The sequence below is a fragment of the Argentina silus genome, assembly GCF_951799395.1.
Source record: "Argentina silus genome assembly, chromosome: 3".
Lineage (NCBI taxonomy): Eukaryota > Metazoa > Chordata > Actinopteri > Argentiniformes > Argentinidae > Argentina > Argentina silus.
In genome coordinates, this window is record NC_139657.1 from 23602202 (window position 1) to 23673793 (window position 71592).

The 71592-nt window shown below is 40.7% G+C and overlaps 6 protein-coding genes across 6 annotated transcripts in view; 1 reads left to right on the forward strand and 5 right to left on the reverse strand.

The window, feature by feature from the left end:
* Positions 1–137: 137 nt before the first annotated feature.
* hapln3 (hyaluronan and proteoglycan link protein 3) lies at positions 138–3179 on the reverse strand. The gene is made up of 4 exons (XM_083666179.1): positions 3030–3179; positions 2193–2570; positions 1575–1877; positions 138–1310 (listed from the first exon to the last, which is right to left on the reverse strand). The coding sequence occupies exons 1-4, from the start codon at positions 3139–3141 to the stop codon at positions 1033–1035; spliced, it is 1071 nt and encodes a 356-aa protein (XP_083522305.1). The 5' UTR covers positions 3142–3179; the 3' UTR covers positions 138–1032.
* Positions 3180–10896: 7717 nt separating this feature from the next.
* mfge8b (milk fat globule EGF and factor V/VIII domain containing b) lies at positions 10897–35322 on the reverse strand. The gene is made up of 10 exons (XM_083667031.1): positions 35184–35322; positions 27180–27302; positions 26901–27032; positions 19769–19882; positions 19037–19218; positions 18736–18891; positions 17905–18049; positions 15160–15344; positions 14197–14352; positions 10897–13780 (listed from the first exon to the last, which is right to left on the reverse strand). Exons 1-10 carry the CDS (start codon positions 35263–35265, stop codon positions 13637–13639), a joined length of 1419 nt encoding a protein of 472 aa, XP_083523157.1. The 5' UTR covers positions 35266–35322; the 3' UTR covers positions 10897–13636.
* A 9797-nt stretch (positions 35323–45119) lies between these two features.
* On the forward strand, positions 45120–54614 carry abhd2b (abhydrolase domain containing 2, acylglycerol lipase b). The gene is made up of 10 exons (XM_083666216.1): positions 45120–45151; positions 45955–46180; positions 47849–48024; positions 48717–48884; positions 49347–49530; positions 50800–50892; positions 51125–51226; positions 51373–51442; positions 51541–51625; positions 54193–54614. The coding sequence occupies exons 2-10, from the start codon at positions 45969–45971 to the stop codon at positions 54399–54401; spliced, it is 1299 nt and encodes a 432-aa protein (XP_083522342.1). The 5' UTR covers positions 45120–45151; positions 45955–45968; the 3' UTR covers positions 54402–54614.
* A 3481-nt stretch (positions 54615–58095) lies between these two features.
* On the reverse strand, positions 58096–60550 carry rlbp1b (retinaldehyde binding protein 1b; the record flags this gene model as incomplete). Its single annotated transcript, XM_083666186.1, has 6 exons — positions 60428–60550; positions 59692–59896; positions 59251–59429; positions 58965–59123; positions 58590–58700; positions 58096–58224 (listed from the first exon to the last, which is right to left on the reverse strand). Exons 1-6 carry the CDS (start codon positions 60539–60541, stop codon positions 58096–58098), a joined length of 897 nt encoding a protein of 298 aa, XP_083522312.1. The 5' UTR covers positions 60542–60550.
* A 4073-nt stretch (positions 60551–64623) lies between these two features.
* On the reverse strand, positions 64624–68744 carry isg20 (interferon stimulated exonuclease gene). Its single transcript, XM_083666191.1, has 4 exons — positions 68693–68744; positions 67450–68205; positions 67114–67314; positions 64624–66633 (listed from the first exon to the last, which is right to left on the reverse strand). Exons 2-4 carry the CDS (start codon positions 68185–68187, stop codon positions 66433–66435), a joined length of 1140 nt encoding a protein of 379 aa, XP_083522317.1. The 5' UTR covers positions 68188–68205; positions 68693–68744; the 3' UTR covers positions 64624–66432.
* Positions 68745–70014: 1270 nt separating this feature from the next.
* Positions 70015–71592, reverse strand: part of pdia3 (protein disulfide isomerase family A, member 3) — a 6468-nt gene continuing 4890 nt past the window's right edge. The window contains exons 12-13 of the mRNA XM_083666777.1: positions 70632–70689; positions 70015–70526 (exon numbers count right to left, since the gene is read on the reverse strand). Coding sequence (XP_083522903.1) covers positions 70413–70526; positions 70632–70689 — 172 coding nt within the window. The 3' untranslated portion in view covers positions 70015–70412. The remainder of the gene's footprint in view (positions 70527–70631; positions 70690–71592) is intronic.

Genomic DNA, 71592 nt, shown 5'->3' on the forward strand with positions numbered 1-71592 from the left:
AGAACTCTTAGAATGATTACACAACAGTGAACTCAGTACCAGTTCACCTCACTGAAACCACTCTCAACCACTAACCAACCCTCTAACCACTCCACTGAACTACCCCAGGCTCATCCTATCTATCTCCCTATCTATCTATCCTCCAACTTCTCTCATCTATCTGCCTATAGTATATGCTACCCTCTGACCATCTTTTATCCATTGGTCCATCCTACTATCTGACTTTCTGTCAACTACCCAGCTAATCTATCTATCTAACCTTCTGTCATCTATCTATCTTTCCATCATCTATACATCTCTAGATCTATCCATATAACTATCTATCATCTATTAAGTAATTAATCCATCCAACCCACCAACCAAACTATCTTTAACTATATCTGCTGCCATAATAACACTATCTCACTTTCCTTCAGCTACCCAGCAAATCTATGAATCTATATTTAAACTTTCTACTACCAAAATAAGACTATACTATTATTGCAAGCCTACAAACTTTCTTCTAGAACTTCTTTTTATAGTTGATTTTCAAATGTCATGTAAATTGAGACAAAATAATTGAGAAACGGTTATCAGAACCAAACACTAGTTAATCGAAAAGGAAATGTACAATAAACTGTACGCCTATGTGATACACAACTCTTACATTAGCTATTTGAAAAAATCGAGATGGGAAAAATGTATGGGAAGTTCACAGACTACATTTTGATGAAATTACTTTGTCTCTCTATAAGCTGCAAAACAAGACTGAGGCGATGTGTGTATCAAGCTATGGCTCAGAGGTATAACTGCATATGTACAGAAATTGTGCACTTCTGTGTCGGACAGGACTGTAAGATGAGTGGACACTATAGGACCACACTGCCGTAGTGGAAATTACCCTAGTTGTGAACATAGTAATAGTAGAACTGGCTAAAGCTAATGATGCTAGGATTCTGACTGTATCAGTGCACTGTGTTTGTGGTATAGAGAAGTCGGCTAGAGGCTGTTGTACTGTAGTTGTACACTCTGTTTACAGTGAGTAAGACAGGTTTACCGATAGCAGTAGACACTGTGTTTCTGGTGCTGAGGGGGGAAGCCGAAACAACGCACCCCTGGTTCAGACGGGCCGCAGTTAGAGCGGGCCTTGGCAATGGGGTAACGGACACTCCCGTCGGCCAACCAGCCAGGGTCGCAGCGGTCCAATCCCATGAACCTCCAGGCGGCGTAGAGCTGGCCCACCGTGGCGATGTGAGCGCCATCATTGGCGCACGCCTGGACCGCCTCTGTGAAGTTGTGCTGATGTGGGTGCTGCAGGAAGTACACTGCTCCTATAAAAACAGGAGTTAGGGATATGGTGAGTACTGAATGTAGGGACTGAATTGGGACTGTATGTTCAGACTATAATCATGATAGAACATCATGGATAAGCACAATCCATAGTTTTTCAACTTGAAAGGTTGACATTTCACTGGAGTAGACCTTTAAGTTCATTAATGATCAATATATTTTCTTTGGAGACTACGATGCATAAGCAAACACAGACATAGACATAGCTTATGTGCAAACACACACACCCCCACAAACATACTGACCCTTGATGGAAGCTGAGAAGCAGAAGGCATCATAGCGATGGAATAGGCGGTGGCGTGGCCCGTAGCTACGCAGGCCGGGGGCGAGATCCACGCCCCCACAGCCGCTTCGCGGTGTCGTGATTGGATACTGTGCAGTTCCATCAGCTAACCATCCGGCGTTACACCAGTCAAGCCCTTCTTCCCAGGCAGCAAAGAGCTGCTCAAAAGTAGCCAGTGAGGCATCCTGCTCCTCACACGCATGCTGGGCCTCCAGGAAGTTGAAATGGTAGCGCCCCTTCCAGGAATGGTAGGGAAAAACCACTCCTGAGTAGGGGGAAAGGGGTCAACAGAGTGGTCCCATAAATAATAGAGTGTATAGCTGCATATGAAACAGATTGTGAGAGTTCAAAGATCCATGAAAGTTTGCCTTACAGTAACTAATGAGAGCTGAACTTGAATATTGTTGGTTTAGGCCACTATTGAGACTGACAATTGATTGAGCAACGTAAACTATGCCTGGCTATTTTGTTGGGTCAAAGTGAAGCACTGAGCACAAACACATAGCCAAATGCACCTCTAAACTCAGGCTCCTCAGAACAACATGTGCGCACACACACACACAAACACACACAAACACACCTCGTAACTCCAGCTCCATCGTGACACTCTCGTCCTCCAGCCCGTCGATGACCTCACAGCGATAGCGTCCAGTGTCGTTGATGTGCAGCTCATTGATCACCAGCGACATGTCTCCTGGCACCGCCCTACGTAGACGGACGCGCCCCTGGAAGCTGCCATAGCTACGGTGACGGTTGCCCATGGCGACCATCACGTCAGTCTCGTGGGTGATAGCAGCTCCATTGGCCGGCAGCCAGGACCATTTAACCCGGGTCTGACGGGGGCCGTTGATTTCGGGCACGTAGCGGTAGTGGCAGGGGAGGGTGACATTACTGCCCAGTGCCGCCGACACAAAAGCCTCAGGGGACTCCACATGCAGACGCACCCCGTTGAAGTAGACTACAGGACAGAGAAGTAGGATATAGGGTTACTGTATGTGGGGATAGATGAGCTAACAGTAACATAGGCCTATAACAAATCCCATAAATTACTACTCTTTTCTGGTTCTGCCAGGCTTTGTGTTGTCTGCTATACTGTAGGTGTGTTCACTTCCCAAACCAGCCTTGTTTTGACATAAACAGTGGCTGTGTCCCAATACTCTGACATGGCCTCCTTGACTTGTTTCACTTATGACCACTGATAGGTGAATAGATTGCACAGGTTTTCACCATGATTCTTTCCACCTGCCCTGTCCAGACCGTGGTCTGGAGGAACAGGAGGCAAGGACAGGTGGCCATCTTAGACTATTAGGACACAGCCCATGACCAATGTACTAACTATCTCTGATCCTAAAGGGTGACATGTATATGTATATGTATGTACAGTAGTACTCAAATGCATGCATATCACTGTACATACTCTCTCCATTGCCATTGCCGTTCATGATGTCATGGTAGAAGAAGCCGTTGGAGTATCTGGGGTAAGCATGGCTGGAGACGAGGTGTATGCACATGACCAGTAGGCTCAACATAGTCACACTGGTGGCAGCACTGTGTCCAACGTCTTCTGAGAGAGAGTGGGGAAGCAAACCTTACTGTAAAAGCACAAGCAACATAATTTAGTATACCTCATGCACATTACTAACTAATTGAGAAGGTTTAGAATTGAACTGAATGTCAGTCTAACTAATTGAAGATGCAATCCATAATTTGTTTTTCAGCCAAATGGGTTTACTAACAATGAAATTAAACTACCTTAAATTGTGGGTTGTGATAAGGAAAGACATAGCTAAGACACAGTTCTACTTTGGGTATTTATGAGTCATATTCCTCAAGAATAATTGGGTTTATCGTGAATTGAAAACACCATTAAACAGATGCACTAATCCCATATTGTGCCTTTAAATTATATGGTTTACCTCTTTCCTCTTCAATTTATACATGATTTCATCCAGATTAAGTTCCATTCCAGTTAATAAGATGTTTTTTTTGTATTTTCGTTAAACTCCAATTAATTAATTAATCTATTCAATTGACCTCTAAATTTCGGTTTCACAGGTACAAGACTTTATTGAACGCCATCCTCATAAACATCAGAGGAGGGCGCTAGGAGAACGTTTTTCCATCCGCCAGCGTCTTTTCCCCGTGGTTTCAATGGAAAGGATGTGTTTTACGCGTTCCTCAAACAAAGTGGCGCGCCTCGAGAAATCCGACTCGGTGTGAATATCTACTTGGGTAGCATCTATTTCCGGGTTTTGATATTAAGCAATAATCAGAAGTATGAGTATGTGTATTTAATGGATGTTTTCGGGTGCAATTTAACTAATATGCGTTTGTATTTATGGTTCGTAAATTAGGTGCAATTTAGCTAATATGCGTTTGTTATGCTAGCTTTAGTATCAAATAAGTACTAACTATACAAGCTCCGGTAACTTTTCAGTCTTACTGAAACGTTGCGTTTGAATAATTGTCACCAATGTACACAAGGAGGGGCGCTAACTGTGTTTAGTGCTGTTCAACGCAACAATAGACACACTGGCTGGCTGAGGGCTGACAGAGGTCTTCAAGGGGCACTGTTGTATTTTAGGAAAGACAGAATTGCAAGTTTTTTCATCATTCGGCGACAATTGAATATGATTTAAGGTTTCAGGTCAAACATGGCTGATGTTTAAATAGCAGCATTTTCATTAAGTCGGTCAGTCTGGCATGTTCCCAGTCATTTCAAATAATGTATACTGTAGCCTATAGGCTTACCCCTGGATTTTAATAAATATGACAAAACAAATAGCATATAAAGTCATTATAACTGTCTCACCTTTCCATTAACAAAACACCAATGACTTAAGATAAGATCTCGCCTATTGACTCCAAATACATTCATTTTAATGTTTTTAATAATCAAACTGAAATGTAGCTTCATATTTCTCATACTTTTTATATTTATCCATCTAAGATGGATATTTGTACACTCAATACACTTTGATACTGGTTTTTTTTTTTTCGCTCGCTTGCCTCACTTTTCTGAAAATGAAATCCGTTAAACAATGAATCAATTTGCATGGCCTTAGTTTGCTAATTAATCCGTTCTGTTATGCCCTGAACCACTCTCTTAGGGTTACTGCATAGCGTTCATGCGGAGTTGTTCGCTTTTAAAGTAGGCTATGATAATAAAGGGAAAACAATACATGACAAAATAGTGTTTACTTAACAAAGTGTATTAGTTTTTCTACTTTTTATGATTGTCAAATAACAGTCCATCATTAAAAAAAAACAGCCAATCACTCACAAAAGTGTTAACACATCGTTTTATACATTTGTAGATATGTCCAAACAAACAACTAATTTGCCTATTGCAAACCAATACAGTTACAGCACAGAAGACAGACAATCACATGTTGTGCTTTCATATTGAAGAGATTATTTGTCCTTAAGCCATTTAATTCAAACTAATTAGGTGGTATGTATTAAATGATGTATTAAAGTAGATTATTCACGTTTGTTCATAAACGTTTTTGTCGCTAAAACTATTCTGTCTTTTTAATTCGTCTAAATATTGACAAATGCATATCTATCAAAACTGTCAAAGCTATTTCGAGAAAATGTAGGCTACACTACAAGTTATGTTTTACTTTTGTTGACTATTCAAAGAAGCGACATTGCAATATCAAAATACATCAAATATAACTACTCACATATTTCAGCTGTTCTCCGCCCAGCAAACTGAGTGACGACGTCGTGTCAATTGATGTTCTCCTTGATCCTCTTTTGTGAAATCGCTTAACTAGCCCCAATCCATTGATGTTTTGAGGGAAAATAGTAGCGGCGACGTCATCGTGGGGCATCCCCTCTGAAGTGAACGACAGCTTGTTAAAGTGACCTCATCATTTACATAAAAGCATCAAAGTCAGAGTCAAAACTGTGTTTATTATTGTATTACAGATGATATCACGACAGATTGGTCATCAATTTATTGTTATGTTCTAAGACTGAAAAGTACCCCAATTTGTTTTTAACAATGCAGGTGGATTTTACCGCATTTTTCGTACAACATGCAAAAAATCATTGACTACATCAGTGAGAATAATGTGAAACATGAAACACTTCAGCTGGAACCAACTGTTTTTTATGTATTAGAAACGCCATTTTCATTGAATTCACATTGTAATGGTGTATGAATTAACTGAAAATCAAGGTAATGAATGAATACGAAATGCCCTAACCCTGAGACATATGCCATTACGACTGCCAATGGCCCCTAGTGTGAGCAATGATTACTTTGTCTTATGATGACTGTTGGATAGATGATTCATTTACTTAAACAAATGTATTTGTTGTAAGTCGCTTTGGATAAAGGCGTCTGCTAAATGCCATAAATGTAAATGTAAATGTAAACATATGAATGAGTGGGCTGTATTCACATGTTCTAGACTCTACAATGATGTTTTGGTCACTGAATGGCAAAGAACATTCTCAGGTGAAATCTGTGAGTTGAAGTTGCTTAATCCTGTATTTCTGGTATGTGAAAAGCTGATTAAGCAAAATATACTTTTACATGTTTTGCCTTGACCTCAAATAACTCAAATTTCAAACAAGAGCTGAAATAATAGTGGTGGTGGAAAACAAAGACAATTCCAGTTCTCCTCAGAGGCCTCTGAAATGTTGATTTTCCACTGTAAATAGCTGAGTGAAGTATAGTTATCACAGTGCACACACGCACACACAGATGTGGATGTGCACACAAACTCTCTCTCTCTCTCTTTGTGGCATGCCACCTCAACCACCAAAGCCAAAACCCTTACACGCTATGGCTTCCCCCCTGCTTCCTCTGTGGCAACCCATACCCTGTTGAAAAATCTAGCTTAGACCAGCTTGAATTCTATGCTGGTCAAAGCTGGTCTAAGGTGGTCAGTGCTGGTCAAGCTCGTCGACCAGCTCAATGTGGGCTGGTCGACTAGCTAAATGTTGACTGGTCAAACTGGTAATGAGATGGTCAAGCTGGGCAACCAGCTAATTGTTGGCTGGTCAAACTGGTAATGAGATGGTCAAGCTGTTCAACCAGCTACATTTTGGCTGGTCATGCTGGTAATGAGGTTAAGCTGGTTGACCTGACCTGGCTGGATTTTATTCTAAATGAATGCTAACCAGTGGAGAGGGTTGGCATAACATGATATTATTCAAAATAATTGGTTGTGCTCAAGGATTGAATGACAATCTATAAGAGAGCCAGCAATGATGATATGACAAATAAGCAAAAAAATAAGCAAAAAAAAACATGGGCAACATTTTCTACAATTGAAAATGTATTTTGCACTTTCAATATCATTAATAGTCGCATTTTGATTTAGAAGTTGGGCCTTTAATTTGCTTTGCAACCCACAGTATCACCCATTATCATAATCACTAATATGTTTGCACTAGTGACCTCATTTTTTTGGTTATAAGATATCTGGTGGCACTGTCATGACAGCACCAATGATGTAAAATATATGCATTTCCATGGACAGCACATTTGATTGATAGAAATCCCACTCTGGGCAAGTGCAGCTCGCCTCCTCTTCATCTGAGCTTGTGGGGGGAGCCCTCACAGTGCCTCACAACATCACAGGCGACTGTTAGTTAGCCAACTGTCTCAGTTGATGAGATTTGTGTCTGGCTGAAGGGGGAGCAATTCTGTCCCCCTTCCTTGATCTCTGTACTCTCATCTGAGTACAGTAGATAGACTATCATTTACCATTGAGGGTAGAAGCTAACATTTTTCCATTAATTATTTGCCTTGTAATAATTGTATACAGTATTATTAAATTCATTTGATTCATTCTATACGACCATTCTTGCACTAAATCAGCACAAACTCAAAAATTCTTTGCACATAGTGATAACTGCATTACTAGAAGTCTGATTATTAATATTAAGATATGCTTTGCTATTAACATAATATAGCCAAATTTCCTTGCCAAACCTTCACATTGAACTGCCATCCTAAATACAGGCCTACAGTTGTGGATGAACCCTGATGTGATCGTAGTTGAAATTGCTTTAGATTGATTCATGCATTTTTGTTGTATTGGTTCATGGTACTGTATTATAATCGCATAGTTTGCAAAGGAAACTCTGCACTGAATAGCATTATAAACTAGGCCTATTTTCAGGACCGATATAAACCGTGCTTTGATAGTTTAAAGTGATCACTCACCACGTATAACGAATGTAATGGCAGGAGATCAAGACGTGCATGAATTGGTTAAGTTATGTGCTTGTGTGACTGTTAAAAGCACATGGCTGAAATTGAACAAAAACGACAAGAAGCATCTTACTGCTAATTCATCTGAGAATGAAATCCTTGATTATTGGCAAACAATTGGCAATCGTAAAAGCAAGTCAGAGAAAAAGCGAATTCTACATGTCATTGGCCATCTGCTTAACAAAACAAAATTCTGCTCATGAGCGGGATGTCAACAAACATTTGCGAGAGGATCTTAAAACTATAAGCCTATTGACTACTGAAAAAGCCTCTATGGAAAATAATACATATGATGCGCTAAATGCATTACTGCTAAGCGAAAAATCCTATAAGGAGAGTATTCAGGAATTGAAACTACAACTGGATAACTTAGAGTTAGAAGTTAGAAGCTTAGTTGGTCAAAACAGAAAGAGAAAGATGCTGAAATGATTGCTACATTGAGAGGTAATGTTAAACGTTTGCTATAATACAATGAGTCGTTAGAGCGTGATGCGTCCGACACTGAAAGTGGAATCAGTCTCCCAATGCGACTCAAACTGTACTTCTGAACTGTAATTCTACTGTGCGTGTCTCTGTTTCTCGGAATACTAATGTACATGTCTCTGCAATCACAATGGCAAGAGATGGAGGCTAGAAAACCGAGTTTCCTATAGGTCGTTGTTCAAGGCAGTAGGGAGTCACTTTCTACCCAGTAGATTCAATCAAAGCCAACGATCAACATCAGAACCAGAATCAGAATCAGAATCAGAATTCTTTTATTTGTATATTTGCACATACAGGAAATTGACTTGGTGAGGTTGGTGCATGGGACATAATAAACAATATATAAGCAAAATATGAACATAAAATGTACAAAATAGCAAAATATTTGCAAATTTACAAATAATGTTAGGCATTGTAGTTACTGTAGAAGATGCTATGTTATGGGATGTTGCATGTGTGTGTGCTGGTTGAAATAATGGTTAAAACATCTTGGCAAATCACCAGGTTTTATGGGGAGATCACATAGCAATAGATACAAGCTAGTCAAACCATCAAGACCACCAGTTTAAGATGGTAACCAGCAAGACCAGCATACTTCTTGGTAGTGACCAACTTACGCTGTATTTTCAACACATTTATGATGGTATTTTATGCTGGTCTTGCTGGTGACCAGCTTACATTGTTTTCGACACATTCATGCTGGTCTTGCTGGTCACCATCCTACGTTTGGTTTTCAACACTTTTCATAAGCTGGTAACACCAGCAAGTACACCAGCTTGAGCTGGTCACCAGCAAGACCAGCATCAAAGTGTCGAAAACACAACGTAAGCTGGTAACCAGCATGACCATCTAATGCTAGTTTAAGGTGTATTTTACAGCAGTGTACAGCTGTTATTTTTGTATCAATGTTTCTTGTTATAACACACCAGCAGCACCTTCATAATAGAAACACAGCTCACAGCTACTGAGGGAAAGAGGAAAAAGCTGCTGGGAGGCCTTTGAAAAAAGCAGGATGTCAGATTACCCCTTCCTCCCCACAGCCCCCAAACACCTCCTCCCCTCGCTCCACTTAATACAAGCAGTCCTCCATCTCTGAACAGTGCTGCCTGGGACACCGATTCACCTTCCTTCCCTGTCTCCCTGACACACAGCCATTATGGATGCGTTTGAAGAGCCCCAGTCAATGCTCTTTCCCAAAGCCCAGATGAAAGCTTTGGCCTGGGGCTCCGAATACCAGGGCCCTGTGAACTGCAAGGATGACTGGATTGAGGGTATAATTTCTAGCGTCAACATTTTGGCCCAGAGTAGGGAAGCTGGTTTGTGTTGAATGAGGAGCTGGGAGGACATGAAAGGAAACTAAATAAGTGTGGTTTCATCGAGTGACACACACAAGATCTCCGTGGTCAGACAGGTTAACACCAGCAGTAGACACTGACAGACCTCAGAGTTAGTCAGAAAGGATGTGTGTGTCTGTGTGTGTATGACTTAACTAATTAGAGAGAGATTGAGAACCAATATCATTACAAAATGAAAGAGTGAAGATGATAGGAAAAGGTTAGAAGTCTCAAATTAGCAAATGGGTAGAGAACCAAAAACGTCCATAATGACAATGACACTGTAAAATTTCAGATACACCACTTGTATCATCACAGGTCCCCGATTGATATCAGTGCTTGATTCTATGAAAATGTATCCAAGTTCAAATTCAGCCTTTAGTGGATAAAATCTATTTAATCTCAGAGGCTGTGAAGATAAAGAGTAAATGAGGTCTATTTAGTGAGCAGTGATTTTGTATTCTCCAAATCTTCACCTGGGGAACATGAACAGTTTTTTTCCCTCTCAAGGATCATTCTTCAAGAGTAATGAAAATATTTGTTTTGGTGGCACATACCTGGACTGAAATAGCTGTTTTTCCAGGAGAGAATCCTTCCTGAAGGGGCCACCCGAGGTCCACCAGTCTTCCTGCCATTCTTTGGCCCTCTCTCTGCCTTCAATTTCCAGGTACAGGGGTGTATTAATAATACAATGAGTCCAGCCTGGCAACCTACTCCTATTGATGCAGGAAATTTGCTTGGTTCCAGATCTGTATGCACATGTAGCCTATGACAGGGCAACAATAAATGCTGTCATAAAAGTTGGCTTAAGCACATAAGGATCTTGAGCAAGGCTAGCAGGGAATGTTGATTAGCACAATTCCAGGCAAGCACAAAACAGCACACACAATTGGTCTTTATCTGATGGCTTAATCCATGTGATACCACTTTGTAGAGCCATAAACAGGATGAGGGGTCAAGACAAATCGGTGCCATTAGTGAAACAGGACAGGCAATCAGGTTGAAGAGGCTAGAAAGGACAGAGAGCTGTCATTAAACTAACTCACACCACAGCTGTCACTGACTCCACAAGGAAAAGAAGACTGTCTGTCTCTATCTGGGCGTTTAGGTCTTTCTATGAAGTCATTTAGCTAGTACTTACTTAAAAAGGGTATGGGGAAAATGGTAATTATCTAATAATTACAACATTTATTTGGTATTCATTAAAACAAGTGCCACAAGATACCAGGTAGTTACCAATTGTCTTTAATTCATTGAGGAAAGTACTCAGAAGTATCCATTGCAATCACAAGTAAATATAATATCAAACAGGACTGTAAAAGACAGCACTACCATTTTGACACATTGCAAAATCCAATATTGCAGGTTTTTTATTTATTTATTTATTTTTTAGTCATTCCTTTTTTTTTTATTCTTTTTTTTTTTACACACACACAAAATCTTCCTCATGAAAATAACAGTGTAAAATGTAAATTTATAGCCTTAATAGAATCAATGTGAGTCCATCCGTACAGAGGGATTGCACTGAGAATGAGATGGAGCTCTAGGAGGTAGTGTGGGTAAATGATTTAGATAGCGCCGTAGTGAGAGAGAGAGATTAGCCTCCAGGGTGTATAAATGCTAAACAGGCAAATTGACCCAGGATCTCTGCCCTTTTGATCCTCCTTTTGAAATGAAAATGCCTGCAATGAGTTCAGACTGATATTTTTAAGGCTTAAGGCAATCACTAGGCATTTATCTGGCCCAATTACAGGTGAAATTGAGGAGATACTGCTAGTAACATTTTTGAGTTACAAAGGCCAAACAAGGGAATTCGTATAAGAAACAAAACACTAGTAAAAATACTGTAAAGGTTTAAGTCTGTATAACAAGAACTGATCAGTAATATAGCATACAAAACAATGTATTTTTTTTGATTAATCATATAAAACCAGGACAATAGGGAACAGAAATATCAGGAATAACTTGTAATATGAATGATCTGAAAAATGTACAGAGAAAACTAAATCAAAACTTCTATGATGGAACAGAGAAATCATAGTAAATACAATGCATGGCAACCTCAGATTAGACTGTTTTAGATCAGCAACACCAATAAATATCTTACAGTGTTTGACACTATCCATCCATAGCCTTTTAATTTATATATCTGTCCACATGCATTAAAGAAGATATAACCCTTGGTTTTTCTATTTACGTTGGATTAATATTCATTAATTATTATCAAAACTAATATCTTATTGCACAAGCCCATAATTCATAACATACTGTATGTTCAGTGCAACTGTATAAATCCAATTGAATATTTTTTCTATTTTTTTCATCTTACCAGTGGGGCCACAGCTTTGAATTCTTCACACAATTTTTATGTCTTGTGAGAAATCGATGGCGTTGGATTTGTCTGCTGCAAATATTTACATTATGTTTAGAACTATTTATTACAAAATATATACAAAACATGATAACAAAACAAAGAGCGTGTTCTTCTATTTAGCGTGAGGTGATACAGTAGGATACTATAAAAAGCATTGCAAATCTTTGTTTTCCAATTCTCAACCTACAGTACATATGTGTACTATAGTTCTTGAATGCAAAATACTTTTTGGTTTCATAATCTTCCACATACAGTATCAACTCATTGAACAAAAGTCCAGCTTTGAATCTGAAAGTGCCATTTATAGAAAATCTATTGGTATGATCACTGAAAAAATGTAGCGAGTATTATGGAATTTGGCTGTGTATTGAAACGGTGTTAAGAGTTTCAGTAGCATATACAGAATGAATAGATCCGCCTCAACCTGAGAAAGACATCTGGCAGTATTCTTAACAAGTTTCCTCACTATTTTCGTTTATCAGTTTATAATATTAGTAATTGCATTACCTTGATTATGCACCATGAGTTGTTAGGATAATGATGACACACTCAGGATAAGACAAGACATCACAACTGGTGGACATGGAGTTATAGAACCACAACACATAGGTAGTATATAAAGTAGTTCTAATCACTATTATTATTATTAGAATATAACTAATAATCATCTAGCAATAATAATAATAATTATGATAGATCACTAATAATCATTTAGTAATCAAGCAATTAGTAACTCTCCGGCATAACATAATCCACGCAATTAGACTACGGTGTCATGGAGTTTTCACTCAAGTTCACAACAGTTTACAGAAACAGTTTTACAGTCTTACTTATTTCTGAATACATGCTCACTACCTGTTAACTAGTTAACTCCACTACTTACTGCACTGGAAAGATTGTATTTAGTAACTGAGAAAAAACATGACTTATAAATAACGATGCCTTTACGATGACTAAATCAACTAACACTATAAAAGTGACAAGTTAAATCCGTTTGGTGTCTCTTTTTTCAAAAAATAAATCTTATCAAGTCTATAATAGTCACACGATGGGACACTGCCTTTATGAGCTCAACTAACAAAATAATTCCACAAAAACCCATCTCTTTCCAGAGCACTGCAGAGTTACAGCAATGGGGAAGGTAACACTACACACATGGGTGTTTTCGATAATACTACTGCACACTTTCAGTGTCTCTGGTAAAATCCTCTGTTGGAAAAACATCTCAGCTATGTAGCTTGCTACTGTACATTACCACCAGCGAAGGACTGGTTTAGTCCATGCGGTTCTGGCTAACTGCAGTAGTCTGTGCACTCGAGGTACGAGCTGTCCTTTAACCACAGATCTAGGTCAGATTAACCGACCCCATTCCTGAACTGAATTATTAGGTGGGTGAAACAATATCTGAACCTGTATCAGTGGTTAAGGGGCAACTTCTACCTCCTCCAGTAAGGGCAGGATTGTGTGGTGATGTTGGTGTTTGCTGCCCCCCAGGAGTGTGAGCAAGGCAGTGCAGGCGTGGCTCAAGAGGTTTTTAGAGAGGAGGAGGAAGAGGAGGAGGAGGGGGAGGGGAAAGGGTAGTGGAGTGGGCAGGGCTACTCGTCACAGCCCAGCAGCTCCATTCGCAGGGTGATGCGCTCATGCCACGCCCACGGGAGCACGCGGACGAATCGGGAGTAGAAGGCCGGCTCAAACACATTCTTTTTGTGGACGTTGTTGTCACTGTTGCCCGGGAAGATCTGGAAGTTGGGAGCAAAACCCCAAATGCAAGAGACAGATAGCAGTTAGAGATTGAACATCCATTACACAATATTCAGAACAGACCTGAATCTGACATTTTGTCTTTGCTCCAACCGCTTAAATCAACGCGGTAAGTTAATTGATATCCATACATTGTTTTTGTTGTCTAAAAAAGTCTGAAGCATGTAGTGGAAATCAAACCCATCATTCCAATTAGTTGTGGATATAAGCATGGACTGAGTCCCAAAACCATCAATAACTCTCCTTTTCCTTGTACCCTTTCCTTCAAGACTACAAGGAGGTAGAATAACTGGTCATCACTGGTCATCACCATTTCCCTTACACCCATCAAGTCTATTTCATATCAATGGCCATGAGGGAAAGAAGCTACTGGTGAGACAGATTTGCCACTGACCTTGTCTGTTAAGGTGGTTTCATCCTTCACTATGCTCCAGAACTTGCCATCATCGCTATAGGCCACTTTGTAGGCAGAAACAAACTGCACGTTGCCAAAGTCCTTGGCCCCCTGGGTGATGATGCCTGTGATCCTCTTGGGGGACTCCAAGTCAATCTGGTGACAAAAGAAGGATGTGAGCAGGGTTCCAGTTAGAATGATTCTTAGCAGACACATGTATTTAAACCTACTAATGCTTATGAGCGTGCTCTTGTTTGGTAGGATAGCACGCTGCATCCATCCTATGGTGAACACTTCTAAGGTAACAGAAATATCTAAGATTAACCAAGTATCCCTTCAAAACACGTTGTTTGAGTACACCTGAGGGAGAATCTACCAGAACCTTCCACTGACACTGCGTAGAGAAGACCTAGCAGATAGACCACAATGACCTAAAAGGTTTATATAAAGCAAAAGGTGGCTACTTTGAAGAATCTAAAATATAAAACATATTCTGGTTTGTTTAACACTTTTGTTTACTACATAATTCCATATGTGTTCCTTCATAGTTTTGATGTCTTCAATATTAATCTACAATGTAGAAAATAATCAAAATAAAGAAAAACCATTGAATGAGAAGGTGTATCCAAACTTGGATTTTAAATCTTTCATGGTGAGCATTCTTCTGTCATCCACTGTAGAAGTCTGCTTTGGCTTACCAGCCCGTTTGCAATTGAGGAGGTCACCAGTGCTTTTTTTTTCTTTTTAATGATGTTCAAAACTGTTGATTTTGGCAAGCCTATGGTTTTGGTTATGTTTCTGAATGATGAAACCAATATGTACACAAATACCATCAAATAAAAGCTGAGAATCTCTACGTTAACCTCACAGTAAGTGTTCAAAATCCAAACAAAAATGCTTCACTGTCCCATTACTTATGCAGGGCACTGTATTTATTTTTTTGCATTTGCATATCGCCCCTACCTGCAGCCACTCTGAACGGTTGTTGGTGGCAGCTGTCCAGGCGTTGGTCTTGCCCTGCTTGTCCAGGCGGGCATAGTGTGGGTGCCAGGTGAAGGCATCGATGCCCCAGGTGCGGAAGGTGCTGGAAGCTGCCAGCTGGCGGTCCGAGACCAGCCGTGACTTCATGCCCAGGGGCTCGGAGCAACCTGCCGTGTTTGAATAGACTGTGAAGTAAGACGAGATGGATAGAAAGAGAAACAAAGAGAGAGAGAAGTATGATAGACAGGGGACGGACAGGGAAGCGACCCAAAGCCAGCCAGCCAGCCAGTGACACATAGCACACAGACAGCCAGAGATGGCTAGAGCATGGACTGTTGTACAGCCGTGTACAGCCGTGGCTATACAGATGAAGGTACAGAACAGTCATACAGAGTTCGGCCAACTTAGCCACCATATTAGCACCAAACGCTCCATGAGGATAATGTTCTTATTGCTTGGTTATGGAGCTTTTAAAACCAACATGACGCCTGTTGAAATTCTTATTCTCAAGCAGTTTGCCGAACTCTGTGACCCTAATAAGAACATGGAGAGAGAGCCAGGCAGACACAGCAGCCAATGTATGGAAGAGCATGCAGGTTAGTTAGGTCACGTGTCCAGCAGGGTAGGCTGGTGGAGGTAGAAATCAGAGGGCTCATTGTAATGCATGGAATGGAATTAGGAATGGTGTCAATTCCAGTCTATGCATTACAATATACCCTTTCTCCGATTTCTAACACCCCTGGTGTCTAGCCAGTTGGAGAGTTGTACTGTAAAAACATGCAAGTCTACAGTAGTGTCCACATGCGTGTAAGCTGTGAGAGCTTGTTAGCTGGACCACTTGTGTATCAGGAATGTTTTCTGAATGAGGGTTAGGGTGGACATTGTTTGAAGAGCACACATTTAGCAGCCAGTGCTTCTGCAGAATGTTATGTGTGACTTTGATGCATAAGTATGTGGTGACAGACTGACAGACAGACACAGTTCACTGTGAGGATTGGCAGGTGAGGTGCCAGAGCCTTACATATACTGAGTTTGGCAAACTGTCACTATTTTGGCACCACATATCATAACAACAAACATGCAATTGTTTTGGACCTTTTGGTGCCAACATGGCACCCACTACAATTTCAAATATCAGACTCAGTTTGCCAAAACCTTTGCATGTATGACTTTGCTTAAGGCTCCCTGTGAGGAACAAACTGCCCAGCAGAGCTTCTCAGACGGGCATACAAGAGTTCTCACACTGTTAAACACACTCCAATGTTCCATCCAGTTGATCAAAGGAAGAACTCTTTGGGTAGATAATTGTTACAGCAGAGACAACATAAAAGCACCCCAAAATATCTTAGTCTATAATTGGCACGAAAACGATACTCTGATGATGAATATGATCTGCACGGTTTCCGTTTCGGTCCAAGAAATCTGATTAATTTGTGCAATGTCACAAAACTCCATATGGTCTTTATAAATCTGTTTTTTTTTTAGCATTTTATTTTTTGGAATGACTCACAGGTTCAACTGGGAAGTATGTGTAGGAGCATCTGGGCAAATATCAGACAACCTTGTGTTCAGACAAAAACATAACCTTTGTGTAATTATTAGGGCTGTCAAATAATTAAAAAATTTTTATCGAGTTAATGGTTTAATCACTAATTAATCATAATTTCTGTTTTGTCAAATGTAGCCTACATTGGGTTGTAGATGTCATTGAACGAGAGAAAACATCATATGTTTTCATTAGCATCTTCTCAGCCAATAACAATTCAGCCAGGTGTGATAAAAGTCTCTGGCTCTATAACTGGTTAAGTAAAGTTAAATGAAATAAATAAAAAATGTTTTTCACTTGTATCTACTCCCCCATATCAATGTTATTCAACATGACAAGCTACTATATACAATGGGGATGGATGCATGAATCTTCTCAGCTGAGCTACAAAAACAACACAAATTCAAAAGGGAAATACAGCTGTGAGCAGCATTCAAGCCATAAAGCATCATCTTCAACACCAAACTCGGCACAGGTCTTCAAAATGATATCCTTCATCCCCTGCCAACTTTCATGCGAATTTAACAAAGTGACCGGGATTGAGAAGTGAATATGGCTATATGAAATTTTAATTTAGGTTTTTATTATCACCGTTGTTAGAAACAAGTGGCGTTAACATAATGTAGCGAATTTCAAGTAAATTGGACTTGCAGTTCATAAGGAGAGGATTTGTAACGGTTTTTCACAAAATCTAAGATGGCGGAGAATCCATAACGGCGGAAGATATGGGTTCAAGAGGATTTGAATAATAATAATAATAATAATAATAATAATAATAATAATAAAAAAGATATGTGACCGTGTCAGTGCAGGACAGCCTTCACTTTTTAAGCGTTGGTATAAATAAACCGCTGCGCAGAATCACTGATCTACAGATCACCTGCTGCCAGAAATAAATGAAGCTTGCGTTAGTCGAACAGCGCAGCTGTCCGTCAAGTGACAGGACAGCTGGTTTCATACTTATGCAAAGACATGCATCACATGCTCAAGGGACAAGGCTTAAAAGCAGCCAAGTTGTAACACTCAAGCATAGTTAAACAGTGTGACATGATCGCACTGGCGATGAGAGTAATATTTGTTGAACCACCGATTGTTGATCAATATCAAGTCAGTGAGTTTGTGTATTTGTCAGTACAAAAGTGTGTGTGTGTGTGTGTGTGTGTGTGTGTGTGTGTGTTTACCATTTAGCTCACAGCCCACCAGCTCCATGCGTAGGGTGCAGGCTTTGCGACACACCACAGGGATGATGCGGACGAACTGGGCGATGATGGGAGGCTCAAACAGGTTGGTCTTGGTGCCGTCATTGTCAACGTTGCCCACAAACACCTGGTTAAAAAGGAGCAAATGAGAAAAGCATTACATATGTTTTGCCATATACTAGCTACAAGTTTTTAAGAAAACAAATACATTACGGTATATATCAAAAGGACAATTCTGTGTTTTTTTTATGCACAGGCAACTGCCTCCAAAGAGCACCACTCATTATCCTCAATACAAGAGCCAAGCATCTCAAGTTACCCATTCTCCACCAGTATTCCACCAGTAAATCAACCCTTCTCCTATTCATGCGTGGTCTCTTAAAGTGGAATTGTGCCCTGTAATCTAGTGGGGATTTGTTGTTTTCATTATTCAAGACACATTCACAATTTTCTTTTTTTTAAATGAGGCAAGATATCTCACTTTGCAAGGTCCTTCTATTGAACAGTACAAGAGCTAGCGTGTGCTGCTATCTGGGAATCACTAGCATAGTGGAGCAGAGTCAGAGTGCAAAAATTCTTGTCTGATGTATTTTATCACGATATGAGAGTTTTTTATGAAGTAAAGCGTTCGGGTTATTTCGCAACTGCACGCAAAATGATGATAGTTTGAGACGGTATGCATTGTGGATTGACTAGAAATACAAATTGATTTTGGGTAAACATCCCCTTTAATGCTTCCATCTCAAGTTAACCCCGTCTCTATACACAAACAGATGTAATAAACACTTGTCCTAGTCATACGTAGTCTCTCACATTGTCCTTCCTCTGTCCATCCTGTCTGAACATGGTGTAGGTGCGTCCATCCAGGCTGGACGCCACCTTGAAGGCCTTTATGAACTCGGCCGTACCCATGCGGCTGGCCCCCTGCGTCACGATGCCTGTGAAACGCATCTTCCTCTGCATGTTGATCTAAACAACAGTAACACATTGTTACCATCAATACTGCAACATTGACCTTAAAAACGTAACTACACACTAAGGTGAAGTTATTCCCAGTATATAATTCAGTCATTGAACGAGGTACTCGGTCATTATGACATTGCGATGCCCTGACCTCTATCCAGGGGTTCCTGTCGTGTGAGGCAGAAGTCCAGGCGTTAACCAGGCCCTTGTTGTTGAGGCGGGCCAGCTCGGGCCCCCAGCGCTGCAGCCCCAGGATGCCATAGTGCACGGAGGAAGCTGAGATTTGACTCTCAGCGATGCCACCACCCTCCATGCCCAACAGAGAGATACAGCCTGGCGGAGGGAGGAAGGGATAGACGAGTTAACACAACCCACAGGGAGACAGAAGACAGATGACACACAGGCAAACACACACAAAGACTGTGTCTGTGTCATGTCTAGATGTCAAATATCAAACATATATATACTTATGATGTTTTTCTAGTAATAATGATTTTATTTACTGTATATATAATTCATATAGACAGATAAGAGACAGTAGAGAGAATCAGAAATGTAAAATGAGTGGTCAAACTCTCTCTGAAATACCATATGTAGAAACATTGCAAAGCATTCCTAAAATACCATAGAATAATAGGCTTCTACAGTATTACCATAAGGTCCAACCTCTAGATCTAAGCACCTGATCTCTCTTTCAAGGGCACCAATTTATCATCATAATAACCAGGCCCGACTTTGGTCAAGTCCCAAATTAAATTAACTTTAATATATTTCTCAATTGCATTCAGCCTAATGCATTTTATTGCACTTAAAAATATCATATCAGTCTAAAACGGATTCAGCTAAAAGTGTAGTGTATATTCTGACTGAGGTTGGCACTTACGCAGTTGGCAGTGCTTGCCCACGTAAGGGGACGGGCATCGGCAGTTGAAGTCCCCATCTAGGTCCCGGCAGGATCCTCCGTTACTGCAGGGTTGACCGGCACAGTCGTTCACATCTGCAGAGAGGCATTTAACCATTAATCACTCACTGGCATTCAAGAAGTAGAGGAGGAACAAAGCTATTCCATAGCCTAAATGAAGATCAAAACATAAATAAGTCTGACTTAATGGTGTTATCCTCAATTATATTATTAATGTACACTCACTGAACACTTTATTAGGAACACTATACTAATACTGGGTAAGGCCTCCCTTTGCTTTCAAAGCTTCAATTCTTCATGGCATTGATTCCACAAGATGTTGGAAACATTCCTTTGAGATTCACGCATTCCTTTGAGATTCACGCAGATTTTTCAGGTGCGCTTTCAAGCTGTGAATCTCCCGTTCTACCACATCCCAAAGGTGTTCAGATCCAGTGAACACTGAACTCATTGTCATGTTCATGAAACCAGTTTGAGACGACTTTTGCTTTGTAACATGGTGCATTACCATGCTGGAAGTAGGCATTAGAAGATGGGTAAATTATGGCCATGAAGGGATGCACATGGTCAGCAACAATACTCAAATAGGCTGTGGCATTCAAGCGATGTTTGATTGGTATTAACAGGCCCAATGTGTGCCAAGAAAACATTCCCCACACCATTACACCACCTTCACCAAGAGAAGGTGTACAGGTGTTCCTAATAAAGTTCTTATGATTGTATGTGCTTTGTTGTGTGTATTTTGTGTCGTCAAATAATTAAAAAAAATATATCAATATGGTTAAAGTGGATGCTTCTTGAACTCAAGTTCTTAAGAAAAATAACTGGTCGTTGAAGTTCACATCATATTTTTGTAAGTGTTTTGGGTTTTCCAATTTCCACCTCTTTTGCAAATATATTTCCCTTTTCTCTTCCTGTTCTGTTCTTCTGTTATGCATTTGACTGCGCAAATAAATTACAAAACATGAGTGAGCATATGTAGCTGAACAACAGACAGAAGACAGCTTGTCTAAACATCTTGAAGTAGTTTCCCAGACTAGAAAGCACTTTCAACAGATATTCTCTGTAGCTCCTTGAATCTGCCCTAGATGGCGTACTTTCCAACGGTATACATGAGCTGCAAGTCTGTGGTTTAGAGATGAGGCTTAGCAACTGGCAACACCATAAATAGTAATGCATACATCAAGAGAATGGAATGGGAGGAAACAAACACACTTTTTAATCTCTCGCCAACAACTGAAGGCATGACTAAATTTCCTTTGAACATGCCCTACATTGACTGTTTACCATATTTGTGCAGCACATGACCTAAATCTCACTAGTTCTCAGTGATGGATATGATTCTGTGATGCTTAGGTTGTCGCCCTCTTTTCATTTAATTTTCAGGAGTGTAGCACTCAAAGTCCCTTAGATACCCGGACCCAGTTTTACTTGCATTAAAATTAAGCAGTGATTAACGACTGCCCAAGGAGACCCTATATGAAAAGCAAATGAAAGAAAAGTCAACACTCAAATAAATAGTTATGCAATATTGCATTTATTCATGTCTCTATAGCTTTCTTAATGCAAAAAAGATCTAGACTGTGAATGTTAGTTTTCATTCAGCTTTTGAGCCACAGAAATATAATTTTACATGAAAACCTAAGCATGAAAGTGTGACTACAGTCCTTACCGTCCTATGTTACTTATATTTACATTTCAAGTGACTATACCTTCGCCAATGTTTTTTTTCTTAGCAAATTTAATCTAGCATGTCTGGACATTTTATGAGCATTTTGCATCCACTGAATTTCATTTTTCAGAGAAAACTTATGCTGGTGTAATTACAACAATCAGCCACCAGAAAAGTGTTTATTAGGATCTCTTGTTTAAGGTCTCTTGTTTTGTGAATTGATTGTATACAGACATTTTACCATCGGGCGTGAAAGGGTATAAGGTAGAATATGGAGTTAAGTGTGTACAGAAAACACACAGACACACACACAAAAATACACCCTCACACACCCCTATCCATCCAAAATTCACCGACATCAGTAATTCCTGACAGACACCTTGTTTCCTTTAGGGTGTCAGCTGTGGCCCCTCTCTGCAGTAAGAGGATTGGGCACGTTGGAGACCATGCAGTCTGCTAGTGCAGTACTCTACTTGTGTGTGTGTGTGTGTGTGTGTGTGTGTGACAGAGAGAGAGAGATGTTTGGAGGCCAAGGTCCAATTAAAGCAACAGGTCACAGCCAAAGGACAAAGGGTTGTTTTGTCTTGTGTCGTGAGGTAAAACAGCTGATTGTCTTGCTAATACAGCCCAGAGGAAAGAACAGGGCAACAGAATTACTGATGTAGGTCTGTTTGTTTATATAAGTGTGTCTTTGTCTGTTTTTTGTGTGTCTGAGAATATGTGTGTGGGTGTGTGTGTGTGTGTGTGTGTGTGTGTGTGAGGTAGCAGCAAGAGAACAGACTTGAATATGCTCAGTAGGTTGTCAAAAAACAACCATCACCCCAAAACACTACTGTCTATAGTACAATGTACTGTATTTGGGCTAACTGATCCACGTTGTACTGTAGACTATAATTACCATACAAGGTTGAATGAATGCTTTCAAACTTATGCAGATCCATCTGTTTTATACTGTTCAAATATGTAGTTAATATCTTACAGTTACAGTTCCTGCTTGTTACAAGGTACTCTTGGTACATACAATCCCATTCAGTCTGAAGTCTAGCAACCTTGAGCTGACATCTGGAGTGTCTTACAGTGCCAAGTATTCACCCTCCAGGACTTTTTCCACATTTTGTTGTGTTACAACCTGACTTTGAAATAGATTTAGTTTATTTTTGTCACTGATCTACACAAAATACCCCATGTTTTTTTGTTTTTTAAATGTTTAGAAATTAATCAAATTAAAAGCTGAAAAGTCTTGAGTCCATAAGTATTCCACTCCCTGACACTCCTGCAAAAACAGAATAGTAAAAGGGTAATAGTTCATGTGATTTCTGAATGAATATTGTTGTTTTCATAAGGGTCTCTGATTTGCATTGGAATCAATTACACTCTGTCTGGATCAGGTTGTCATTCCAAACTGAGCAAATGGAGAGGAACAAAACTGCCAAAGAGAATTCCTTAAAAAAATCTATTTCACATCCAATTAATTCAACTGATACAGCAAAGAACGTGGCTGGAAATATGTTTATTTGGTTTTACTACAAAGCATTAAGTTTAGTGCAAATCCAGCACATGCAATGCAGTTTCTGCACCATCTCTCGTGTGAAGAATAATGGTAGCTGCATCATGTTATGGGTATGCTTGTCATCGGCAAGGACTGGAGAGTTTGTCAGGATCAAGAGAAAATTATGAAATTTGCTGAGTTGGTAGTGACAGCCTAATCCACACCATGTGTTATTGATTCCTATGCAATTCAGAGACCCTATAAAAACAAAGATATTCATTCCGAAATCAGATTAATATCACTATTATCCTTGCACTCAGATGGACTCAATTCAATTTATTAAGTAACTTGAAGACATTTTTGCTAATGTTAGGAGTCAAAGCAAAGGGGTGAATATTTATTGACTCAAGACATTTCAGATTTTCATTTTTAATTAATTTATAAACATTACAAAAAAATAGTTTTCACTTTGACATTATGGGGTATTTTATGTAGATCAGTGACAATTTTTTAAAATTAAAATCGATTCTAAAGTCTGTGGAAAAAGTCCAGGGCGGTGAATACTTACTGAAGGCACTGTATTTTAATTACAGAGACTGTAAATATGCTACACGTAATGTTTATCACTTTAAAAATTAAATATGAATTTTGGGATCTTAAGTTTCCTTACAACATATGTACATCTAATTCACTTGTTTAGCTTTCAAGTATGGATTTTGACTAACAGTGCATTTGCCCATGATACAGACATGAAGAGGTATACTGAAGCTGCAGCAATTGAGCACACAATTGCGGCTTTGTCTCACTACATGAAGCGAAAACCAATACAGATCTCATGTTGGTTGTTTGAAACATGACCCCAATCAATAAAGAGCAAGGTCAGCTTACATTGCATGTAACTAGTATACAAGCTAGCAGCACCAAGCATCTGAGCATCAGCGAGCATGATTGGGCATACAACAGCCTACAGTAGCTCTAAATAACTCAAACCTGCTTTTGTGTTAAGTCCTGGGCCATTTAGACCGAAATGTTATCTTGTGATCAGCTGATGTCAAACATTGCAATGTTATCTATTGTATGCCCTGTGGTGTATTGTGAGATTGGTGAGCTAAATTGGCAGTAAACTACCACACCATCAGAAAAATCCATGAAACGAGGCACTGCTAAGGCCCTGATGGTAATGCTGCCAGATTTAACCACAGGATGGGTTATAAAAAATGATTTATTTTTTTATTTTATTTTTTTAAAGGCTGCTAAATAAAATACTGAAGTATCAAAAGTTGTAATTTGCTCCGAAAATGCATTTTTGGGACTGACTGATGTCCGTGAGGGACCACTGTAATGTTCCTATAATAGCCCTGCTTCCGGCCTGGCAGACCAGAGACCATGCATGGAGCCCTGCTTTATCTTCTCCTTTTCCTTTACTGTAGGGGAGTGAGAGTTCTGATTAGGTTAGATGAACGCTTTCAAGATTGTAGAGAGAATTGTAGGTGCTCTGGGTAAACCACATTGAAACAGCTAGCTATCTGGTATAAAGGTGAGATGGGGTGTAAAGTGTTGATGCTCACCAGTACAGAAAGCGCATTCCTGTGACTGCTCTATGCCTTTCTAATAGAAATTTGTCTCACAAGATGACCAATAGTGTTCTGACTCCAAGTAAGCCTAACTGGTCTATTCTACTGTACACTAGTCTAATGTAGCCATACCTCCAATTCACATTGTTCTCACGCCTCATTTGGAGGTCTGGAGAATTTTAGATTTGCCGATCTGGCTTGGATTGAACTGGACGGAGTGATGGGAGAATGTGCTTGCAATTTCACTGGATGTAACATTCCAAGAACCCTCCCCCACATGCCCGTAGAATGGTTGCTTGTTGTTGTGTGTGTCATCTTTTCTGACCAGGTAGGATTAGTTGTTGCCTATGCTAGTTTTGCAATATTAATGAAAATAGAATAAAACCTGAAAGAAAATCTGATTTTAAGCGAGGGATTTGATTGGTTTGACGTGTTGCGAGGCGTCACTCATTTCAAAACACATTCCCCCCTTTGTAGCTACTTTCTGCAATGGATGACCTCAGGCTTAGAAAAGGCTGGTCTTAAAGAGGTTAACTGTACACAAACAACAAAAAGAATGTGGTCACGCATCGCACACAGTGAGTCAACAGCATTGGACACAGCTTTCATAGACTCTCTCACTGCAAGTAGAAACACTGGTGTCAGACTTGAGCTGAGACTGTGACATTGTCAGGGCAGACTTAATTCACTTTTCCGCCTCCACTTCCATTTTCCCCCAGCAACAGGGCCGATGACGTCATGGGTGTGCTGTGCCGTGGACCACTTTCTGTTGGCTGGATGAGCATGAGAGAGCCCAGTTTGTTTGTTTGTTTGTGTGTGTGTGTGTGTGTGTGTGTGTGTGTGTGTGTGTGTGTGCCCAGTTGGGTGCGTGTGAATAGTGAGTGTGTACTGTATGTGTGTCCATGCCAAGCGAGCGTGTGTGTGGGCTTGTGCTAGTGTGTGTGAGTGAATGTGTGTGTGGGTGAGGATGTCAACCTGTTTAACAGCAGGGAAGATTTAGCTACTACTGTACGACTCCAATTTGCCGGCTTTCAAAGAGTCACCTTCACTGTGGCAAATACGAAAGTTACGTTCGGTTAAGAGGCAAAGACATAGCCTGGTCCACAAGCTGCATATACTTATGCAGTCAAATGAATTATCTACACTATCCTCTTAAATACATTATTTAATTAGCCTCAACGCCATCTCTTAATCCCTTCTTTTCTGGGTGACAGTGGGGTCTTACTGCGGAAGCTAAGTAATGTTTTGTGGCTCACACAGAAAAAGTTGGCCGTGAACTTTCATAAAGTTAAATAAGCATCTTAGGCGTAAGTATGGGCATGAACATTTCAAGTAAAAATAGCCAGTAAATCATATAATACCATAACTGGTATTAAAAAAAACACAGCCTTGACCTTTTTTAAGCCAAATAAGGTTTTTAAGCATATGTCATGGACATTTCCATGTCAAAATAGCCATACATTATATACAGTAATAGAAGAACTGTCTTAGAAAGTGAGATTGCACCACACAAACTGCCTAATGAACCACATTATGCCCAATGTCTGATCACAGTTTTAGTGTGGGAGGGCAAACTGATAGTCGCTATTGCTTACATTATCTGACTTTGTTTCTGGTTGCGCTTGCTTTTGCTGGGATGACTTGGCAGTTAAAAGGAGACGGATAGTGCTGACCACAGCAATTGTGTGTGTGTGTGTGTGTGTTTCCCTCTTCCCCCACAGGCAGTGTCAGCCAGTAGAAGCTCTCAACACAGCGCAAAGAACGCCTGTGTCCAAACAGAGAGGCTACAGTATAAATTCACCACCTGAAGAAGACTGTCGTAACACACTGTTTTTTTGTTGGTTTCTTTTACACTTTTTTTGCCATTTCTGCTCTGTCAACGTCAGAATATACACTTCAGAATGAGTAAACATTGTGTCATCTAAAACGTATACAAGTTATTTTATGTATTTTTGGCTGCACCATTTTGCCCTGGTTCTACTGAACAGCACATACAGTCACCATCTGTCTCTACGTACAGGCCTAGAGGCTGTTGAGGGGCAGAGCACATGCTCCGGAGTTCTTGTGCTGCCAATTGGGAGCTGAGCCTTGCCATATCCCATGAGGGCAACAGCTGCCTGTGTTGAACTACTGCTAACTACTGAGCCTCAACAACAACTGTCTCTGCATCGTGTCATAAAGGGTCTGTTCACATGTGTGCATTGTATATATTACATGAAACAAGATATCAGTTTAGATAATTATCACTCTGCCAGGATAACACCATAACAACATTCATTTCAATGCTCATGCAAAGAGAGTCTCTCTAGAGTTATTCCATCTTCATCTTAAATAGGCAACTTCTAGATGATGTCTTACTGTTCTGGCAGTGGATTCCATCAAAGCCCTCCTGGCACTTGCAGACATACTCGCTGAAGACGTCCCCTCGTCGGGATTGGCCAGTGACCTCACAGACGGCATCGTTCTTGCAGGGATTGGGGTGGCAAGGGCCTGCAGGAGGAAACAGAACACAAGTTTCAGATCAATCCATTCATCGATTCATCAATCTATCAGCATATATTTGAGTCTCTGCTCTGCTTAAGAATATGGTTAGATACTGAAGGCCCCCATAAGGCGGTCACCTTATGTCCTCCTTACCAGTCTCAGTGTCGTTGCAGGTGTCTCCAGTGTAGCCGTCGGGGCAGATACAGATGAAAGGAGCTCCTGCCCCAGTCACACAGGTCCCCCCGTTACTGCAGACATTCACATCACAGTAGTCACCTGATGGGGGAGAGATGGTGGTGATTGACTATTCAATAGGGACAGATGAACATCAGCAGATCTACATGTTGACTTAAACAGATGCAAAATGTTTCCAACTTGCATCGAGAAAACTATTCACTGGGATTTATGTGTAAAAAAAAAAAAAGAAAAGTCATTGAGGTAATCCATTCACAACCCACCACAGTGCTGGTGCAATGATGAACATATGCACATTGAGTACTCAGTCAGCTTTATATCGTGACGTTTTCTAGCTCACATTTCCTACGCCAGTCCTAATATCTTAACTTCACAAAATATGAAAAGATACACGTATACAATATGAATGATGTATAGCTTATCACACTGCATGTCCATACTCCTAATTACACATTCATAAATGCAAAACATGGCCAGTTGTTCCCTGGCGGTAGAGAGAACGATGAGCTGAATGACAGCTCGGCATTTCTTGTCAATGGTTACACAGCGTGATGGGAGTAAACATTACATACAAAACTGACTGTGCACTCCTATTAGTCCTGGGGATGGGATGGGACTGTCATGAGTGGTCGGCTGCCTGCACTGCTCAGTGACTGCTGACACAGCCATTGCTACACACAGATGCTGGATGCTTCCACTAGCACCGCTGTGAGCAGACAGCTTGTCAAGCTTTAGGCATGTTCACATGGGAATACAAAATGTCAGTAGCGGAAAAAAATAAAGCTGGGAGGGTTTTTTTGTGTTCTAAAAATGTTGGGATTGTAGATTAGACATACTGGGTCTACAATTTGGGTCTACAATAAAAACATCCTTTTTGAAGGAACGTTGACACTTGGATGAATTGTGAATTGTCACTGGAGAAAAGGAAGCATTGTGGGGGATTTATGATTTAAAAGTATCTTGTGGTTGTAGATTAGATTTGTGAAAAGTGCAAGGTCTACAATTTGGCACGTATCCTTTTAAAGGAAGTGGGAGAACTAGCCTAGATCATGTGAACAGAAGTCTCCACCTTGCACTTTTGCTTGCCAACACTTATCATTTGGATAATTGTCAGGGAAGTGGGGGTTAAACCCACTTTCTAATTTAAGGTTTAAAACACTAAACTGAAAATAGTCCCAGTCAGACACAGTTTGACCTCCTTGAGGGGGCCTAGCGGAGTCGAAGGAGTGGATAAAGAGTGTTTGGAAAGTGTTTGGAAAGCTACTGTAAAGGCAGGCCGTCATTTTGCTGAGGTTATAATTCCCAGAGGGGCCTAGAGCCTGGTTTCCCACAAGGCCACGGTGAAAATGGCACGATGGTGAGAGACTCCAAACTTCGCCCCTCTCTTTCTCACTCATCAAAACATTTCGGAAGAACTACACACTCTGGGCAAGGTTTATTCAAGGTGAATACCTATCATCCTATTTTAGGAAAAGGCTAAATGTGCTTGCATCATGCTGTTTTACAGTACTGCTAAAAGTGATGACTTTTCTCCTCTAGCTAACCCAAGACCCTTTGGGCTTCCCAACATTGGACTTTATCTTTCTGAAGGGACGTTTCAGTGTACCAATAACTTTGTTTGTGCAATGCATCGACATACGTCAGGAACCAGGAACCAGATGTAGATGTTTGCATGATAGAGGTGTCTGTCTGTAGAAAACCCTTCTTTCTGAAGTTCTCAAAAGCAGGCTCTATTATTTCCAGACATGACACAGCCTTGGCTGGCACCACCACCGACACAACTCCTTATCTAAATGTTTCTGCTCTTGTTTATCTTCAGGAAGGAATGCGACCTTGTGTGGGCAGGAAGCTCATTAAGGAAAACCTTGGGAGTGTGAAGCACAAGTCAACCCATGCTGATTTCAACCTGATTGGAAGTTGAACTGTACATGAAACATGCTTGCTTGCTCAAAGGCCTGGTGTAAGACAGGGGTTGTAGAGCCCTGATTTAAACCATCAGTGTTCATGTTTAGCCACATTTTCATAGTTTGTATGAGTTGAAGTGCAATTCAGTCAAGGGGTAGGCTTAGGTTTCTGTGAGGAAATGAAATTGCTGACATGTCAAGGTGGCCAGCTTGGAAACTAGTCTGACCTCCACGACTCCCCAGAGATCCCCTAAATAAGCACTATGGCTGTTCATGAGGAAATGATAATTCCTTCTTCCCCTTTATGAATTAAGGTCAGCGTGATAACATTTTGCCACACATGCACATTTCCGAGATAACCTGTGGCTTTCATTGTAGGCAGAATAGGGCAGGGCGGTGTACCGTTATTTTTGTTATACCGGTATTGATCCAGCTGTGATATGCATATATATATATGATATGATATAGTAGACTATTTTCCATTCCATTCCCAATGCTACCTATTTTATAACCTAAAATCCTGAATCTTGGTGAAAATGTCACTTAATTCTGTAATTAACAGTGTGTGTTGTTATAGCATAAGAAGAAGAAGAACCCTTCTTGAACCGTTTTATGTTCCATGTTGAACCCTTTTGGGTTCCATGTGGGGTTCCTTAAAGGGTTGTCCCCCAGAGACAGCTGAAGAACCCATATATTCTGTACAACTTGTATAATAAATGAATTCAATTTCAACAATTCCATTATTGATTTGGTCATTCTGTCACCGATTTGGTAACAGAATGGCCAGTTTTAATCTCTTATTCATTCATAAACTAAATCGATTAGTAAAAACACTACACTAAGTATTTGGTAGGTCTACCTCTACATCTTACTTTTGTTAACTTTCATTAGGAGTGGGGATAATGAGGCAGATACATTAAAAAAAAGAATCACCCAGACTGGGAAATGATTATTAAACTTACAGAAGCTAAAAACTAAATATAAGTGTTGATATTAGTTGACTCAGGTCTATACTTGAACATTAATGAGGTTCAATGTTTTTCTAAACACCTTTAAATACTTTTTCTGGTAGATGTTTTCTTAGATGCTTTTCCATGTTTGACCAGAAATCAAATCCTTTGCTTATCCCTATTTTTATGATGGAAGATTTCCCCAAAATATAGATTCTTAGCTTTCATTTTACACCCAATTTGATATGCTCTGATGACTTTCATATTTTGATCCTCATGGGTCCTTTTACATGGAACTGCATTTACAAAGAATTACATCCAATACCATCATACCGCCAAACATGCCCAGCCCTAAGACAGAGTTTCACTTTCCATTGTTTGAAAAATGAAAGTGAAATGGTGAATGAATTTCTTTGACTTGCTCCTCCTGAATTGCTCCTAGTGTCCTCAACCATTCTCACTATGCTCATTTAGTGCAGAGGGTGAATAAAGTCGCCCATATTGTTAACATTCTAGAGTGTAACTTAATTCACAAAAAATGCATACATTCAGATAATTTTGTAGCCAATCAAAGTATTGTTGCTAGGTAAATACCACACAAAACACGTGGCACTCTAGGTGGTGAGTGTTTCGGGAATTCTTTAGCAGTTAGTGAGTTACAAAGGAAGAAAGAAAGCACACTACATTGCTTGAGGAACTGAAGTCGTCAATGATATCATTGTCACTATTGAATGGATACGGAGGAAAAACAGGCCAGGGTGGAGTTCGGAAGGCTTTCTGATGACTCATTGGCAGTAGGGCATGTTGGATCAGCTGAACTGTTTTATTGGCCTCTCTCTCAACAGCTGAAATGTTGAGTCAAGTGCTGAGTAGAGAGAAGTCTCTGGAGAGACTCTAGAGACCCCTTTTTATCGCTGCCGTCGATTATATTTCTCTCACTGAAAGAGAATATAAAAAGCTCTTTACATTATTGGCAAAACAGTTCCAAGTGTACAGCAACTGAATAAATGTGCCTCAATAGATATTGTTGACCTCTTTTAAAAAAAAGAGTTGTAACAAGTTGGTGTATTAAAAGGTGCGTCATCACTCATACTAATCCTACCGAAGGGGAGGGGACATTGAGCTCTGTGGGTTGGCAGCACCACAGGGCATTGTTTTTTTATGAACTGATGAGTAATAGCCCAGGCCTTTCCCATGATGTCCCAGGACTCGCATCCAAATAACAGACACAAAAAAAAACACCACTGCAGAGCCACACACTCACTTTTGCACAGACTAAGATTGGATTGGAGTTCACGATTGGGCTCAGCTCAGAGTATAAGGGCAGAAAGAAATCACAAATCACATGGGTGCATTGCAAAAATACAGATGGCAAGTAGATCTACGTGCAGATTATCAGATCATTAAAATGCCTGGATAAGTGTTTAATATCTCAGGAACCACATCAACATGATGTATCAACCCTATAATCTCACACATCTGATCTAAAATATACATGGTGACTCTACAGCTAGGGGCTGGGTTTGGCATATGAGGTAATGACCATGTAACAAACTACAACTCCAGGAGTCAGTTGTTCCATATTAATCTGCTGAGAGGATCAGGCAGGGCTTGGGTCAACAGACACCTGGTGATAGTATTAGAGGGCAGGGTGGACAACTAAAACAACACACTACAGGCCTAGACAGCAGCACTGTAAAAAAAAACCTTGGTAGCTGTTTACATGTGTGTGCAGAAAGTCATGTTCCCTACATGCTCCCTGGAGTGGACCATTTGAGGGCACTTGGAGTCCAGGGGAGAGGGGGTGGAGTCCAGGGGAGAGGGGAAAGAGGGCAGCTACATTGCTGCAACAGTACAAGTGAGCTTGATTTGCTTTGGATGAAACTAGCCCTGACATAAGTAGTGTAATAATCAAACTGATGTTCAAAAATAACTTCTGGGGCTAGTGTTTCATTCTGGCAGTGTATGCTCAATGACAAAATTTGCCCCTAGTGCATTAGTAAGCGCTGTATGTTATGCAACCAAAGGCAAAATCGTTCCTTTTAAAACATGCTTTCAGAGGACACTTGAGTTATCAAGCATGACATGGAGTTAATCAGGGGTATACACAAAATAATACCCTGAGACAGTAAGAGGGCTTGAACGAGTTAGCTTTTTTTTAAGGCAACTATGAAAATAGTTTCAAATGAGCTTACAAAGCCAAAGGTGCATTGACTTTGTGAGAGCTCACAATTCCTGGTATATTATGTCGGCAACATGTGTATGTACTGTACATGTGACTGCCTGTATTTGTTCGTGTGTGTTCATGTCTGTGTGTATTCATTTCTGTGTGTGTTTGTGAGTGTGTATTCCTCTATTATGCATCCCAGGGCCTGCACATTAGCCGCTCTCTCATGCTCACACCACTTACCATACTGGTGTGCTGGAGCATATAGCCTGGCTGGCGTGGGAACTCAGTGTTCCATCTGAGAGCTCAGGAAGAGCTTGACGTCATGGAGTCAAACATCCTCTCATCAAAACTGCTTAAAGGCACTGAGGCATAATACCATAACACCACAGGCAGGGCCTGAGGGAGACCTGTAAGGCAGAAGTAGGCCAGTCCAATGATCCACCATTGGCGCCAAATAGAACCCATGGGAAAATCACACTTTGGATGTGTGACAAAGGGTCCAATTCATCCTTGTATGTATGTATGTATGTATGTATGGGCAGGTCTGGCCCAGGTCACCAACCTGAGTATTTACAGTAAGCCTGGGAAGGCTACAATGGCAGGTGAGATTACACTAATCTGCACAGGCACTACTCCAGTGCAGCAGTCCCATCTGCTATCCCAAAAAAACCTACTACTTCTAAAAATATGCCAACATGTACTATACCAAGACAACAAGCATTCTGCTGAGGTAAGTCACGTAGGCTAGCCTACAGCTTGCATAAAAGAAAAACTTATGAGAAAAACTAAATGTTGCCTACTGGAAATGAATACAATTTCCCTCATGTTACATTTCAGGTGCTGCATAACACAATGACTAATCAGCATCCTGAAAGAAAAAAAACAATAGCCTACTGCTCGAAGATTCTAATCAAGTGACTTGCTTCAATTTGTGGCACAAAGGTATGGTGTGAGTTAAGATTGAATGAAGTTTGGATGTATTGTATAAGATCATGAGATAGTGTTTAAAATATTAAACACAGCAGATTGGAAAGTGGAATGAGAGACACTGATCGAGAGGCTCAAATTAGAAGACTCCATATTTGCAATGAAACATTGATTAGGAGCTATTCAAAATTCATATGAAAAAAGCGTCCCCTCTAACAGTTGACATTAAAAGTTAGATCATCAGGACAAAACAAGATATCCCCTAAAGGAAGGACCCTACCGACAAATGGCAAGGGCCAGGAGGAAACTTTTTGAATGGTTCATGGGACACACAGACAATTGAGTTAAGCAATTGGCTCTGTGTGCAGCTATATTTGGCCCTGATTGTCTGTTGTGAGAAAAATAAGCCTCAGCATGACAAAACACATCTTTGCGCTTCCCTCACCTCGATACTAAACTCATCTCAGCCTGAGCCTTCACAGTTAAAAGCCACCCCCAACAGAAAAAGAGAGGAAAAAAAACATAATTTCAGCTCTTTCCTCCAGTCTTATAAACATTTTGTATGACACAGCTAGACTTTTGGATGCAGGCCAAAAGAATGGACCTTTCCTTCCATCTCATCTCTCCCTGCTGTAGATGGTGGTAATATGAAAGGGTTCAGTGAGTAAAGTATAGGGACTCATAGCTTGAGTGGTCATTAGTGGCAGGAAGTACCAAGACTTCACTGAATTCTGTTGCATGGCTTTTTGTGCATGTATGCCACATCCGGAGAAGTGACTCAATGTTTTGGTCAATGTAGTCTCACTAAATCAGACTCTCCATTTGAGATTCTGAGTTCCGAGATTATGGTCATTTCAGCCACACCTCTGTACCGCAGGCGGCTAGTCCTATGCCCTGTGGGGCCAAACAGTAAGACTTTTACTTAGTCTATGATAACTGTGTATGTAGCATTAAAACAAAAACAAAAAGGAGAACTGGGCAAAACATACAGTGTGTATTTTTAAGGTTGAAAGTATGTTGTTATTTTTCTGGGCAAAAGACGCATTTGTTTCAATTCTTCCAAGCCAAAACCAACCAACATCTGTCCCTGTGAGTCATATTCTGTGGTTGAATACAGATCCCATATTTGCAGAACCTTTGAATCTCTGTCGTTAAAGTAATCTGCATGTTATGGTATTTTCAATGGTATACATTTTCTACTAATCACGTTACTTAAGGTTTCTTAGCAAGCCTTGCTTGAACTCAAAACATTTGAGGATGAGGAAGGCAAAAATCAGGGCATGTCCTCTATTCATCCACATGTCCTGGATGTAAACAAAGCAAAGTGCCTATGGCACGAAGCTGTGTCTTAATGGACTCTGTGTTGGGTGCCTTGCCAGGCAGCACTTTGAACAAGATTGCCCTTAGGTGTCAGTTCTTTCATTAGGGTTTTAAAAACATATCTATATTCTAAAAAATATAAATATGTTGTTAGGTATGAAGATTATGTAGCTACCTTTTAAAAAAAATTATCTTGAGTAATGACGTTTCAGTATTGCTTTTTCGATTAGCCTTCCCTATACCATCGTGTAAGAAAATAAACTTCGCCTCTTCAACCATCAATAATAATTGAATTCATTATTTATTGTTACAAATATAACATGCCTTAGTATTAGAAAACGGAATAATTGTGTGTGCAAAGTGTTCCCATGCGGCACTCTTGTTCCCACGTCTCATTGAAGAAGCTCAATTCACAACACTGAAATGCGCGCTGTGTTGTTATTACTTGGTAATTAATTGGTAGTGCCACTTCTGTCTGCTTTGGATTTTTTTTTAAACATAAACCAACACAATAAATATATTTAGAAATATATTTGTCTACACAAGTAGTGTAATAATCAAACTGCAGCAAAAATAATTACTTTCTAAATAGACAAAAACTCGCATGTCACTACCAACGCCCGAAATCAATGTTCAACAAGACATGGCGTGCGCGGCGCTTATATGAAGTGTAAAAACTAAAATAACTTACCGTTCACGGTGGAAATAACACCAAACAGAAAACAAGTTGCAAATACTGGCATGGATAGTTGGAAGTTACTTGGGGTCTTCATTGTGGCCTCTTTCACGCTTTCTATAAACTCTTGGGTGCTAACGTACTACTCCTCGGTCAAAAACACAGCTCTGTATGGTGTTGTTGCTTTGGTTGCTGAGATTGAAAGATAGGAGGCGTCGGAGCGGTAGCACGTGTATCTCAGCTTTCATCCAATTACATTCTGTCTTATAATTGTAAACCCTCCCTGGAGGAGTGGTTTGAAAAAAAGGGATAAAGTAAATATAGCACCGTGAAAAGGCGTGAGATGCAATTGTCAGGGAGAAATAATTCAGTATATTTAAAGTGATGTTGTCTTATTAATGATGCAACATCCACGACCTTAGTTGGGAAGTTGTCCAGTACCATGAGCCTCACGATTTCTAAACTCATTGCCAGAAATGTTTAGAAATCATGGGGAGACTGGATATAGTAAAAGTAAATCCAGGGCCCAGTATTTCAACACGTTTCTGAACGGATTTCGCAATCGGATAGTATTCAATCTTATAATTGGGTATTTCAAAACCCCAAAAATAAGATTCGGATTGGGATTGGGATTTCGTAATCCAAACTGACATTTAATCAAGATGTTGTTTTTGCATATTTCAAAATACAAAGGTAGCCAGCGAACATTTGACGTACTTTGGACGTCGAAATAGCGTCCTGTATGCGTCCGCCGTGGCCGGGCTCCTTTTTGGCCCTAATGTCTACATTCAGAATGCGTCTCAGAAAAGACCCGAAAGAGGTCTACTTACAAAAACATTGCATTTGAATAATATGAACAATATGATGGCATATATCGATGTAATTAGACAAATGCTGTAATAAGATCAATAAATATACACCAAAATGGTTTTAACGTGTTTAATGGACATGTCGAGTGGTCATATTTCAAATTTGAATCGAAGTGAGATTGTCTAACTGCTTTCTAAGCAAGTAAAGGGAATTGTTTGATCTGACAGAGTGCTGGAAACAGAATTAAATATTCTATATGCCCACTTATAATCATTTATGACTAATGTTGCATATAGGCACTGATGTCTTAAAACACCTGGCAAAATGTCTGTACGTGATCAATTCATAAAAGGAAACTACTGTTAAACACTTTCTAGCAGCTTCTAGTGGCCGATTGTTGTAATTAAACCAGTGTAAATTTTCACTGAAAAATGGCGGAAATTACATGTCTATAAACATCTTGTCTTGTAGCCTAAGTGGTCAAAAGGGTGAGTTTCTGAAATTAAATGAATGCAAAATGTTCATAAGATGTCCAGACCAGAGATGTCTGAGTACATTTTCTAAGAAAAATATTCATTTTTGCCGAAGGTATAGTCACTTGAAATGCTAATGTTGCATTAGCCAGATAGCATCCTCCTCTAAACAGTCCTATGGACAGATAATCGGAGACTGTATCGTGTGAAAACGTGTTCTTTATTTGAAGGAGAAGACAAACTACTTCTTTCTTTTAGCTATTTATTTATATGTCAGAATTCCAAACTTGTACAAGGACCACTTTTGGCGAAGCAAATCACAGTCAGCAAGCTGTTAATCTGTAACCAACCTTCCAAAAATGGATACATTCAAACAGTCAAACAAAGCATTTACAGTATACAAAATGATTGTGATTGGCTATTTGGTTGGGGAGGAACCGCGGTTTAGACTTGGCATCCCTTGTTGTTCACGGGCTGGTCACACCATTCATCTGTGGAGTCAGCACCCTGTAAGAGATAAGATACATACTCTGGTATGTCCTCCCTAGCCTGTCCTCTCTAGCCTTGTACTTTTCCACTATAGCTCTTTGTGTAAGCGTGTTGCATCTTTCTTGATGACCTGGCTTAACCTCTCCATGTATTAATCCAACGTACTATGGGACTAATGCTTGATCCATCGCTCATTTATCAACAGGCCATCACATTAGTAAATTTAGCACACTGCAGTAATGTATTTTTATTATAGCAATAATAAACTGTTTTTATAAAAAATAATTTCTAACAAAAGAAATAAAAATGACCCCGCCAAACCACAGTTTGTAAAAATGTTCATCACTTGGATTGTTCCCCTGGTGGTTGTCTTCGTTGGCGGGCAAATGTGCCTTCCAAAAAAAATTATAAAAGCACTTTTCAACTGCTAGAGAAGCAAGCTAAGGGAATTAGTGAGCTATCTCCCTTTACTTGCTATTAAATTACTTTGCAAGATAAATTTGGCACGCCTGATGCCCGTCAAAGAGGACAACCACCCGATGAACCATCAGAGTCAGTGAAAGAAGGATTTCATTTTTGGCAGGGTTTTTATTTGGATACATGACAAAGTATCTGACTCTATCTGTCCATAGGACTGTATAGAGGAGGATGCTTATCAGGCTTATGTTGCACATACGCAACATCAGGCATTAAGGACTGTAATCACACATTCATGCTTTGCATAGGCTTTTACGTAAAATAATATGTTTGTGGCTCAAAAGCTGAATGAAAACGAAAAAGTGTTGTTTGCATATTTTTTGCATGCATATAGGCGTATGCATATATATTTGATATGAGTGTGGATTTTTTTTTTTTTTTTCAGAAATGTGTTAATTGGGCAGTCACAAAATCACTAGCTTGCAATGCTTGAAATGCTAGCTAGCTACTTTTCTTTTCCACAAAAGATTACTTCTTTACACGAGAATGCAGCTGGCTAACAGTAACAGGGAAACAGTAACAGTAGTAATAGTAATACTATGTTGGTATATACAACTTGTAATTTTAATTCTAGACTAGACACTTTAGATTTGAACTGGAAGGACACATCATATTTCCCATAGGGATTCAAGCAACATTGGGAATTCCTGGGGAAATATTTAGGTACTATCTGGCTGGCTTTAGGGACTACCTGGCTTGCTAGAGATATTCCTATGGAGATAGATTACTGCCAATATTATTGTAAATAAATAGTGTACCATGATCAAATGTGTACCATGATCTGTAAAAAAAAAAAAAAGAAAAAAGCACAAATATAATTGACTATCCACACACAAACACTCTTGATTTGTATTTGTAAACCATTATTTTGATACATGCAAAATTATTTGTGCGTATGGCTAAAGATTTGTGAATAAATGCTCTTACATTTGCAAACAAATGTCACTATGTGTGAATAAAAAACGAAAGCAGTGACAAACATCTTTCCAAAATTAAATCTGTGGATTTGTTTTCATTTGTTTACAGAATAGAGAATAGTTACATGTTTATAGACAAATGATCCACAAATGCATTGGCTTAGTTGACTATCTATTTAACTAGAACATCTTGATAGAAGCTGCAGGCTGGAAAGGCTTTTGGCAAAACGTCCTTTCACAAGTAGACGCAAAGTAGGATCCTTGGGACGACTCTAAAACCCTACCTAATCATGCAGTCAAGTCATCAAGACAGTGTATTGTGCAATATCCCAGGCATGAATTAAGGCGAGGCTGCTTTTACCTGCTCTATTCCAACCTACACATCCCTGTTTATCTACTAAAAATAGTTAATCAAAGAGGGTGTTAATCTAGCTGGCATTTTAAGAAAGATGCTTGTTTGTTTTCCGAGATTCTAAGTTCCCAATGCTAGCTCTATAGCATTGCTAGCAAAGTGGCTAGCTTGTCAGTTGAAATGACGATCATTGACAAATGTTTGACGTAGCAAAGCTTTATTCAGTACCATAAAATTAGTCCACTGTGAGCTTTTCATAGTTAACAGGCGAACTAAACCCGAAAAACGTTTAAAGCTTTTGAATGTGACAAAATAAAAGCAGGGAATTCTCTGACTGGTGCGTCGCACTCACGTAACCAGGACAACGTATTGTAACGACCCTGTGTAAGGCCCGTTAGCAGCTCCGCCAAGTGAGTTAACTCTCTTGGTGTTGTGGCTAGCGCGGCCGGTTTGTAAGCGGAAGGTTGCGAGTTCGATACCCGCTTAAGGCAAGCTGCTCTGCCCCGCCGTTCGCTACATTGGTGTTAGTAGTGGGATGGCGCCCGTGAGGCCATCGGAGAGGCGTGTCCACGTGAGAGACTCGTATAGTGAAGCGTGAGGGCACGCTCTCCCGAACGGAGGGGATAGTGTAACGACCCTGCTCTGCCCCGCCGTTCGCTACAGTATATAATTACAGGATCGAGCAAAGATTTTAAAGTAATTGAACGGCTAAAATACCAAGTTTCAGCGTGAATCCTCTAAAAAAAAACAATGGGATTCATTTTATAAACGCATTAATGCACTCCAGGATGTGCAATAACAGCCGATATCTGCACGCAAAGTGTGCGGATATTGGCTGTTAAAGCATTAATGCTTACAAGGCGGTCTTATTATTACGCTACCATTTACCACGCTAGCCAGCCGAAAGCCAGCTAGCATAACGATAGCCACAAAGTATGCGCCTGGTGTTAATATTTAATATTTCTTTGCCTTTACAACATGATGCCTCAATGGCAATGACATCTTTGTCGATTCTGTTAGTACTTGCTGCTTGTTTGATCCGCAGGTTTTGATAGTTCACAGACCCATTAATTCCAGAAGGACCTAGGTCAAAATCGCTTTAAAATCATGTTACTGTTTCCATAAAAACTTGGCTGAGTTAGGGGTGATTTGATGATTGACTGTGTGTTTTTCATTGTGTGTTGATGCAAATGTATATGGTGGTGGAGTACAGATAGAAGAGTAGTGGCAGTATATTACACTACATAAAGATTGTAGAAATGGAGGGGGGGAATTGAAATGTTGTCTTTGGACATAACAATAATGCGTCACATGAATTGCCCAGAAACCTCTGATATGGCTTTTAATGAAATTATTTGTGAGCGGGAATGATGTTTGCCATGCAGCATAGGGCACACATTCAGTATATTGTGCAGTTAGCCTGGCTAACCGTAGATCGCTTCGTAGTATAGCCCTCAGATAGAGTATTACGTTTGACAGATGTGGACTCTTGTAGAATGTGGGAGTGGGTATACTTTAGGTATCTTGTGATGGAATGTTTGAGGTTAGCTGCTGGGAATGCAAGCAGGGTTTGTAGTCTGGTTGTGGACCTCTCAAGACTGATACAGTGGGTGTTGCTTGGGCCCAGATCCATCTCTACAGTGTCAAAGTTGATTTGTATGTTGATATAATGAGTGGGTGTGAGTGAATGGAACTGACAATGACCTCTCCTTGAGGATTGTTTTAGATCAACTCAAAGGCTGTGTTTTATGCTCAATTCATCTTATGTGAGTGTAGGTCTAATTAACCTCAGTACTCAGAAATTACATCTTCACTAGAATATCTAAAAGATGTCTAAGATACATGAAAGATACATCAGATAATGAGTCTAAGAGTTGCTTATTGGTGTACAATATATTTTTCTGTTAGGCTTACAATGTTGTACAATGTCCCTGCTTGACCGTTTGATTGACAGTAAGTAAAGTACTGTTTTTTGTAACCTAGTAACAAGGCAAGTTAAGATCTAGATAGTGCTCAAAGCTGGCTCAGAACACCACAGCTGAGGATGGGAGATTCTACAAATATTCTTTTCACAACCACTTCTCATAACATCAATCACTGATTCTGTATCCTTCCTATAGTATGATATCAAAGCTCCTATATGGGTCTCATTAGCACTATAATGTAGCTCCCACAGGTCAGGTAGAGGGTAAGTAATACTGTATGTAACTGACTGCGTGGGAGTGAATGAATTCCTGTCTCTGGTACTGACAAACAAAGTGGTTCAAAGATGAAACAACAATGAAGAGACTGCCCATATCTATCAATCTTTATCTAAGCTGTGAAAGATCTCTGGCTAAAAGTGTATCACAAACACTGTACATTGCTTGATGAATTGCAACAGTTTTGCAATTTCACAATAATTTAATGTTAGTTTGAATACTGTACACTCTTAGCAAAAAGGTTCTACCTATAAGCAAGAGGGATCTACATGAACCTCAAAGGGTTCTTCAGAGGGTTCTTCCACAGGGACCAAGAGACCCTTTTGGAACCTTTTTTTTTCTACGGTGTATATGAAGATCTCACCAAGACAAAGCCATAACAACCAAGTGAAACTGAAGTCATTACTGTACTGTATGCTTTCTAGAGCCTTAATAGAAACGATAGCAATGCCATGGGTGCTTAGTCGGCTTAGTAGACTTATATGTATGACTACCCACACTATCATGGTATCATGGTATCAACTTCAAATAAAAGAGTAAAATGTGCTGTGGGTCATTGTGTTTCTCTGATGTCTTTTGTCTAAATGAGCATTTCCTAACCCTCCCAAATAGCTTGGTTCATAAGTCTAATCTAGTTTGGTTTAATCAAGGAGTTACATTTGAACTTTTTTCATCTAAATCCTTGTTTTAATTGAATGAAAAGCGAAGGTTTTTGTTCCCGGGTAGGAATTCACAGAAGACCAAAGAAAGCAGAACTGAAAACTTTCAGTATGGATTTATAGCAGAAAGAGAGTTGTTATTCATCATGGGTCTAATATCCCACTATTGCCTATCTTTGAAAAGCCATATTTACACATATTTATGCATTTATCATACAGATCAATGATCCATTACAGTTTGTGAACGAGTAGCCCTCAGTGTAATGGATGCATTTGACAGTTTATTTAAAAGAGGATTTTAAAATGTTAAATTATTTCAACCCATCTTCCGTAAGTGGAATGAGTGAGTTAATTGTGTAGTGCTGAAAGACTAATCAGCTGATCGTTGGCACATGTTGTTTACTGTCTCAACTGTACAGAAGGATCATGAATTGTTCTTGTGGAGGTATCCTAATGTCTTGAGGAAAATAGTCAAGGAAATACCGCCTCCAAGTGGTCAAAATGTATCGAGTGGAAACTGTCAGGCTCACAGAGACACTGAGCTTGTTTGACTGAACTAGTTTGAAATTGAACACGACTAGAATTCAGGCGAGGCTTCCTTTATGGTGTACACCTGTTGTTCTCTACAGTTATGCCTATGTTGCAAATCACTTCGAACTGAACATTTTCATTCCCTCTGGATTGAAATCTCCCTTAAAATAGCTGAATACCCTGTGCAGTGGCCTGCGTAGGGAATAACTGCCCTATTGGAATGTAGAGATTCTGAGGGATTTCAATAGCCAACATGTTGTCACCACCATATTTTCAAGCATTGCAGGCAGAATTGCACTTCATTGTCCAACTTGAGACTGCAGAGATACACTGCCCGGCCTGTTCTCGGGCAGATTGAATTTTGAAGTCAAACAAGACCATTGTGTCTGTGCAGTCTCAAGTTGGACAATGAGGTGGAATTCTGACTGCATGGCTTGAAAACATGGTGGTGACAACATGTTGGCTATTGAAATCTTCAATATATGTCCTATGAATTCAGTTTGAATAATCAACACATAACACAACCATCAACTGAAGGTACATGTGCAATCAATTGATCTCTCAAATACCATAATGATTTATATCCTACCACAGTCTACACATCGGGGCATATAAGGCTTTTCCTGATTCAGGTACATACAGTGTATAGGATTATAGGATTTCTACATATAGAATTTCTGCATGTGTCAGCCAAAAATACAGGGAAATATTTTCTGGCATTATACCGTTATCTGTGGGAATAGGGCTATTGCTTACAAAACATGATTTTAAGCTACACATATCTAATTTACAGTGTCCTATGGAGCGATAGGTCCTTATTGCTTTGGTTATAATGAGGTAAAACAGTTCTAAGCAAGAAGGCACAAGAGGCTGTGCTTAAAATAAGTTGGCCGGCCATCTTTCGGAATACTGACTGAAATTGGAAAGACAAGGTTATTCTTTCTAGTACCCCTATCTAAAAACAAAAGGATGAGACCATAATGCAAGGTGATTTTATTCGTGGAAATGTCTTAAAATCTACTATGTGAATCTAGCCTTTTTTAGTCTATGGCCTTATGGAGAATAGCCTTTTGACCTATGGCCTTATGGAGTATAGCCTTTTCGTCTATGGCCTTATGGAGTATAGCCTTTTTGTCTAAGGCCTTAGGGCATATAGCCTTTTCATCAAAGGCCTTAGGGCACAGGTGTCAAACTCATTCCATGGAAGGCCAAGTGTCAGCAGGCTTTTGGTTTTTCCTTCCAATTAAGACCTTGTCAACCAGGTGAGGGGAGTTCCATACTAATTAGTGACCTTAATTCATCAATCAAGTAGATGGGAAGAGCAAAAACCTGTAGACACTCGGCACTCCATGGAATGACTTTGACACCTGTGTCTTAGGGAGTATATCCTTTTACTTTAAGGGAGTATGGCAGTTTGGTCTCACACCTAAGGGAGTGTATCAGTTTGATCGACTGAGACCTGAGAATGTCCTAAAATGGACACCGTAGGCAGGTTCTGATATTAAGACTTCCGGTTTCGTTTTCGCGACTTCAAAATAAAAGCGTGAGGTAAGTGATAGGATTACAATATTTGATCATTTTTCATTTCAAGAAAGTAATTTTCATCATTATAATGTACATATTTGTGCAATTAAATGCAATTATACATATGGCACATATAATGGACTGTACACAAATAATATTCCAAGGCTAAGCTTGGGCACCAATCTACTCGGCAACACTGGCCACACAGCTCAAAGTGCCCCATCTGGACTGCAAAAAGAAAGACTACTTGACAGCAGTAAAAATCCATCAACATTTTTTGTGACACTGCTGATGGTTGAAACTCAATTGATTCATATTTTAGAATTGTTGCCGAGTAGGTTGGTGGTATCCTTATAATTAGCCTATATTATGTACAGTCCATTATATGTGCCTTATGCAGTCCAAATAGGGCACTTTGAACTGTTGGGCCACAGTAAAAAGCCAGCAACACTTTTTATGACACCACTCAACCGCTGGTTGAAACTCACTTGATTCATATTATAGAAGTGTTGCTTAGTAGATTGGTACTAAAATCAAGTTTAGCCTTAGAAAAACATTTGTGTACAGTCACATTATATGTGCCCAATGCAGTCTAGCAGTCCTTCATCAGGGTAATTAGGATATTAGAATAATTGCAAACCCTTATAAACACAAATAAAACATTGAGAGGATTAATTTCCTGAGATACATTACGTATAATTTGTGGATCCCGTATTATTGTGGGATCCGTATATTTACTATTTCTAAGTGCTTAAACAAGTTAAACGTGGGCGCTTTTATTTTGAAGACATCCTAATTTCCATACACCCGAGGTAGGTGGGCGGAGTTCCAGTATTATCGTTCACGGAACAGACGTGTTGCATCTCTGGACTGCAGTGAATGCCGCAGATAGTAAATAGTGGGAGGCGAACTGAGTAGCATGCACAGATATCTAAAGAGCTTTTGGACAGGTATGGAGGGATAAAGGTTTGGACGTATGCTCGAAGAGACCGACTTAAATATCTTCGAGGCAAAAATGGTAGTTGTGCATGGTTGCTAACCAACTGCTGACTTGCTGCTTTTTTACAGAATATATTGTAACTGCGTGCTAAAATGAGCGCGTCGACAGAGGGCAGTGTACTTTTGTCTCAGTGATAAACATCTCTCATCCTCACTGTCAGTTACTCGAATACTGTATTGAGACACTTTTGGTGGCATTTGTTGATATCCGCACAGAATATCATTTGTTGCGTTCTATTGTAGATGGGCAAATGATACATTGTAGCCGTATGTGTGCACGCTCTGGACATCAACACGAATGACGTCTGATTGTCAATGTAAATGATACCATGATAGTGTGGGTAGTCATACATATAAATCTACAATACTAATCTCGGTGCTAATTCAATAAATTAATTTTCAGTAGTGACAGACATTAGGCTAAGCTAATGGTTCACTTATTGTTGTTTCTCTTTTCCAGCAGTGACCAGATTGGGATTCAGTAATTGTACACACAGTCCAAGGAGGGACTGAGAGAAAGTGTATTATTATCAGAGTGGCAAGGCAATAAGGTGGGCAAAACATTTCACACTTTGACTCTTATCCTGCTGCATTCGTACTCTATATTTGTTCTCCTTTTGTGTGTTTTTTGATGTCATTAGTGTGTGAATGTCACCAGTGGAAGCTACTTAGAAGAGGAACATCCTACTCAGTGATTTCAGAAAAATGTTGAAACATTTAAAAAGTTATCAGTTTTAAATAAAACGACTACTAGATATATTCACATGTCACCAAATACCTGATTAAAACCCACTGTTTTGCAATAAAGGTCTACGGTAGTCTCAATTGAACACACAGCACCCTCTAGGGTAGCACCATTGTGTAGTCAGAGGAGAGAAGGAATTCTGGCTTCTATGAAAGTGAACTGGGTGTGCGGGTGATAAGATCAGCTAGATGCAAACAAGAGTGCAAGGCGGTATTGAATGTGTCACTCCCACCTTGATTACTCCAATGTAACTCTCCTCCTGTGCACCTGTGTTATAAACTTGGTTAGGCTAGGTTGTACAGTAGCAACCTCATAATGGGTATAGGGTGGGCACATTTCAATATGTTGCCCCTGGTGGGTATGTAAATAACCTAAACCTATCAATGTTACATTGAGCTGGGTGAATGGAATATGAATGACAGTCATCCACTGTAATGGAAATAAGGACATGCTCATGAGAAAAAAATCTTCCTCCCTAATCTTGAACGCCACCACATATTTATATGGCTATTCTTTCTTTCTGATTATTGGCTATGTCTCCTGTCTGTTCTCCATTGCACCCATGTGCCATGTGTTGCTGTATGCTATGTTAACTGCTTCTAAACATAGGTCCTCCATCAACCATGAGTGCTCTCGCGGAGGGCGATATCCACACCATTGCCCCTGAGATGCCAGCCATGTTTGATGGCATGAAGCTGGCTGCCGTGGCAACAGTGCTATATATCCTAGTGCGCTGCCTAAATCTGAAGAGTGCTACAGCCCCCCCTGATATCACCTACCAGGACACCCCCCTGAATCGCTACCTGCTCAAGTCCTGCCCCATACTGACCAAAGAGTGAGTGCTGCTGCTAATGCTACCCACCCAGACAGTGTAAGCTGTCCCTCCATACCACAGGCACACACTAATAAGCAAATATACACACACACTCACTCTCTTGAAAGTATGCACACAGACAGACACACACCATATACACCCTTAATATACTGTATGTACACTCACACAAACATTTTACAGTAAAATCTAATGTCAATCCTAGCTGTGGCTCAGGCATGGTATCTTTCTCATACAAAGAGACACACAGCTCTGTTATGTAACACCCCTTTTCCCCTGCTCTGTGACTGTGCTTCAGGCTATAGGATCAATTAGGAGTAATATGTGCGCTCCGTAATTAATGTGACAGTGAAGCATTTGTTCGTCTTTTGGCTCTATACTACAAAAGTTTGGATTTGGAATCAAACAATTTGTATGAGGTTACAGTAGAGATTCACCATTTTTATTTAAGAGTATTTGTGTACATATTGGTTTCACCATTTAGAAACACTTTTTATACATAGTCCCCCTATTTCAGGGCACCAAAAGTAATGGGACAATTGGCTTGACAGGTGTTTCTGGTTATTCAGGTGTCTTCTTCATTTGTGCAGACATAAGAAAGCTGTCAATGTCTAGTATTGATTCTTGGCTTGGCGTTTGCCTTTGGAGTCTGTTATTGGTGTCTGTCAACATGAGGACCAAAGAGGTGTCAATAAAAGTCAAGGAAGCCATTATTAAGCAGAAAAATCCAAAACCCAGCCTATAGCGCCTGGAAAAAGGTTTTGTGGAAAGATACAGCGCATATTATCATATACTAGAGTGATTGCAAGAGGAAGGTTTGGGGGGAAAAAGGATCTGCCCAAGATTGAGAACACCTCATCTGTGAAACATGGGGGAGGGGGTGTTATGGTTTGGGCATGAATAGCTGCCACTAGAACATGCTAACCTGTCTTAATTGATGAAGTAACTGCTGACAACAGCAGCAGAATGTATTCTGAAGTGTACAGAATCTTTCTTCGATTACATGCAAATCGAGCCAAATTAATTGGATGGCGCATCAATGATCCAAAACATAATGCCATAGCAACTAGTGTTTTTCAGGGCCAGAACTGGCCAAGTCAATCTTAAGATTTAAATCCATTCTAACATGCATTTCATTTCCTGATGATAAGATTGTAGGCAAAAAATACCTCAAAACAAACAAAAACTGAAGATGGCTGAAGTACAGGCCTGGCAGTGCATCACCTTAGAAGATACTCAGCATCTAGTGGAGTCAATGGGTCTCATTGTCGGCCAAATACTAAACATGTTTGCTTAATTTGGACATTATATTAATCTATCCCATTACTTTTGGCACCCTGAAAAAGGGGGACTATGTATAAAAAGTATTGTAATTTCTGAATGGTGAAACAAACATGTACAGAAATACCCTTAAATAAAAGCTCATATTATTTGTTTGATTTTGGAGTAACTTTTAGAGTATAGAGTCAAAAGGACAAAAAAATGCTTCACTGTCCCATTATTTATTTTTTTTACTAAGATAGCACCAGTCATCTACATAAAAAATCGCTAGCTTTCCAGCTAACTTTGCTAGCTTGCTATTGCTTGAGTACACAAGTACACTATAAGAAAGTGGATGATTAGGAAGTAATTCCTGCTGTCTCAGTGGCCTGTGTGTGTGTTTTCACACAGGTACATTCCTCCCTTGCTGTGGGGGAAGAGTGGGCACCTGCAGACTGCCCTGTATGGGAAGATGGGGCGCGTCAGCTCGCCGACCCCCAGTGGTGTCCGCAAGTACCTCCCCATGCAGGACGGAGCCACCGCCACCTTTGACCTGTTCGAGCCCCTGGGGGACCACAGAACTGGAGGTGAGATTTTGGGTGCTTCTCAATAGTCTGAAGTAGGTTTCTTCCTTTTACAATGGCCCTAAGGGACAATACACATAAACAAAGAAGAAGCAGCCCTACTTTCCTCCATGTACTTTGGCATTAAAACTGGAAAGGGACATTAATGATGGGCATCTACTATTGAGACCAGCCCTTCAGTGGAAGAACTACATGTACCAGCCAAAGTCTTTTTCTGCTTTAGGCAACTTGTCATTGTATTGCCAAACAGGCACACAGGCTCACTTTGTATCAGTGTCCAAACCTGCCATATGTATCCTCAATATGTCCAAGAAGGGAAAGATTGACTTTAGTCAAATAGATATTATCCACTTGATTAATAACCGATGTGACAAGATATTGTTTACTGTATGTATTGCATGATGTTTTTTCCTCATACAAGAGCTGTGTAACTGTGTGATGTAAAAGACAAGGCCCTTGTTACAAATACATGAATGTGTATGTATGTGCTTGTTTATATCAGAGTTACTCAACCTTGTGTGGCGAACTTCTCCCAAGGGCACTTGAATGGGGTACACCATTAGCAAGACACTCCCCTGAGAGAAAAATACCGTTCATTTCAACCCCCAATTAACTGAACACACATCACCCTGTCTGCGCTGTGATTCCCCTGTTGCATGTGTGTTTGTACATGTGTGTTTGTTTGTGTTTTGCAGATGACATCACCATGGTGATCTGCCCGGGGATAGGTAACCATAGCGAGAAGCACTATATTCGTACCTTTGTGGACCATTCCCAGAGGCAGGGCTACAGGTGTGCTGTGCTCAACCACCTAGGGGCCTTGCCCAACATCGAGCTCACCTCCCCACGCATGTTCACCTACGGTAAGTCAAATGCAAAATGAACATACTGTTGTCGTTTAGTCAAAAAGGAAACTCTAGGGAAGTCTAGATAATTAACAACACTGAGCTGAGCTGTACTGGGCTGGCCTGGTAACACATCCACCATTGATGCTGAAACAGTGGTGGAAAGGACAGTGGAAAGGGAAATATCCGAGCCAGCACAGTATGGTTTGGGTCGGCAATAGCCATAGCAATTGCTATCTTCTATCTTCTTCCCAACAATTGTTTTCAGTAAGGAACTGACAGTGACGGTAACATCAAGAATGCCCACCCACAGTGACTGTTCTTTGTTGCTGTAGCAGCTGTAGTCTTTGTCCTATTTTGTGGAGAGCTTGTATCTTATTTTGATAGTGATCCCTAATAATGGTAATGACTTGCTGTTTGTGTGACCCCCCCCCTACACACACACACACACACACACACACACACACACACCTCTCCCAGGCTGTACGTGGGAATTTGCAGCCATGGTGGGCTACATCAAGAGGGTCTTCCCCCAGACCCTGCTGATAGTGGTGGGCTTCAGCCTGGGGGGCAACATTGTGTGTAAGTTCCTGGGAGAGAACAAGACCAATCAGGAGAGAGTGCTGTGCTGTGTCAGTGTCTGCCAGGGCTACAGTGCACTCAGGTGAGGAACATTTCAGTTGAAGAACTAAGCCTACAAATTAGACCCTCATAGCATTACTGTACCTTAAATGTTAACTTGATTAAGTGATGTAGGATGTATTTTGTACTTGATACTGTTTTTTTATTTTTTTATTGTGAAACATCACAATATAATCTAATCTACAATCTTGAATTACATTCTACATCTTGGTTACTGATAAATCATTCGCAAATGTGGTCCAGAATACGCATATTAGAGCAAATCATTTAATTAATTACTTACTGCTGGTGCTGTATATATTTTTTGCAAGATATATTATGAAGGCAGAACACTCTTCACGGTTACCATCCAAAAGCATTTACGTACAAACCTCTTTAGGCTGTGTGTGTGCATGTGCACACCCGTTAGAGTGCATGTGTGTGTGTGGGGGCGAGGCAGTCGGTCTGGCCCATGCTGCGGTCTTGTCTCTTTGTTCATCCCCATATGTAGGCCATGGATATTCTATTTTACTACAGTGCTATTGTGCACCGCAGCATCTGTTTAATCTAGCTCAGAGCATTGCCCATCCACGTGATGCCACCCCTGTGATGACTAGGCAAGGCTCTCTGAGACCTCAATATACACTGTTTGTTTACCAGTCCACATTTAGACACAGAAGCTGTTCACTCACTGTGCACTGTGCAAATAAACTAAAGTAAGTGTACACAGCTATATAAAAGCTGTCAACACATATGACCATTAGGTATGCATACAAACCAGATACAGTGTACAATCTTTCTACCAAAGCACTTATATTAACCACACAGCATGTACTGTTCAAATTGTAAACATATTTGTACAGTATATAGAAGCATGCACACACAGTGATAGTTACTCAGGGCCAGATTTGCTAAGTGTTTGCACCTGTGCAAAGTTTGCCAATAATACGTTAATCAATTCTAAAGGCTTGATGGTCAATAATGAAGAAACATCAGACCGTCGCGTATAGATGTTTATTGACAAAGACAGACCTGGGAGAAAATCTTGGCAACAATGTTTAACCTTTTCTCAAAAACTAATTTCCCTGCGCATTACTCTTTATACCTAATTTTACATCAGAGTGTGCCTTGCAATAATTGGTTCTCCTTGTGGGTGGAATAAAATTCAGCATGTTATAACAACTTTGGTGTAAGATTTCAATTGACTATATTGTTGATGACCTCAACAATAACATCAGTTCTGCCGATACATCTCATTAAACACTGCATAATTGTGTGTGATCATTAACATTTGTGTGTTCTTCTCACCCAGGGCCCAGGAGACATTCCTACAGTGGGACCAGTGCCGGAGGCTGTACAACTTCCTAATGGCAGACAACATGAAGAAGATCATCCTCTCCCACAGGTACAGATAACAACCCCTAAACAACAACCCTAACCCTGTCTGAGATATCACTGTCTTCATAACCACAGAACAGGATTTTCAACTAAGACACCAAGATAAAGTTTGACCAAATCCCAACAGAATTTTTCTAAATGTACTTTTGAAAACGTTGTTGACTTGACTGACTGTCTGTTGACTGTTTCAAGCTGTTATTCAAACCTTTTAAAATGATAGCTCTTTTTCTGGTTGGCAGGGGGAGTTTGTTTGGGATGAGCTCAACCAAGATGGAGGAGGCAGACCTGAGTAGACTGTACACAGCCACGTCTCTCATGCAGATCGATGACAACATCATGAGGTAGGCGTGTGTTGGGCCTTGTCATTCTGTGGTGGCCATTTTTAGGTTGTTGACGATAATCATCCCTGGAGCATTAATTATTATGGCCTCATGCTGTAGCTTCTACTTCATGATGTGTCTCATGTATTTCATGGTGTGCTTCACAGGAAGTTCCATGGCCACGACTCCTTAAAAGAATACTATGAGAAGGAGAGCTGCGTACATTATATTCACAATGTGAGTGAAACCTTTCCAGAGCTACTGTGATAACATTTCAATGACATGGTGGTGGTGGTGGTGGTGATGGTGATGATGACTGACTAACCCTATTTCAGGTCAATGTGCCACTTCTCCTGGTCAACTCCTCAGATGACCCTCTGGTCCATCAGTCACTGTTGACCATCCCACGCACACTTGCAGGTATGTTCTTGAATTGATTGTGATTCCTAATTAGTGGCTTGCGTCAGGATGTCCAACTATTGTTCTTGCTCACAATAATTTTTATTATTAGTGGGTTAGGGTTAGTAGTACAACTCTTGAAATTCCTCATACTTATTAGTGTGCTCGTGAAGCAACACACAACGCGGTACTTGAATTTGCCTGAAATCGTATTAATTCCTATGGCCATTTGCTCTGAATGGGGAAATTTCAAAATGTATCTCCTTTTTCATCTTTTAAGCTTGGCAGCAGAATTCAACTTTAAAATGTGTAGACTGACTACAGTTTCGTTCAGAAATTTCATTCAGATTTTGGATACTATTTAGACTTTTTAAAATTTCAGCTTTTCAAAGTTGTATAAATTAACAGTGGTTCCAATGAATAGCATACTGTTGCTATGGTCATACCCACAATACTGCTCCACTTTTATCTTTGAAGCTTAACAGTCCAATCCAACTTTAAACTGTATCCACTGCCATATTAAAACTTTGCAAGCCCACAAATTTTCTTCAGGAACTTCCTTTTCTAGTTGATTAATAGCAATCTTTTAAATGATTGTAGATCCTAGGTGTTAATTGTGTAATTTTTATATAGTTAGTAGTAGGACATGTAATTATTCAACAAACACCATTGCATTGCACCATTCCAAGTGAGCCAGAGTTCTCCCTTTCTCTCTTGGATACCGTCTCCTAAGTGTTGATAAAGTCTAAGCACTCTCTCCTCAGTTTCTCCCTGCCCAGACAGTCTTGTTGAATTTTTCAGAGTCATGCGATCCCCTGTGCTGTGGGATTATTTATAGGTGTGTATGTGACCATGAGTGTGACCTGTGTGTGTGTCCATGCATGCCAGTGGCCTATTCCTAAGTCAGTCCTGCTGTCTCAGTGGCCTGCAGTCACTGTCTTGGCCCCTGTATTGTAAATCAACAGCTCTGGGGCTGCCCCCCCCCCACTTACACACACACACAAATACAAATACCCCCCCCAAGACAGACACACAAACAGAGTCTGAAATAGATATTGGTTGCGTCTTAGGCAGGTAGATGTTTACAGTGTTACTCATTCATTGACTGGCTCTAAACCCCATTAGCGGTGTGTGTTCTGTCTATCGCTGGAAGTCACAGGAAGCTGAGCCTGGGCTTTTCAGCCCAGCGGCGGGCGCCAGCTGTCTCTGTGTACCTCTGCTAAGCACTCAGACCTGCCGTGTGTGTGTGTGTGCTTGTGTGTGTACACATTTAACAGGCCTTCATATTGGGAGCTAATTACTAATTACAGGTCACCTGTCACCACCACTTCCCCACTAACCTACTTTACATACAGACAGACTAGGGATCAGACAACCAATGGCAAGCCTGATCTGGAAAGGGTTGCTGCTTGGCTTTATCATTGCCTCCAAATGGTGGAGTCCCTCTTGGATCGCAGTTAAAAGGGGTTGGTTGTGGCTAGAAATGTGTTTTTGTCTGAATACTTGAACAGCTTTTTTGGTGGTGTTATAACAACCAGGGTTGAGTTCTATTCCGTTTGTCCAGTAGTAGACGTATTAAAATTCAATGAATGAGTTATTCATAGACAATAATGAACCGTTTTCATTTCATCCCCTACAATTAAATGGATTTGACCCACAACTCTGGTCAAAACCAGACAAAAAAACTGACCTCACCGCAGTTGAATGAGTACAGCCTGCCACAGTTTGTAGCCAGATCTCTCTCTTGCATGCGTTGGATTTCTACAGCAACCTCTCTGGTTGCAGTGAGTGTTAGTATGTCACGACAGCTAGAGAGAGAGAAAAAAGTTGGTGTTTGTGTCTAAGAGTGTTGGGTGACGGAAAGGGAAAGGACGCTAGAGTCGCATATCATGGAGGAAACCCAAGTTTGTGACTGCAGGTAGAACTACATGGGAGACACCACTGCCTCTACCGCAGAGAGAAAGTCTATTAATTAGGATGTCATTACATTGTCCAATCAGGTACCTTTACATCCGAGAGACAGTTACCTTTACCATTAAAGATGGAAAATAATTTACTGCATATGTGTTGGAGTGTAATAGATTGAAATAGAATAGATGTATCTGTTCAATACTATTATATTACTTTTGTTGTTTATTTACAACCTCAGTGCCCTTAAGGTTAGAGTGTTCACTGGGTTCAATCCCCAGCTGAGTCATACCAAATACATTAAAAAAATGGGACCTGATGCCTCTCTGCTTGGCACTCAGCACTATGGAGATTGTTTGGGGGTAAGGCCCTGTGACTAGTGTGCTGTGCAGGGGGTGTACTTGTACATCAAGCTGCTTCACGCTACAGAAATAGTAGATAGGCTCTTGCCCTATGGGCCATTCTGGGCTTACTTTACTTACTCAGTGTTTATTTGCATCTCAATTAGTTATCACTTGATCAATATGTGGGATCTTATAAGGCTTTAGAACTGGGTTCTGGCTACATTTTAGTCGTATTTGTCTATTTATGTATTAATTTTGATGGACGAGTAGGAAGTGTTGCTCTTGCTAAAGTTACAGCTAATAAGATGACCTCCCCTCTCTCTCCCCCTCCTCCAGAGAAGAAACAGAATGTGATATTTGCCCTGACACTCCACGGGGGTCACCTGGGCTTCTTCGAGGGGGCTGTGCTTTTCCCCCAGCCCCTCACCTGGATGGACAAGGTCATCGTGGGCTACGCCAATGCCATCTGCCAATGGGAGAGGAACAGACCACCTTGCCAGAGGACACGTCGCCCGCCAGAGAGCTGCCCACAGGCCAAAGCTTAATACGTGCACACATGTACAGGTGCACACTGTGTTCCGGGGATGAGGGGACGACTAGTACCCACGGGCAAAGTTTTTTCAAAGTTGTATAAAAAACACACCCGCACACACGTACACACACACATACACACACACACACACACACACACACAATCTCTCCTCACTACCTCCTCCTGTCCCTTTGTCAGACACCTTAACCCCCGTCTATCAAGAGCAACTGACCAAGTCACTTTCTCTGTCACTGACTCCAACTCAAAGGGACTCAAGTGTGTAGAGACACAAACATGTACAGGAGACGATGAGACAAGGGAAGACTGACTGTCCTCTCTTTAATGGAGAAAGAATGACCTATGACCTATGGCACAGTTGCTTGCCTTTGACCTTTTCTGTGTACAGCATTGTTGATGACTGTCACTAGAGTTGAGAAACCTGTGCGTTCAGTAGTGAAGGACTTACATTGAAAGCCTTAACCCAGGGCTTGTTCATATGCCAACAGTTGTGTGGGTCCACAATGGCGTAGTCGGTCAGTTTTCTCACATGATGTTTGGTATGAGGGATGAAATGGAGAGAAGAGTGTCATGTCCTGTGTGCTATGATCCACTGTACTCTGTTCTATCTAGCTTTCTTCCTCTTTGACCATCGTCCATTGCTGTGCCCCATTTCTTCATCCTTTTCCTGAAGTATGCACTCCCCCACCTGGATTTAGATGGAATAGGTTGGCACAGAGCCCAAGCTTACACCAATCCTATGCTTTTGAAATCCATATGTTGTTAATTCTTATGGTAAAGAATAACATAATGTACTAACATAATTCTGGTGGAATGCCCATATTGGCTATGTATAAGCCCTAGCCCTCGCAAGGAGATGGTGAGCACAATCTTTGATTTTAATCAAATGTTGCTGATATGGGCGCACGGTAATGTCGTCCCAAGTTAACATGGTCAGTACGCAAAACATTAACTGCAAAGTTTGGAAATATCAGTGATGTATTAAAACCTGAATATCATGTTGATGAAACTATGAGGAAGCACCCCCCATCAAGGCAACAGGGAAAATGCAGCAGTGCAGTAGAGATGATTTGGGTCCATCGCAGCACAATAACTCAACATTAATTAATTACAGCACCACACATCATCCAAAGATTTTATTGATTTCCCCACCACACATCACATTTTCCGCAAACAATAAGTCTTCATGCATATCAGTGCAATGCTACCCCTTAACCTTAATGACAAAACATGATAGGGTATTGTTGTACAGCATTGATGATTGTGATAATTAGGCCTATACCAAAAGAATCCATAAACATGATTTACCCTCAAGTTGAACAAAAGGTGGTATCAATCGTGCATTGTAATGTTAATTAACTTGTGTTGTTATTTGAATTCAGATAGTGTCACTACGACTGCATTGGATTTTCAATGTTTGGAGCAAACCCGATATGGGAGCAAGCACCAATATTCATGAAGGCAGATTGTTTGCGAAAAATTTGACGTTGGGTGGTGGGGAAATCAATAACATCTTCGGATGATGTGTGGTGCTGTAATAAGTTAATGTTGGAGTTATTGCGCTGGTAATGGTCGTCTATGATAAAGCCAAATCGTTGCTATTTCACTGCTGCATTTTCCCTGTTGTCAAAAGGCTCAAGGATTACTTTTATTAGGGAGCACACAATACTACATTCCTGTAAGTGGGGAAGTGACAAGAATGATGCCATCCCTATCCCGTTGTCTTAAGGAGCTCTGTGTTGTCAAATATTTGTAAAACATTGTGCAGCCATCTATTGGTAACGCAGAGCCTACTGATAACAAGTTAGGACACCTCTTGAGGACTCCTAAATACTCATGGAGTTATGACAAAGTATAGGGTTAGGGTTATTATATATTTTTAAAAAGGGTTATTATATAACTGAAGAATCTTGATAACTTGCTTTTATTCATATGCCTACAAGTTGAAGTAGAACCAAATATGCGTCACTCTGAATTTTCAAGCACAGTAACTGTCCTACTCTGAGTGGTTTGATAACTACCGGCCCAGGGCTTATTCACCTCTTCTATGAGCAACTGCGCCCTCTACTGCCTTGCAATAGTCTCTGTCTGATAATCTGGGTTTGGAAGAAGGGTTTGCCCGGTTTGAGTTCTCTCAAATTGTAATTTCCAGCCTACCCTACTTGTTCTGCCCTACCTGCCAAACACTCTTTTGGTTTGTTGTTTGTTTGTCTGAATCTTTCTTTTTTTCACTTTCTGTTACAAAAAAATGTAAACTGTTCTATTGTGTGAAATTCTATTGATACAGAATAACCACTGTTACGTGGCTTGGTTCCCTCGAGAGTCTCCTTCATTTGTCAGCTGTGCTTGTATTCCATGGTATAAAATGGGCCATACGTTACTATGTTAATGTTGGATTGGTAACAGAGGAGTTAGAACATGATCCCATATCAACTCCTAACTCCTACCCCATACACACGTGTGTGGATCTGAGAGGATTCTAGATTCAGGTGGATTCAGGTGGAATCTTTGCCATTTGCTTATCAGAGGTCAATATGGAGCCAATACCATTTAGCTGAACCCTATCCAATCTTCACAAGTGTCTAGGTATAGGGGCTAGGGGTTGATTGGGATTCAAAGAGGGATAGACTTGCTGAGAGGCATCCAGTAACATGACTTCTACCACCTTCTCATGATTTCCTTATGGAATTGTCTCCTTGTTTGCCTTATTTCATTGTTTGTTTACAGTCCCTCTCTAAACGGAGTCTTCTTTATAGTTGTGCTGTACGATGCTGTACTCAGATATCATCATCATGTAGAATCAAAACGTTGGCGTGATGTAGGAATAATAATAATCACGTGTGTTTTGGTTCCAATAGGTAATGGTGTGTAATTGAATACACTCGTCGGGAGAAAACACTGTTTGAACTTGTATCCCTTAATAAATTATTTTCTTGTAGATATCTGACTTTGTGTATGTTACTTGAAATTTTAACTTTGTGTGTGCAAAGATCCAACATAAGACTACCACAATTTCAGGATATGTGTATATAATGCCAATATGTGCATTCTCAGAAGGAGCTCGCACACAAATAAAGTCATCCTTTTATATACAGTTTATTGTACACAGTTTTTCAGTGGTGACATACATGTGCCTCCAATTTACAGAGGGTAAAACTTTATTAGTTTACTTTACTAATTTCCAAGCACTTGTATTTTGATGTGGACATCTGTCACTTTGAGGGTGTGTATGCGTGTGCGTACACTCATCATTGTTCTGCTCATAACCTTTTAATGATGGTCATAGGCCCCCAAGCAAGCGAGCAAGCTGTCACTGGCTCAAACAGGTATACTGGAAACAAACAGGTATAAGGCCACGGTGACTTTAAGGCAGAGAACTAACTAAGCATATTCAAGTGCATAGGGTTTCTTATAAGGTTTTACAGAACCATGTTTCTCTCTTGCTACACTCAGTGGTAAGGGTGTCAACACAGATAATGCCTTAGCAAAGGCTAATGGTCTCTGTGCTGTTGGATGTGCTTTGTTGGACATCTAACTTTTACATATCCCCTGGAAAACAACAGCAACAATGCAATTTCACGCTCATGTTTTTTTTCTTCTACAGCCACACTCCTAGATTTAAACCAAGTGTCTTTCTCCAGAGTCTATATGTGTGGGTACCAGCCTGATTGAGAGGGGGTTGCGGAGGCTCAGTCGAAGAGCTTCGCTGCCGTGGCCTTGCCCTCATACTTGGAGCCCTTGCCATCAAACTCGGAGGGCAGGATGTCGGCATCAAACTCCTTGTAGTAGTTGTCGAGCTCGTCTCCATGGACGAACACCTGAGGGGAAGGAGAGATAGACAGTTAGTTCTCCCATTGACTACATTGGCTGCTCAACGCATTTTATTTTTGTAAATGTTTTTTACATTCTTTAATCGCATAACATTAATAACAACAAATGCATAGCACACAACAAGACAGCAAACCTCAACAAATCTTCCTTAATAAATATACAGTTTTTTAACATATTTTTTCAGAACCCATTCCTACTTGTTGTTTGTTCTGTTGAGGCATAGCTTATTGTTATCTCATACCTTCTTTTTAAATTATGAGGCATCACACAATTCCTTGTTGAATCAAACATGTTCCCCTCGCCAACCATTGCCCCACCCTCTCCCTTCCTTCTCTGTCCCAGCTTCACTCACCCTCTCCAGCAGCTTGCCCTTCATGAGGGGCTTGACCACGTTGTATGTGGTGGTGAAGTACCAGGGCTGGTGGATGAAGTGCACTGCCTTGAAACGGGCAGGGAAGGAGTCCTAACGAACAGAAGAGAGAGAGAGAGAGAGGTTCAGAGATCTCACTATCATTATGGGCATCTGGTCATCCTCATCATATGAGCTACTGTATGGAGAGAATCACAACTCAGCTAGGCTGTTCCAAAACTCAGCATATACTGATTAAATAGATGGTTAGGTATCTGTTTCTGGGGTCATGACAATAACAAGCACTTTTGACACATTTGCACATTGGATTATAAACAAATGTGTTGTAATAGGACATGCCAACATGAGTTATGTTACCTGCAACATGTCCACCATCTTCTTGAGCTCGGTGGGTTTGATGCCGGAGGCTTGCTGCATGGTGAAGCCGTTGAAGTTCTCAATGATGCAGAAGCCGTTGATCTGAGTCTCCTCGTTCTCCAGCAACTTCTCCAGGATAACACAATAAGCACGCAGGATCTGTTGGAACACACACACAATTGTTAAAACTGCTGTCGGCGACATGACAGAGGTTAGTTCGGTCTTTTAACTAATTTCTTTAAAGCATTAGTTGTGTATGTGCATTGTGGGTTCCCCCTGCATTCACCTCATCGAAGGTGATCTCCTCGTAGTCCCAGTTCTCAATGTTGAAGAGTAGCACCACACGGCCGTACTTGTCTCTGCTAGACAGGATGCCAGGGTAGCCCGCCTCAATGGTGCTGCGGACTGCCTCTGGGGTCAGGTTCTCAAACAGCTCAGGGTAGTCCCTCCTGAAGCGCACGTATCCTGCACAAAGAAACGTAGGGTCATCAACAACAAGGCACCACAACAGACAAAAACCCTTGAAGTGTAAAGCATGTTGTTGAATCTCAGGATCGTCAGCATGCATAGATGATGCTGTCGTCAATGATGAGTACAGAGAAAAGATACAGAGTTGATAACAAAATGGGACAAAAAACTATTTATATACTCATTACTGTGTTGTTTCATAGTTAGAGGTAGCTAGGTATAATAGCAATGGCATAGTTATCTCTCGTGTGCCTCTCACCTTTCATGAGGTCGAAGGCTCTGGGTATATCGTATTTCCTGGCGCGGATGAAGCGGACCAGCATAGCGTCGGGCTTCTCCCCAAAGGTGTCCTGCACCCCCTTGGCCAGTTCGTCCCCTGTGTCCGCCTTCTCCTTGATAATTCCCCGCAGCTCCTTCACCGCAGACACACGCTTCTCTTCTGTCTCATTCAGCTCGTCTTTGGCCTGCAGGGGGTGTGAGATGCAACAGTTAGCCTCAGATAACGGTTAGCCTCAATGGTTTGAATCAGTAAAACCTCAAAAGGAAGGCCCTGTCCTAAGACTATGTATATTCGCCTAGACACTTGTGTATATCTGGTTGCACTCTAATAAGTAAAGTTTCACCATATGCTTAAAACTATCCAACTATTTGAGATGTACACAAGTGTCCAGGCCAAGGGGTTAAGGGTTGTTTCTGGACAGGACTGCATTGACTACAGGTAGAAAGAGGTGTTGGTCAGGATAGTAGTCTTGGAGAGGAGTACATCACTAACATGCTACGTAAAGATGGACATGGGACTGCTGTTAATCTAATAGATGTAGTGCTGGGTAATGACATTGGAAGGAATGGAGGGCATATGAATACAGGCAGTTTGTGTGTGTGTGAGAACATGACAATCATGGTTTATGTGTGCATTTTAGTGGGTGATAAAAAATCTTGATGCAAGACTGTGGAGACAATCTACAGTATGAGACTTGAAAGAGTGACCCCCAGACCTTCTGCATGGTGTGGTCAGGCAGCATGGCGCACGATCCAAAGACTGGACCGTGGTCCTTGACAGTGAGGCGTTCCAGCTTGGCCCTGAGAGCCTGCTCCTCCTCTGACACCATGCGGAACGTTCCACTCTAGTGAAGAAGGCAAGGAAGGGTGGGTTATGACATAATCATGACTCAAGAAAGGGGGCTCGCCAACAACAGCATTCTTTCACAAGACTTACTGACGGACTAAGGAGGGATGAGGTTTATACCAGTTCTAATCCAAATGCCTATCCTACAAGTGGCCTGTATCAATAGGCTTCAGTGTTAGCATGGGCTAATCTCCCTCACATGAATGCAGCAAAGCCTATGGCTGAGATCACAGATTAGCGTCTAAGGCTAGCTGTTGACGGCATCCAATGCTAATGATCGCCTTGTGCTTGATAAATGTTGAGCTGCCATTGTCCATGTCACAGTTAGGTGATGGAAGGGCACATATATTACACAATGAGCTAGTATGTAAATGGTAACAATAAAGACCACAGTCCATGATATGATTATTGATTATCATTGGATTTAAGTACCCACCAATAGCCTCTATAATCTGACTTGGGTCAACAATGTCACCATCCTCGTCATGGACTAATCAGTCAATTAAAGTTTTGGCAACTCTCTGATATAAAAACAACCAAACTATTATTACTGTGCAATCATGTAAACTGTAGCATGCAAAAGGAGAGGAGCTGAACTGTACTTACGACAACAGCCATTTTTTCAGGTCTTTAGAGCAGCTTTGTACTCACTGGGAAATAAAAGGGATTATTCAGAAGGAGAGCATTTGGATTCCAGGAAAATATAAAAAGAAACAAGACACTTATTGTGCACAAGATTAGCACTGTGAGCTGTGACTGTGCCCCTAGTGACTGTGAGCTTTGCTTGTCTTATTCTCCTACTATCTTTAGATTTTATCAATTTCAGAATGATTTCCCCTTAATAAAGTACACAGCTAGTATAGATCTCAGTTGTATAGATCTCTAATCTACATATTTTAACAGTGGTTACATTCATACACAGGCATCTCATGTGAACTCTGCATGCAACAGGTTATATCACAAAAACACCTGTCAAACATAATGTCAATGAGACAAAAGCACATTTTCAAGGGCACAGTCAAGCATGGGTAACCAGTTAAATAAGGCACTGCAAACCTATACAGTCCATCTTTAAATACCTACAGCAATTGGAAAGCTTTGCAGCTCTTAATGCCCTGATCCCAGATGCACTAGTAGATCCCACTAGACTGTGGACTACCAAGCCTTCTAACAATCCAAGTTGTAGGCTAGAGAACAAGGAAGCTGAAGCATTCCACTTGTCCACATTAACATTAACCATTACTAGCAAGCTACATAGCTTTCTAAAGTAGTAGTGATCTGGCACTCCAGGTTACATTGATATGCTCCCATCTTAAATCATCAATATCAATCAACAACAACATTCCTATTTGAAGGTCTATCAACCACAAAGTCTTGCTTATGTATCTGATTTAACCCCAACATACCCAGAAATTCCTATGGAAAGCCATGCAGAGAAATGGCCTGCAAGATAAGGGAGCAAGAAGCGCAATTGCAAACAATTGTTACTCTTTATCTGAGTAAAAAAGGATCCTCATTTGTCCCCATTCAAATATTACAATCCATCAACACTGCCAAAACCCAGCTCGACATGTGAAGACCTTGCCAAACCTTCCTGCTGGGCCTGGAATGCATCATCCCCCAGGGTGTCAGGGAGCATGGTCGCAGCAGTTACCCCAAATCAGTAACCCCCTGAGCAGGGGAGGAGGTTGAGCCTTACCTGGTGGTTGGGCTGGGTTGGGCGTGCTGCAGAGAGTCACAGATGTCTGTGTGGAGCAGGACGACCGGGCCCTATGCTTTGTAGTGTCGGGATTAGTGGCGTCACACTGGATTACGCCCAATGCCTCAGATATTTTTGATAATTAGCATAAAAGTGGATGGAGAGAGAAGGAAGGAGGGAAGGCAGGAACAGGGTAATTATGCTAAGCCAATGGCTGAGATGCTGGAAGGGATGGGGTGGGCTCAGAGGAACGTAGGGGTGGAAGCGGTGTTGTAATGGAAGGTATTACACTTTTAGGTCAGAGGTAGTTTCAGGGGAGGTGAAAGGAGAAGGGGTGGGAGAGAGGGGGGGAGTTGATTGCATTCTAGTGCTTCTTGGAACAAATAAAAAGTTGCTATTGTTACTCTCTTCATAGCCTGCAATGTGAACAGTTTTGTCCAAAACACAAGACATGTAAAAACATGCATGTGAAGTGGGAGATTTGTCTCTGCTTGATGATAGGTTTGGATCCCACGGTTCACACCAATGGAGCCGCCAGGCCAAGAGGTCATCAAAAGGTCATCAATAGAACTGGAACATGCAGAGCTAAAAAAAAAACATATTTTATTCTTAGTTCTCATTCATCATCTTAATAACAGTAAAACATGAACATTCCCTTGTTATCAACCTCAGTTTCAGAGTTGACAATACTGTGTCTGACATCAAAAGGAATCTTGTAAATAGAGCTATAAGTGTTGTTTATAGGTGTTTTTCATTCTGTGATTGCATTTCCATTCCTCCCCATCCAATAATACCCCCCCATCATTCCATCAGGATTTAGAATAAAATCTATTCATATTAGTAAACATGAAGCCCAAATTAGCCATGAGTCCCATTATCCAACATAGGTCAGATTGGCTTTCAAATTGTTGTGTGTGACTGGGAAGAATGGAGCACCAAAGCTTATTTGGTAGAGACTTGTTACTTAATGTGATCAGTGCACGCTATGTTCCAAATAGGACACATGGACCCAGTTTCCCTGACCAATCACAACAGAATAAGGGTGAGAACGAGTGAAAGGGTGAGATTATTTAGTTTAAGTCATTGAGTAGTATTGAGTAATCTAGTGGGCTGAGAGACAATAATAATAATGGAAACTAAAGAACAAGGAAAAGGGTGAATGAGAAAGTAAAATCTTTGGAGTAAAAAAATTATATGTGACAAGAAACTGCCATAAAGTAAACAGGCAAGTTTTGGGTGGGTACAGAGGTAGCCATGTGTGCTACTACAGTATAATATGAAGGGAGGGATATTGGAAGTGAGCGCTATTCTCTTCTCGAGCTCAAACGTCACCGGTGCACGTTTCTCACTGATGCAATGGTGAGTGGAGCAGTAGTAATCTCTTAAATCAGACCTGATCCGCTCAATGAGGGGGTCTGATGGACTAAATCGGACGGATTGACCACACAATGCTAGGCTCTGTGCTATAATAGTCAACCCTGAGCCCTAGGGCCAAGCAAAAGCTTTAATAGTGTGTGTATGAGTCATGAGCAGAGAACCACCATAGACTTCTGCTTCTGCTAGAGACACACTCAATCTTCATGAACTCTGAAGACCTGTTTGGTATTATACAAATGACGTTGACCATAGACAGACAACCAACCCCCCAATAAAACATGACACTCTCACAGAGACGATGCAAAAACAATTAAGAAGCCCACAAACACACTATCCATGAATATACACCAAATACCGACAGCCACACAATGACAATGCACAGGAGTCCTCTCTTGCATAAATAGGAAAAATATAGTGGATGGCTGGGATGTACTGAGGTCAATCTAGACTGAAGATTGACCACTGTCATCATATTACATATTGCTGGCAGGACTGATTTTTGGCCCTGCTAGTGCTCATGCTGATCCAAAAATGGCATAAACTGGTGGATTGCATAGTGTTCGGTGACACCATATTGGCAGTGTTTCCCCTCAATCAAGGCAACCCCTGACCCAATGAGAGGGGTGAATGCAGTGGTGAGAAATGCCACCAAGTGGTTGGCAATCCAGGAGATCAGTGTGCTCATGTTTTGCACCACTGTGAATGTCAATGTAGAAACAGGGACTCCAAAAAGCAGACAAACATTGAAACATTTCTCAATACACATTTTGGTGCACATTTGAAAGCCAAAAGTTGGACATGACTGAACAGCAGTGAGCACAGTGTATGGAGATGGATTACTGCAGATATTATTGCAAATAAATACAACTCACAAATGTGTACCATGATCCGTAAACAAAAAGACAAAGCACAAATATAATTTACACAAACACCTCTTGATTTGTAAACCATTTATTTTAATAAATGTCAAATAATTTGTAAATATGGCTGAAGATGCATGAATAAATGCTTTTACATTTGCTAACAAATGTCACAATGTGTGAATAAAAATGAAAACAGTGACAATCAGTTCAATCAAGTTCTAAATCAAAGCATTGCTTTGTGTAGCTATCATTTTTCAATACAACACTTCAGTGTTAGAACTGTCAAATCCGCATTTGCAGATCACAAAACTGTGGATTTGTTTTCATTTATTTACAGAAAAAGACATTATCACAGCTTTGTTTAAATCTTTATTTCAATGCATTGATTTTTTAGCAGGGCACATCAGGGTCTTTACAGGAGAGCAGCATAACATTTCCGAATGGCAGTATGGTTCATTATAAGGTGACTAAACGGGCAGTTACAGAAAAGTCAGGAATTCTGTCACATGAACAAACATTTTCAGACATTAAAACTGTATGTTATTATGCAATTTCAAAACCAACTTGACCTTCTATGAAGGGGAGGTAACACTGTTGGAGCATCATCTTCATGAAACTTTTGCAGCAGCAGTGAGCTAGTCACGTGTGTTCAAGTCTTGAGTTCAACACTAAGAGCACCACGCATTACCAAAATTCAATTCCAACAGTTATTCACAAAATCAACACAATCATGTCTGTAATGGCATTATTATTAATATCACAACTTCTCAATACAACTCCATGCAAATATCTGCCAAAACACAGCAATCTCCCTGGGACCGGACGTCAGAGGCCCCTCAACAGGAGGGGGCAATGGCAGTCCAAATTTAGCAACACAAATCCATGAGTCAATGGAGTTTAGAGTACTTTCAACTTTTTGTACGTTGTCGCGTAATTTTCTCCTTTTTACAGTTTTGGTAGTGTTCTGTGTGTCTGTATTATCCTCTTTCTCTTGAGATTAGCAATCTTATTCTTCCTTTGACAATAATATGCTGTTTGAAACTTCCAAAACACATGTTTAAAATCCAGATAATATGTTGGTATGTTTTTTAAGTTTTAAAAGAATGTTTAGGTGAAATATCATCTTACCTCGAGTTGTCCTCGTAGGCCAGTAGTGAAAGGTTCTCTGATTCTCTTATCTACCAATGCTACTACTAATTCAGATACTGCTTATACTATACTGCTCATATACTGCACTACTTATACTATACTGCACTACTATACTGCTCATATACTGCACTACCTGTATATACTGTTCACACTGCACTTTCTGCTTTTTTGCACTTCTGGTTAGACGCTAACTGCATTTCGTTGTCTCTGTACTTGTACTCTGCACAATGACAATAAAGTTGAATCTAATCTAAACTAATCTACTTTGCTACCGCAGCACAGGCTAACAGTTAGCAGCGCTGTCTCCAATAGACAGGATTCCAACGGTAACTAGTTTAGCATTGCTGAAATGACATGCCAAAATCTCCTCATAGAAACTACCAACAATGTTTAGTTGTGAGTTATGCTTAAAATTATTATTTCATGTGCATTCTATTCAAAATAAATAAATCCTATCTGTTGGAGACAGCAGTGCTAACCTGTGCTGCGGTAGCAAAGTAGATAACGGAGAACCTTTCACTACTGGCCTAAGAGGACAACTCAGGGTAAGATGATATCTCACCTAAACATTCAAATAGGCTCAACTATCCCTTTAAATCACTAATACATTTGCTTAACCAAGTGAATTCAAGATACAACTTTTCATTAACGAGTTAACCACCAGGTAGTCAGAAGAGTTATCCATTATTTCATTCAACTACCCATCCATCAGGACTTCAATATATTAACGCGTCACCCCTGTCCCTTATCTAGTTCTGCATCATCCCTCACCCAGCTTCGTCCCTCCTACTGGCTATCATCAGTCAGCTCCTCTGGCCAATACTGGTCCTGCATGTAGTGGTTTGAGGTAGCAGGGTCAGGGAGGGCACCTATGTCTCGGTCTCTCATTTTCTCTTGCAAGTCCAGTTCCCACTCCCTCTCCACTAGCTTGTACAGGTCCAAGGCAGCGAGGGCATCCTCCACTGAGCTGTGACCCCTCCTTCCAACCTGTCAGGAACCAGACAAAAATGGGCCAAAGAGATGCACGTTAGTAAAACACAAGATGTATGTGCTAGCACAGTTCTTATGGATGTAAACAACCCAGGCAGTAGCCTGAAAGCTCACTCCTCCCTTAAGCTCATTGTAGTTTTCAAAACCATGTAATTACCTACCTCACTAATCCTCAAGCTACTGATACTTAGCTTTGATCTACAGAACGCATTTGGACTCTTTTCACATTTGTAAGGTGATCTAGACGATTTTTAGGTAAAAAACAAGTGAAGTGTCCATTTAAATGAAATTAGACACATTGGTACAAAAGCCACCCAACACAAGTTATTCAAATTGAACTAAATAAAAAAATAAAAAAATAACAACCATCTTTTAGGTGGTCACCACACATTCCATTGGTTCCACTGAGCCAGGGAGATAATGAAGTCCAGTATGTAGGTCTGCTTGCTAGTTGTGGGTGTTAGAAGGCAGCCTCACCTGTATCTTTCTGTTGAGGAGCTTATTGGACAGGATCTTGAGTGAGACACAGCGCTTGGTAGGGAAGCCAGCCAGTTGCCTCAGTAGGCGCGTGTAGCTGGTGTCCCTGATCATATGACCTGGGTGGACGGAGTCCAAGGCCTGGAAGTCATTGCACAGAGCGTGGCCAATCACCACCTTCCCTTCTAGTATTTGTAGAATCTGGTAAAGGACAAGACAGGTTAGTATGTGTTTAGCAAGTATGCATAGGACAAGCCAAGGGTCAATCATCAATAACACGAATCATGACACATGCAGAGTATTGTGATGATTAAGACAGGTGGACTCTTCCATCACCTCTGTCCTGGCCTCAGGGAAGGGCACAGCGTTCTGCAAGTGGTGTCTCTGAATGCCACTCCAGCGGGTTCTGTAGTCTGTCACAGGCTGGCAGGGACGGATGTATTTATCATACAAGACGTTGCCATGGTAATCCAGAAGGCTGCAGCGAGCCAGTTCGCTACAGCGGCCGCCTGGCCCTGTGCCCACCATCTCACAGTCCATGGCCACAACTAAGGCTGGGCACATGCTGCTACGGCTGGGCGAGCTGCGCCCGCTGGCCGGAGGGCTGGCCTCGGATGAGAACCCACTGTCCACCTCCCAACACTCACTCAGAGTGGCCACAACCAGGGTCTTGGTTGCAGAGATCTGGTGGCTAGTTTCGTTGGTCTCCCTGGGACCAGACGTCAGAGGCCCCTCAACAGGAGGGGGCAATGGCAGTCCAAATTTAGCAACACAAGTCCATGAGTCAATGGAGTTTAGAGTACTTTCAACTTTTAGTTCGTTGTCGCGTAATTTTCTCCTTTTTACAGTTTTGGTAGTGTTCTGTGTGTCTGTATTATCCTCTATCCTCTTTCTCTTGAGATTAGCAATCTTATTCTTCCTTTGACGCTTCTTCCTTGCTTTGGCATTCTCCACAGCACGTTGTAGCATGGTTTTCCGTACTAAATATCTGTAACTGTTTAGAAGTCTCGAAGAAGAATTGTGAGGGATTTTGCTCCCTTTTGATGTCCCTGCTTTAGACATTGTTCCATCCATATGGCATTGGCATCACATCTTGAAAACAAAATAAATGAATCAGTTGGAAATTAATACATTTAGCTTATAGTTTCTGTTTTTAGTGAACAACTTGAGCTTGACTTTGCAGTAAAACTTATGGGAATCCTCAAAACCATTTTGGGGCCATGTGGATACGTTATATGATCATAAGACATATTGCCTGACCGGTAGACCATTCGGTGCAGGCAATATCATACAAAATCTTATCTTAGATTGACATCATGAACATCCTTTGATTAGGGTTAACAACAACATTGTATCAGTCTTCAAAATGTAGCAAATGCGTTAGCTACCTAACCTTGCTAGCTTCTCCTAGATAGCTAGACAGCTAGCCTATGCTAAAAAAAACCTCGTTCCCAGTGCTTATATCCGAAATTAACAAAATCACTCTCAATGACTCATTAAAGATGAAGAAACCCAATAACCATGTATATGCTTCACTAAAACATACAATAGCTGATCAATACAAATCACCAACACGTACCTCTGTCGACACGTGTACCCATGCAGTAAAACATGTCCAGACGACGACCATGGACTGATAAGTTTGACTGCCTTTCTAGCGATTGGCTCATGCAGCCAAAACGGATGTAATCGTACTTAACTGATTGGATAATAAAGAAAGTAGCATCCCTTTTAACCAATCAGACTAAAAGACAAAACAGCACTTAGGCGTGTAGCTGCCCTCTGATATTCTTTGGTACAGTCAGTGTCAAATGTTGAACCTGTTATGGTAGCGAGAGGAAAGGTGCTGAAGCTACCAAGTAAACAAACGCACTCATCGCGTTTTTCGAGTTATGGTGGTGGATCGAAGAATTGTTTTGTTGTAATATATATATATATAAATAAATTAAAAATACGCAACTGCCTCCGGTATGACAAAATGTTGGATTCAAATCAGTCGACAAAGGTAGGGAATTGGAGACCTGGCAGTTGTAACCAGTTAGAGAACATTAGCATGTATGCTATGTAGGTAAAAACGTTTTTTTGTTTTTTTTTAATTCAAATTCAACATTAACTGCAAAGCACATTACATGATACTACCTGGGCTCGATTACTTAAATGTTGTTAATTTAATAGGCCACTATTAAATTAACTATTGTTTGTGCACATGCAGTAAAATGACAGATGACAGACGACATTAGATCCAGTGGAGGGAGGCACGATCTTAGGCAATGTGCATGTTGGAGATACAGATAATGCGCATAATGTCGTATCATTTTAGCTAATTGAAAGACTAAATGCTTCTCTAGGCATTGTGAAGATCTGCACAGTATGTGTGTGTATATGTGTGTGTGTATATATATATATATCTTTCTCAAACGTGCACAATGAGACATTTCTGCAAGCTAAAAATGACCCAGTTGCAAAGGCTGAGATTTGCAAGAGGAGAATCAACCATCATGCTTTACATTAGTAAAAGACTGGTCTCACTAATTTAGACTCAACCAGATTAAAACAAATACATAATTGAATTCACACTGCTCATTTGCAAAATGTTCGCATCCAAAACGTCTTCAGCTAACTCCATGTTACCATTCCATGCAATGTGTGCACATCTGTTTCTAAACAATAGCAAGGGCGGATGAATCGCATGCAAGTAAAACGTTTCAAGGGGTGTGGACTTGCTTACAACTTCTGACAGCACTTTTTATGTCCTGCGACCCCATCTGGGATCCGAGATTAGTAAAAGACTAGTGTTTGTAGGGGTGGAAACTGAGCTCCAATAGTTAGGAAATGAGTTCTACACAGTCATTACTCAAAACAAACATAATACAACTAGTCATGAATCAATAATTACGGTCGTTGGTTTTGTGGGCCTTTTATTTCACGATCCTTCCAAATGTACAAAAAAACAAAGTGGTACAAAATAAAAAAAGAAATTCACCATAAACCACCCCTCATCCAGAAAAAAAACAAAGCAATAGATGAATTGGTCTCAAACCAAAGTGCATCAGCCTGAGGTACAGACCAGGGGAAATAATCTCAATTTCATAGCGGTCCCTCTTCCATACATTTAAAATCATCCAGGCCCTGGCCACCACCTCTTCCACCTTACAGTGTTCCCAGATCAGCAGGACCCAAGGGAGGGCTGTCATCGTCGTGACTGGGGTCAGAGCATTCTGTAGTTCACTAAAGATTGGAATATAATTTAGTTCTTTGTCAGGATTTTCCCTCCTCAGGACGTTGGCTGAAGTTGACCTTTAGAGCTCTATCTTCTTCTTCTTCTTCTTGGAGGGCTCATCTTCCTCGGCCACCAGGGGGTTGGTGGCCTCCTTCTTCAGGTAGGCCAGGAAGTCGCTGACCTCACGACCTCCCTAAAACAAACATCAACAAGCCAGGTTAGCTGCTGAACCACTCTGGAGCAATGTGAACCAGACTTCATAAATCTAACTAGTTTATCATATACACTCAAGACCAACCTCGTATTTCTTTGGGCTCTGCTTCTGTCCAGCTGGAGAGAAAAAGATGGTGGGGAATCTGAAAGAAAGAGAGAGAAAGTGGGGGCTTTAGGGTCATTGAGAGTACTTTGTGGCCATTCAAAACCTAGATCTACAAACAAACATATACCACATAAACAAGACTTGATCCAGGACAGGTCCTACATGTCAAAAGTTTCACAATTGATATGTATATCTATTACATAATGCTCTAGCAAGAGGAGAGTGCAACAAGTAATCATCCACAGACTGGGCAAGACTGTGGGACGGAGGACATATAGGATATACTTTACAAAAACATTTTAAAATTGCTTTCAAATAACAGTCATTGGGCTACTTCATTAGGATCAAATAAACACTACAACATGGGCCTCAGACAACAAGCCCAAACTTGGATAGCGAGAGACGGGATGGAACCGGAGGGTAAGTGCCTGATAGCCAGGTATTTTGGAAACAAAACTTTACTGTAGCCTAGGCTATTCTTGCATGACTTTGGAGGTTTGTTCCTTCCCAGTATCTGGGAATCAGTAGTCAAAGGAATCAGATTCAATGATTTTGTAACATTGTGGGAAGTGGCGCGTCACTGGGATTTGCTCGCTCCTACTATTGCGTCTATCCCAAACTAACCCTCAAATCCTTGGACTGCTTTCAAATACTGTTAAATAAATCAAAGTTTAAATTGAATCAATATTTATCAAATAAGTAATACAACTCCATGCAGTGCACCCCATATCCATGACCCACTCTCAGATTATCCTGTTTACCTCAACCCCTAAACTAACCCTTAAAGCAAGGTTGAAGTAAATTCATGAATCCACACAAATTAAAGAAGCACTAGGCTACAATGTAGTCTACAAACATGAGCTCAACTTATACCGATGGGAATTTTCATTTGGTCATGACCGCACGTAGGTTGGATTTTGACTTGTGAGGCAACTCTGGG

Coding starts and splice junctions, on each gene's coding strand:
- hapln3 (XM_083666179.1), bottom strand. CDS start 3,141: ATGTTGAGCCTACTGGTCATGTGCATACACCTCGTCTCCAGCCATGCT. Junction 2,571..3,029: donor CGGCAATGGCAATGGAGAGA/GTATGTACAGTG, acceptor TCTGTCCTGTAG/TCTACTTCAACGGGGTGCGT. Junction 1,878..2,192: donor GATGGAGCTGGAGTTACGAG/GTGTGTTTGTGT, acceptor CCCCCTACTCAG/GAGTGGTTTTTCCCTACCAT.
- mfge8b (XM_083667031.1), bottom strand. CDS start 35,265: ATGAAGACCCCAAGTAACTTCCAACTATCCATGCCAGTATTTGCAACT. Junction 27,033..27,179: donor CTGCAACGACACTGAGACTG/GTAAGGAGGACA, acceptor TTCCTCCTGCAG/GCCCTTGCCACCCCAATCCC. Junction 19,219..19,768: donor GGGCAAGCACTGCCAACTGC/GTAAGTGCCAAC, acceptor TCCCTCCGCCAG/GCTGTATCTCTCTGTTGGGC.
- abhd2b (XM_083666216.1), top strand. CDS start 45,969: ATGAGTGCTCTCGCGGAGGGCGATATCCACACCATTGCCCCTGAGATG. Junction 50,893..51,124: donor AAGATCATCCTCTCCCACAG/GTACAGATAACA, acceptor TCTGGTTGGCAG/GGGGAGTTTGTTTGGGATGA. Junction 51,227..51,372: donor ATCGATGACAACATCATGAG/GTAGGCGTGTGT, acceptor TGTGCTTCACAG/GAAGTTCCATGGCCACGACT.
- isg20 (XM_083666191.1), bottom strand. CDS start 68,187: ATGGATGGAACAATGTCTAAAGCAGGGACATCAAAAGGGAGCAAAATC. Junction 67,315..67,449: donor TCCCTGAGGCCAGGACAGAG/GTGATGGAAGAG, acceptor GTCCTTTACCAG/ATTCTACAAATACTAGAAGG. Junction 66,634..67,113: donor TCCTCAACAGAAAGATACAG/GTGAGGCTGCCT, acceptor GGTTCCTGACAG/GTTGGAAGGAGGGGTCACAG.